Source organism: Perognathus longimembris, chromosome 2 (genome assembly GCF_023159225.1).
Source record: "Perognathus longimembris pacificus isolate PPM17 chromosome 2, ASM2315922v1, whole genome shotgun sequence".
In the NCBI taxonomy this organism is placed as follows: Eukaryota; Metazoa; Chordata; class Mammalia; order Rodentia; family Heteromyidae; genus Perognathus; species Perognathus longimembris.
Window position 1 is genome coordinate 141,360,033 of NC_063162.1, and position 72,089 is coordinate 141,432,121.

The following is a 72,089-nucleotide window of genomic DNA, read 5'->3' on the forward strand; positions in this document are numbered from 1 at the left end:
GACTTAATGAAGGTACAAATCAATGGAAATCAGCTTATACTCAAGGTTATAAAGACAGTGTTTTAATATAATAATTACCTCTTGCTTGTGCTTTTCACTTGATACAATTGTGGTAAAAATTGTTCTCAAAAGAAAAGCTGATCCCAGACATGAAAACTGGCTGCTAAGAGTCACATGGCCAGAGAGAAGTATGGGGGAGGGGGCAGATAGCTTTGGGTTTACAAGGACAGCAACTTGTTGTTGGGGGGGGGGAGAGAAAGAACACACATAGCAGTATACCTCAAATACAGCAAGACAGATGGAGTATAGCAAGACAGAAGGATGGCCACTCTTTGGGCCATAGAGAAGAAAATTGTATAATGGTGAGAACAAGTGACTTCATCCAACCTGGTATGTACTTGGTTTATCTCAATTTAATATCGGTGATGTCTGGACACATTCTTGCACTGATGGTGCCAGGGTCTGATCATGAAGCTCCACATACCACTCTAAAACATTTTGTTTATTTATACCTTGCTGCATATGAAACAGGCCAGAATAAGCCAGACACAGTCAGCCGTTAGTCCTCATAAGGCAATGGGTATGTCAAGCAGGAACCCTACAGTCTCTTGTAGAAACTTCCATGGGCCTTAGTAAAGCAAATTTTACACTCGCATGGAAGTTTATAGAGTCAGGAAAGCAAGATGTATTGTATTCGTTAACTGCTTTGATGAATGGCAACTCCTCTGTACTACTACTTAAAGATAATAAAAAATATATAATTTTTTTTTTTACCCTGTGTCTCTCGAATTTGGTATTCCCTTTGAATTTCCTACTTCCAATACCAGTAAACACGGTTTCCAAAAGAGTCAGGAAAAACTAAGGATTCTCAAGTTCCAGGTATTAATAACATTATTAATAACAGCATTGTGAAGATGCATTAACTAAGGCCATATACTCCTATGTAGAGACAAATTGGTGACAAGAACAAAGTTTAGTTCTGTATCTCTAGGGGAGCTATTTTCTTTATAGCAAAAGTACAGTATGAGTTGTAAAGAAAATCTTGAGTTTTATGAAGGCCTGGAAGGATTCTAGAATGGAATTCGTAGACCAGTAGACAGGCTAAAGTGGGGCTAGATCTGGTTAGGGAGCAAAGCCAGGCAGCTGAATATTGCATGGTAGAAGTTAAAGCAGACAAAGAGGCAATACCTCAGGTACTTTGATGTGTAAACTAATGGTCTTGAACTCTGAACCCCCCTATCAGGGAACAGGTGTTTGGGATCTGCTTCAAGACAGTTTCCCTCTGGTGGTTTGCAAGTGTTTCCATTTGTTTGAGTTACATTGGAAGCAGACAGTTGCCTTTATGTCCAGAACAGCTGTTTTTATTTTCATTAGAAAGGGAGCACTTGCTGGGCACCAGTAGCTTACACCTGTAATCCTAGCTACTCAGGAGGTTGAGATCTGAGGACTGCAGTTTGAAACCAGCCTAGGAAGGAAAGGCTTTGAGACTTTTATCTCCAATTAATGAATAAAAACAACAAAAAAGCCAGAAGTGGAGCTGTGGTTCAAGTGGTAGAGGGCTAGCCTTGAGCAAAAATGCTTAGGGACAGCACCCATGCCCTGAGTTCAGGCCCCAGGACCTGAAAGGGATGCACTACCCCTTTAGGCTTGGTGCAAGACTTCACATACATGCCCCTTACCCTGGGACTAGGAAAGATTCATCTAGATTATGACTTAGAACAGGACACTTGCTTTCCATCACACACACACACACACACGCGCGCGCGCGCACACTGTATTTAACCCAAAGTCAATGATATTTACACTAAAAGTGCACGCACAGCCAGATGTCAGTGGCTGCCTCCCATAATCCTTAATTCTCAGGAAACTGAGATCTGCTGATCTTTTTTGGAGCCAGCTCAGGCAGATCAATCCAAGAGATTTATCTTATCCCCAAATGACCAGTAAAAAGCCAGAAGTAGAGGCAAGGCTCAAGTGGTAGAGTGCCAGCCTTGAGTACTTTTCCATGTCATAAGAGCTAAAAGCTTCAGAGTTCAAGGATTCAGTTCCAAGTATGGGCACACACACACACACACACACAACAACAACAACAACAACAACAAAATGCATGCACAAGTGTTGTTCCTTTTGTCACCATCTTACCACTGCTTCTGCTCTACTTCTGGCTTTAGTAATGTTTACTGTAAGTGTGTACTTATACATGATCATTCTATTTGAGGCTAAACACAAAATGTATTTTCAAGTTCAACTGGTATAGGAAGGTTGCAGGTTTTCCATCACTGATTTACCCACATAATATAAAATGGCTCTGTCTAATACATCAACATATATGCAGTAATATGTCGTTCCAGTGCCATGTTCTCTCCTAATCTGAACTGAGTGGTTTCTTACCATGGTTATGTGATCAGTGGTAGAGTGAGTGGCGCTCCTGACTCTGATATACCTCATATTAAATAAGTGCTTCCTCATATTGACAATAGCAAAACAAAAAGGAAGACCAATGTCTCATTCCCTTAATTTCCCATAGTCAGGGATGAAAGGAAACTACAAGTTGCACTAAATGATGTAGGTGATTAAGAATCATTTGGTGATTGAAATGCATGATAATTCAATCATATATCAGACACGGAACATTCTAAATCACCTAGTCATGAAGAAATAATTTAATACCTATGTGTATGTGTGTGTGTTTGTCTGTCTGTCTAGCGGTGAGTACTGAGCTTTGCCTGAGTTCTGTGTATGTGTAGAAGTGAAGAACTAAAGTAATACTGACCTTAAGTAAAAACACAGTTTTCTTTATTTGGTTCTCTGAACTTCCAAATTCCTTGTACAGTCACTTTCCAGTACCTTATGATCAGAAACAAAAGCACTTTTATAACTTTCAACATTTTATATAGGTTCAAACAGTGGCGAGAACAATTTCTTCCACATTACCCTTTATTTCTCAGTTTGCTTTCTTTGAAAGTGAAAAAGCTCTACTTCAAGATGCATGGCTAGAGCTACAGACTTTGCGTTACTGTTCTCTTACAATCCACTCTATTTCAAACTGATCAGGGTCACACAGGCCTTTAAGTTTCAAGATCAAACCATTTTTATCTAACCACTAATCGTGAATAGTTTCTTATAAGCACAGAGGTTTAAACCAGGAGTTCATTGTGCTCTATTGCATTCTGAATACTAATATACTTGAGCTTTTCTTGTTGTCTGTAAGCCCAATGACAGACATTTGACTGGAATAGGAAGAGGGAGCTTTCAATGTGTTTTCCTTTCTGACTTACCCCTCAGAAATGATCACAGCTTTCAACAGCGACATCAATTTATCATCCTCAGTGAACAGAGCATACAAGCTGAGGACAGTTTAGGATAACTTTCACAGTTTAGGAGAACCCCAACTCCTGTTATTCTTTTTTCTCTATTGTTACACGTGCAAGTAACAAAAAAGAATAGATTTCAGAATATAGGGACTCCAACAGACTATCTTTTTCCTAATTATTCTGTAAAATATCCATTTTCTCAGATCTATTTTATATGTGGATGCACTATATTATAATAATGTGCCTCTAGGCCACCTTTTCTATTTAATAAGCTGAAAATAAGAGACGAGGCCAGGGCTGTGATTATATTGGATTCCAGCATCCAGCAGGGATCGGAGCAGTTGAACTTGACATTTGTGTCATTGTCAAAATCAAACTGCTTGCCATGTCAATTGGTTTTTAAACACAACATCTGGCTCAGCATAATTAGGTTTTCAAGTAAGATGATGAGAAAACGAGCCCTGTGAACTTATCTAAATGGAGAAATGTAAAGAATTTTCTTTGGATTGACATAAATATATGCAATAGGCTTGACAAAATAGGCAATCAGGTCTTGGGAGATTTTCATGCTTTGGATATCAGATATGAGCATTTATATCTCACTCAGGAAGGGGAGATTGAGCTCAACTTTTGCCTCATTACATGGCACACACTGACTTTTCTTGATAAAGTTAATAGGAGAGGGTCTCCTGTGGTTGTTTCTAATTGAGAGTTTGTTCTGGAAATAAAGAGGAATCAAGCCTTAGGGGCTTACCAGTACCCATGTACCCACATTGTCACCAACAGATCTACAGAATGTCACTGGATCACTGGACTTTACATGAGAGAATGGCAGGTATTTCTAAAATCGAGAACAGACCCGCTAGGTGGGATGGAATCAGGCCACCTGCTACTCACCTCTTCCAATTCCTCTTTGTAGGGCTCTGAACTATGTAATCTATTCTAGAAAAGCCCATTGCCTTGAAGATTTGTTGTTTGTTTTTTTTTTCCTGCAGTGTAGTTATGTTACTGAGTCTTTAACTAATGGCATCAGAAACTTTTAGAAGCATGTTGGTATAGCAGTTTAATGTTTAAATAATTCCAATTCTTAAAGTCAGAATAACTAGACTTTAGGAAACTTTGCCTAACTCTTTTTCCAACTTTGTTCAGAAGTCATCTTCCAATTTGGGTTCTTCTCATTGAACTTGTCCCCAGGAGGGAGAAACATAGAAGGAAACTGCTGCAGATACACTCTTTCAAGACAATGCAAATCCCATGATGCTTTTCCTTCTTAATAGTAGTTTGGTTTGGTTTTAGAAGGAATTGCTGTTTTATCTCCTTTTATTGTCTTACACAGGTGTGGAACTATTTAGCTTGCAATTCCATTCAGAGCTTTACTGGTTTTAATGGCAATAATATGGACTTAAGTTAAACAGATTTGAGCTCGACTTCTTGTGGTAGTGTTGTGGTTTTCAGGTTATGTGGATTTGGGAGGGAAAGTTAAGTTTTAGTGATTCTTACTTTGGAAGTTAGGGTAATATTATTTACTCTAGGAAATTAGTGTTATTGTGAAAAGCAAATGAGGAAAAATGAACACAAAAAGATTTGGGGGTGTTGTCATTTTATAAAACTGTTAATTTATTTTCTTTGCCCAAAGTGAGATTGTGAGATTGAAATATCAAGTAAATAATTATAGATGTTTCATCATTTAGCTCTAAGAAAAATAATTATAACAAGAATAGCAGTAGAGAAAGTGAAGAGAAAGAGCTTTGTGAAAATTAAATGAATTAAGAAAGGTCACCTCACAGGTTGAGTGGGAGGAATAAAACATTTTAGTGTATTTTAAATAGACAATTAATGAAGATCCACAGGAAGGAAGTATGTTTACACTGGAAATTAAATACTGTGAAATTGAAGGGGGTATATGTAGACATACAGATTACATAATGATATCCAGTGAATATTAGGCATGTGTTAGTACTGGCATCAGAATATGTTACTAGTTGCGATTAATTCTGTACTTGATTCTTACCTTATTTTTCCTTCTCCCCTTTCCCCTGTCCTGGGGTTTTAACTCAGGGGCTCTTTTGCTTAGTTATGACTCTCAGCTTGCGCTCTACTCGGAGATTTGCCTTTAGACCTGGCTTTTTGTTGGTTCTTTAAGAGATGGAGTCTACAGGAATCTTTGGTCCAGGATAACCTCTAACTGTGATCCTATGGGTCTCAGCCCCATGAGTACCTATGATTACAGATGTGAGCTACTGGTACCTAGCTAGTTCTTGTGATACATTTACTAATGTCACCAAAGGTGACAGTGAAACTGACAAATCAATGGTGGGACGCAGGTGTTTTACATGATTGATTTTTGCTTTGCAGTGGTCTTCTGGTTGCGTGACTTTGGGAAAGTTCCATTCTAGCTTTCAAAAGCTTTTAAAATCATGACTTTTTTTTCTTCGTTATTTTTTTTGGCACTATGGGGGCTTGAGCTAAGACAGGTGTCCTATGAATTGAGCCATGCTCCCAGCCCTTTTGGGCTTCAGTTACTCTTTGAGGGAGATCTGTGTGGGTTTTTTTTTTGGCCTGGGTTGGCCTTGAACCACAATTCTCCTGCCTGCAGCTCCCAGGCACTGGCATCACAAGCATACAACACTGTCTATTGTCTCTACCTTCAGTTCTTCAACAACAAATAGGAATTAAAACTAGCCCACAACATATGAACTTATTATGGGGCTTCAGCTCCTAATCCAGATGCTCAAAAGGAGGCCTAGAAAAAAGTCAGTTAACAATACGGTTATTACTGTTGAAATCTTGAATCTTAATCTTTGCAACCTGCAAAGTTTCTAGAAGAGAAAAATAGGATGATCTTCATCAATAATACATAAATATTTATTGAACATTTTATTGAGCTCCAAAGCAACAAATAGCATTTTTAATTAACCCATTTCAAAATCTTTGAGTATTATGTATTACTCTTTTAATATTACATGTAAGGAAACTGAATTCAATTGATTGTAAACCATCACCAAGTGATAAAAATCTGTTTGGCTTTGAAATAATCGTTTCCCATTAAGTAATGTTGAGTTGAGTGTCAGCTAAAAAAATCGGGACCAAACAATGATGAAATCAAAGCTCATGGTCTCCTGACATTTGAAGGACTGTCAAGTTCAACAGGGCATTGACCTTGCCTGGCTAATAATACAGTCCTATGTAGTTTCCAGAACAAGGCTCCAGTTTATCCCTTATCTGCTCAGTCCTGAGTTTGCTGCATTAGCCTCTTATCTGAACTCCACACCTCTTAAGCTTTTCTTAGTACAACCCACCCTGCCTTCTCCTATGAGATTAGTCTTCTGGAACTATTGGTGTCTAGCATACATTTCCTCAGTGCTGGTTTACTGAAACTCTTTCATAACCTGGTGGCCACCATTATCTAGAGTCATTACTTTCAGGATCAAAGGCGTCTTGGCCACTATTTGCACCAGTCCACCATTATCAAATGACATAAAGCTCTGAAAGATCATGTGATTCACCATGAATGTATAGCAGGGATTAATAGCTTAGATCCCTTTCTCACTATTGCAAGCCAGACATTCAAGTTAGCAATAATGCCTAGAATAGAGGAAAATGAGTTGTCCTGGGCATTAGGGTCATCTATGTACTTTTGCAACCCAGAGAGAGAGAGACAGAGAGAGGGGGGAAGAGAGAGAGAGAGAGAGGGGAGAGAGAGAGAGAGAGAGAGAGAGAGAGAGAGAGAGAGAGAGAGAGAGAGAGAGAGAGATTTTCTCTTCACAACCCGTAACTAGTATCTTCTCTAAATCTGCCTTGCTTTGTTGGAACATATATGTGAGGACAGTCAAGTCAGTCATTTCTGGGAGTATCTGTATCACTAAACTTGTTTTGCATTTTGTTTTCTTGTTTTTGTTTGCTCTGAGAATATGCTTAATGTCCGATGTGTTCATGTCATGGGCCAGAGGGATGAGTACAGATTCTGCTGCCAACAGTCCAATTTTAACTTTGTTTGCTCTGTCCAAGTTCCATTATGTGACCTGAGCCCTAGTTTTCTAGTCCTAAATATGGGCATCTGTGTCTTATTTTCAGTGGCATGTGATTTTTGGAGGAAATAACTGAAAAAACCTGCTTAGCCATTAGAGCTGAAACTCAAGAGAAGGTAGGCTATTGTTAGTAGTATTCTTACTTATGAACATCCAGTGCAAGTCTTGCAAATCTTCGCATATCAATATGGTAGCAGAAAAGCATTAAACATACACATACACACACACACACACACACACACACACACACACACACACACACACACACACACACCACAGAGTTAAGGGTCAGATGTGATGGCACAATCCTAACTACTCAAGAAGCTGAGAAGCTACTGAGAGTTAGAACCAACCTGGAAGAGAGGTAGCAAGACCCTATCTCAAAAAAACCATAGTATACTTCTTATCTCACTTACAACAGGAAGTGCTAATAGGAAGATCACAGTCCAGAATACCAGGGCAAAAAAAAACCTCACAAATCTATCTCAAAAATAACCAAAGCAAAAAAGGTGAAGGCATGGCTCAAGCAGTAGAGCACTTCTCTAGTGAGCTCTAAACTAGTACCTCACAAGCAAATAAACAGATCCCACAATATTTAAGGTCTATATCTGGCTCTCATTGTTAACCTTGGAACCCTCTGTCATCTCCCTGGAGGTCTCCAACCTCTTCAGCTGCTGGCTTTCCACAAGGTCTGTCTGAGCTAACCATAGCACACCTTTTCCCCACTTGGACTTCATGGACTGGAGAAAGCAAAACATTGGGTCCTACCAGCTCACAGAGACACTTTCCTTTGGGAAATTCTCCTGACCACTCATTCTCTGGACCCATTACTAAAACCCCCAAACAAACAGGCTACCCCTGGGGGACTCCATTTTTAGCATACCTATTCTAAAAGATGAAACACATTTCTGTCAGGAGGCCCAAAGTGCTGCTCTCTCCTCCTCTCAGAACTTGCATCCTTGCTCTGTGATGTCTGGCATTTTTAGTTCTCTTGTTCCTTTGCCCTTTCATTTAATACATCACTCCTTGACAGCCACTCACCTTCACTGTAGGGGAAGAATAACCCTAGAGCAGGCCAGTTTTCTCTCTAGCCTCCATGGTGCTGAGGAATACAGTGAAATAATTTCCTCTCTGCCCCCATCCCCAAACCTCTTTATTCTCTTTGATTTTGGCTCGGTGACAGGTATGCACCAAGGTGACTACAGACAGTGCATGAGGGCACAAGAGAATTCTTTTTTTTAATTAGTTTATTTTTTTCTCCTTCCTCTCCTGTGCCCCCCCCACTACTTCCAAAATATAACTTTTGCCCTTCCTATGGTTTTCTAACCTCTAGCTGTCAGAGTGCTCACCTGGCCTAGATATTGTGGCTGTGTCCACGGAGAGAACTTGAAGTCACCAAGTCCAGGAGCACAAGTTGATCACACAGGAGCTCATCTAATAGGCAGCTGTGTCCACTTTCTTGAGATAGTTCCACGGTGGGGAAGGACTCAGCTTCACAGGGCAGGCCCAGCTCATCGGCACACCTACCATACCATCAGTCCCCTCCTCGCTTTTCCTGCCATCTCTCTTGGTGGCATCTCTGGAGCTGTGCTAAATATATCTATCATCTCTTGGACATGCCCTCTCTCTTTTCAAGGGCTTTAAAAAAATCAGATATGTTTAATCCCGGTACTGTATGGTGTTTCCTGCTTTGTTTCTTTAATTTCTGGTAGAAACTAAGCTTCCAACTATTGTTTGTTTGTTTCTCCAGAATTGAAATGAAAGAGAACACAAATTTCTGTCATTAAAATAGCATTTTTTTTGTTCCTGTTAACTAACACAACGTAAGGCCTTTTGTGTTATAAGACAACTTCTTCAATTATGTTAACTCATGTACCTATGCTGATAACCAATAAGGATTTTAAGGTAAGGTGTTCATGTTTACGTTGAAATAGCATCAGATAGATGATAGGATAGGAAGTCAGTAGAAGAATGGGGCAGAGATTGAGATGGTCCCAAGGCTCACCCATGTAGAAGAGAGTGTATTTTAAAGTAAACATGTGCAGATGTGCGAAAGGGAAATCTGGTCACATTCTCAGATGCCAATGAAAGACTGAACTGAGATCATTTCGCAGCCTGTAGCAGGTGTAAGGACTTTCAGACATGATGATGTAACCCTTGCCAGCCACAGTGGCAGCAATAGGACCAATAGAAACCCCTGAGTTGGTTTTCGACCTAGAAAGTGTGCTTGGTCTGTGAGGAAAGGAGGAAGCTGAGGCCCCAGCATTTGTATTCATCAGGCCACTATGCAGCGTCGCAGTGAGAGCCACCTCTAGCTGCCAGGTTCCAGGTACAGATAACCACAGAGGCAGACTCTCTCTGAGGAAGATGTCTAGGGGGCCTTTAGCATGTGAGCTGAAGCAGCAGATAGATAAAACTGGGTAAAACAGCTGTCAACCACAGAGAAGGAAGTGGTAGTGGTAAAAAGCCAAACTTGACCATTAGATATTTTTAGTCACATATAGAACATGAAAAGTCTTCCTGAAGACTGAGCCCCTTAATTTTAAAGAATATATTTCCATATTTTTGCTAAGATTAATTTAATACATGATTCCCACTAATCATTTGTGCGTCACCAAGCTTATGTCTGCAAAGAGCACGAAGTGTTTCCTATGGCTTCTCACACTAGATAAGTTAGATACTATTATGAATTTGTTAAGGTAGAGAAAGGACTGACAAGAAAGTTGAAATAAGGATTCAAGATTATACTAGCCAGGCATGATGAGTTTAGCCTAGAATCTTAGCTACTTGAAAGGTGGAGATCAGGGCATCGTACTCTGAGGCCAACCCAAGGAAAAATAATTTTGAGAGTTCTATCTTACCAAATGTCTGGGTACGGTAGAACCTGCCTGTTATCCCAGTTATGGGGGAAGCTTCATGGCCAAGCACAGTAGCAAGCTACTGTGCCTCCAGGCTCATCCACACGAGGAAGCACAAGTAGGAGGATCACAGTCTAGCTTGGCTCTTCCATGAAGTGAACCCTTTGATAATAAACAATGCAGAAAGGGTTGAAGGCAGAATACCTGCCAAGATCACATGTGGATACTCTTCAGACTCACCCAAATAGACTCCAATCATCAGCTGGAGAACTTTGATTTCACACAGATTGTATTGCATGGAATGAAAAATGGCAGTATGGTAAAACGGAAAGAGAACCAGCCTAAGGACTTGGAAGCAGATGTTCTCATTCCAGTTTTCCTCCCAGCTAGACTCACAACCCACAAATCATCGCACTCTTCTTACACTCATTTGTGGTGGCTGCCAGTTGGGAAAAACAACTTATTTCAAGTTACATAATAGAGTGGGTCAAACTGTTCTGATGACTAGAGGTAATGTGTATGTATGACATATTCACAACATAGAAGCAGAAGAAGGAGAGGTTAATATCTGAAGCACTATCAACATACATAATGGTATGTATATATGCCAACAATACATTTAATATCATATGTATCAAGAATATTTAATCACTTACATATTGATTTGACAAACCTTTATTGAGAGAGGAACTGACCAGAATACTCAAAGATGCATGGACATAACACAGCTCTTCCCTCAAAGCACTGACAAATGTAAACATTTTTTTTTATCATTCATTGCTAAATTTCAGAACCTAATTACTTTTTAGCATATGCTTGTCTGTGTATGAATGCATTGTACCGTTTGTTGTTTTAGGTTTCTTGGGACTGCAGACATAGTAGAGGAAACTGACATTTTTGGTTTGCGTTTTGATTTGTTTTTCACCCACTCCTAACAGAGTCTATATAACAGAGTATATACACTTTTGTTTTAAAGTACTAGGGATTGAACTAAGGGCCTTGACTAGTCAAGTGCTCTACTGTACTGAGCCACAGTTCCAGCACTTCAGTTGTTTTAGGAAATAGGGTTTTCATAACTTTGTCTCTCTGGCTTTGAATCTCTTTGTCATTCCACTTTGGCCACCTGAGTAGCTGGAATTACAGATGTGTGCCACCATGCCCAGCTAGTAATATAGCACATACTTAGCACCCATGTTTCTGTGCTGTGTCATTTAAACTTACTACAAGTGGAATTGTGGTGTTTGTTTATAAATAACTCATTCTGCAATGGTTTACCACTTTTGAAACATGCCCATAATGATTTATATCTAATAAGAGACATATATATATTTTTTTTTCTGGAAGGAGAATTGTTTCCACAAAGGAAGAAGCCACTTTCTGACCCCTTAGTATACCTCCAGTTCACCGTCCAGGTTTCAGTTGCATAACCAGAGAAGAAATGGCAGCCAGAAGAGTTGCAGCTACTTTTACTGGTGCAGTGAATACCCAAGAGAGCAAAAGATTTAATACTAGAATCATTTAGTTGACACTTCTGCCTAAATAAAATCTTCCATTTTATGTTAACCAAATAGTTTTCCTTCTCTTCCCTCGTAACAACATCAAGCAAGCCATCATTGTTTTAGCAGACTGAGGAAGGGTTCAGCCAGTCTTCTGACGAAAGCCAGCAAGGCAGGAGGTTTTCTCTCTCTCTCTCTCTCTCTCTCTCTCTCTCTCTCTCTCTCTCTCTCTCTCTCTCGTCTGATGTGGTGGTAAATGAAGGCAGAGAAACAGACCTTGAATATAGAAAAAAAAGAGAAATGTGTAGAAAAGAGGTCCTGTGTGCTTCTTTTCCTTATATTCTCTCATTTCCTTCAGCTCTAGAGGTGGAGAGTTCATTAGAAGCATAGAAATAGTGCGACAAATGGTCAGAAGGTAGAACTGAGGCAATCAATAAAATTGAGGATATGGAGGCTTTTCCTATTATGATAACAAAGGTTAATGTAGGTCCACAGTAAAGTGATTATTGCAGATTATTTTTTTATCTAAGTAATAACATAGTCATCACCACAGGGAATTTCTTGTAGCTCTTTCATCATCCTTGGTTTGGCCATCTGCCCAGAAGAGCTCCTGGATTATAGACCTGTTAACCTGAGAGCCATTCCTCCTGCCTGGGATTTCCACTAAGAAGCTTTGCATCTTCGAAGAAAATGATTGCCCTAGCAATATTATCATTATTTATCATTTACAGGTCAGAAAAACAGACATTCAGGACCTGGGAAAGGCTGTAGCATGGGATGGGGTGGAGGGAGTTACGTGCGAATAAGAATCACTAGCTTACACAGAGTCAGCAGCAAAGACTGGGTTCATCTGGCTAACAATTGACAAGTGGCAAGGAAGGATGATTGTGGTTTTCTGTCTGGATTGTGCTAATCCCTAATACTGTAGGAGACAAGGGACACTTGTAAGAATTGGGGGAATTTGAGAAAATTAGTGAGACTCTAAAATGGCTGTTAAGATTGTATTGGAGGGAGAGATGACTAAGGTTGCCATCTTAACTTCATTCTAGCTCAGTCCTTGTAGCTATATGGCTCTGTGAGTCATAGGCTGTGTTATGCAGCTCTGGACCAGTGACATACCACCGCAAGTGCACTCACAGAAAAAAATAACTGCCTATGGAGTCTTGTCTAAATAGAAATTGAGATAAGAAAACAAGGAAAAGAGGAAAATTACTAAGCTGAGAAAATGTAAATGGCCTACTAAGGTTTCCTGTTGTTGTTGTTGTTGTTATTTTTATCCAGTTTAACAGTCAGGATATCAGAAGAAAAGTGGAGAGTTGGAATATGAAGTCGGAGTCAGAGGGCAAGATTAGGACTTCAATTTACAAATAGGTAAGATTGGCAGCAGTAGCATGGATCTCTGGGAGCAAGTGTAAGTATGGGTAGAGGGGAGTTAACAGGTCAAGGAAATGTAAGTTTGGGATATTCAAGGTGCCAATGGTGTGGGCATTTGAATTCACTGAGTAATTCATTGTATCAAAAATACAGAGGAGCCTCACAAGAGCCAAAATATTCTGGAAAGACAATTGGGTTGAACATAGATGTGGAGAAGTGGCAGAGGAGGGAGGGAGGATTTAAAGGTCACATTCACATTTTCTACTGGGTAGGAGGATATGGCTTGAACAATAAAAAGGAAGTGGGCCATAACCCAACTAGAGCAGCTGCAGGGAGAGAGAATGGGAGCAAGAGCATCTTGCTCTGGCTAACGAGCAGAGGCCCACAGAGCATCCCCAGTGGTTGCAGGGCAGGGAGGCATGGCTGCTGTGGACCGCCACCACCACGCAGCCAAAAGCAGAGAGCAAAGCTGCAACCCGTGGCAATGGTTCCAGGTTCAGGAAGGGGCTGCCGGTGGACTCACCCACGAGACAGTGTGTTTGTGGCCCCTCTACTTTCAGTCATGCAGAGAGACATGGGGCTGAGTCTCTGGAAAGGGCAGAGGCTCATTGCAAAGAGAACTGTTAGAGGTAACAAATACGACAAGAAATGTACTTAGCAATGAAATTAAATTAAACTAAAAGAGAGGCCAGTTAGAGAAGGAAAGGAAGTCAAAAGGGAGAGCTAATCACAGAGCAGATATATCCTTGCCTTTAATCATCAGAACAACTCCAGAATGGGAACGTCATGATCCTCATATTTTTTTAGGAGGACGCAAGTGAAATCATTCTTCCATGGTTGTCCCTGTCGCACAGTAAGCGAAGGGCACATTTGTCTTAACGTTCTTTCTTCTCGCCTGAAATGAAAAGAATTGTGTCTGCCTTTGCATACACACTTGGTGGACTAATTGATGACTCTATTAATTTCTAACTCGAGTGCTTTATCTTAAAAAAAAAACAACCTGAAACAAAACATCATCACCCTTGCCTAATATGATTTGACTCTTTTAAATGATAAAATGGGATATTCTAAAAACAATCTGAAGCAAATATACAAAACTGTATATGCAGATAACAATGTTTTCATTCATGAGTACTCATTTGTAAACACTTAAGTCCTTGTAAATAGAGGTAAATACGCATACTCACTTGTTCACCAAATACAAATGAATATTTCTACTTAAGAGATAGTCACCTCTACAAGACAAAACCAAGGGAAATTTTATCTGACAATTTCTATGGGAAAAAAGGATGATGAACATTCATGTTGTTTTACTACTTGGTGTTATAAGATTCCTTTGACCGTGCCTAACCAGTGGGATTATGTGTACTGGTGGTCTTTACTTGGATGTTTCTGATTGATAATCTAATTATTAATGAGGCTGAGCTTCTCTTTATTAGTTTACTTCTCATAAACGTTTCTACTCCTATGAAATTTTAGTCCCTGACTTTTTATATCTTTGTGTATTTTTCTATTGGGACAGATTACCCTTTTCTCTTTAGGACACAACAGCAGAAATGAAGCCAAATGCATCAGGCATATCAATTACAAGGGAACCCCATCCATTTATTTATATGAGACATGACATTTGTTGCAAAATACCCAGTAGCTGCTGGAGAACGTGATCTGAGGAAGGGTGGGGTGAATGTTAGATTTGATTTGAAACTATGCACGAGACACAGGGTAAGCTTGCAAGAAATGGCACTTGGAGCCCAAACAAATAAAATGTAACTTGCTAGAGAGGCTGTCTGGCTGTCTGGCTTGAGAAGTTTTATTACTGCAGCTTGCTTGCCTTTGTTTCACAATATTTATAACACTTGGCAGTTTGTTGTTCTCTCGCCTCTGATTGTATATGAAAATGGAGGTAGCTGGGCCCTGAGCCTATGAGAAAGCTGGGAGAGATGATTTGCTGTCATTTCCTAATGATGTCTGAAAATAATCATTTGGGATCCCAGATGGAAGAATACTTCTCCAAGCATGATATTTCTGGGGTTTCCTTCATTCTTTCACTCCTTCCTACCCTACTTTCTCATCATTGTAAGCACTGGGTGAGTTTCCTAGAACAGTAGACCCAGATACCAAGATGGTGTCCTATAATCTACACACATTCCCTATCTTTCTTTCAAGCCTCAGGCTTCTGGGATTCTCTACCATGTCTTTTCTTCTTTCTTTCTCCACTCTTTCCTTCTTTACTGTCCCAACGATTGAGGAGAAAGTAGGGTTCCCTCTTTTGGATGCCAGCCTCATGGAGTCCCCTATCAGTGGCGTGGTCTGAGGAGCCAGATCCCTAAACACTGAGCTCAGGGTGGAGAGCTGCCTGCCGTTCACAGGCTCTGTGAGGACGTGCGTGCATGGTGAGGAGGTTGGGGCTGGGGGACCTTTAGTCTGGATGGAGAAGAAGCAGTCAGCAAAGTTTGTGGGGACTTGGGAAGAGAAAAAGGTGGATAAACGTCCATGGGAAATTCTAAGTCATGCAGTGTTTGGAAAAGGACAGGTAGCTGTTTGCTCCAATACAATGATATAGAATATAATATTTGTAACAATACCACTATACAGTATAAAACAGTCTGCTAACAGCATTAGTCTTAATTTCTCGCCCACTTTTTTCATGTTTTTCCTTAACCTCTTTCTACTGTCATTTGCATATTTATCATGTTGACTTCTAAAATCTAATTGAGCGACTATTGAACATATTATAATCCAGGCCTAACCTTTTATAAAAGACAGATTGAGGACCCAGGGCATCATTCAGCATGCTTTCATTTCACACACACACACACACACACACACACACACACACACACACACACACACACACACACCAAGGGGGCTTGAACTCAGGGCCTGGCTACTGCCCCTGAGCTTTTGCCTCAAAGCTAGCACTACTACTTTGAGCTATACCTTCATTTCTGGCTTTTTGGTACTTAATTGGAGATTAGAGTCTCAGATACTTTCCTGCCTGGGCTGGCTTCAAGCCATGATCCTCAGATCTCAGCCTCCTGAGTAGCTAGGGTTACAAGCATGAGTCAACAGTACCTGGACAAACCTTTCATTCTTAAAAGCTGGAATCTCTAGTCTTCCCAAGTTCTAAATTGTTACTCTCCACTCAATAGGATCACTTTAACAATTTTTGACATCTGCCAAGAAGCATCTTTGCTTATATCTGTTTGACTTCAGTAGAAACCATGTATGGTTTGGCTGTTGAGAGAGTTTAAGTACCCACATTCTCCTAAGTGAGTAGTCTGTGTCAGCCCCACTTCCTATACGGACCTTGCAGCGTCGCAGTAAGACAATGTGTTCTCCTCTGCGGCAGCCCACCAAGATCCAAAAGGGCAGAGATGGCTTCTCCAACACATTTGTTTCCTTCTAACTGTCCAAGATTGCAAATGCCTTGGTCATAGGAGTAGTTTGTTTTGTCTATCTACAGGAACCCATATTCAGTAAGATTTCACATCACTGTGCTACATTGCTGAGTGCCTGTCATTGGGCATTCTCCTGTCAGGCAGGTGACAAATGCATACAGATTGGCATAATGAGTCATGTCTTTTTAGGAAGACTAAGGAAACCAAGAGAAAGTAAGAACTTATCAGAGACCCTGTGTTTGTAGGCTGGTAGTTGCTCCGCTACTTTCTTCTACATTACCGATGTTGGCTGACAGAGGAGGTTGGACCTGCAAATGCATTCTGATAGTTTCCTATTCAATGTCCCTTCTATGCTCCTTACTTTGAGATGGGTGTTTTGCCAAGAGTTGGACTAGTCAACTTGAGTACATGAATAAGAGTAATAAAATGACGTTTTTTCTTAAACACAGAGCCTCAGAGCTTTGCAGCTAACATAAATCAGAGTTCTTTCCTTGAGTATAAGTTCACATCAAAGGCATTTGACCCAATGCTGGACAATTGTGTCCCTTTTCATTGTATGTGTGTGCACATACATACGCACGTGTGTGTTGTGTGTGTGTATGTTCCCCTAAAATGTCACAATGTCTTTATTAGAAAGTTGATGATTTATTGTCTGAGCAAACAAAGCAGACATATGTTTAGTTTTGTGTAATGACTGACTTTCAGCATTGTCTTGCATCTCACTTCTGGAGTCAAAATAATGTAAATCCTTCCCCAATTCTTTCCATTTCTTTCTTCGTATGACCTTTCTTCCCATACGGTTCCTTTCTCCTGTAGTATGTTATCATCAAAACTTAGCCATTCAACTTATTTTTTTTTTTAGTTTTGCATGTTTTTCTCTTCATACTCAATGGATTTCCTATGGGAGTTAGCTCTATGTTCATTTTGTGCCTATGAACAGAGATTTCACAGAAATACAGGATACAAGGAAAGCATCGAAGACTTGGGTATACTAGACATTTCATGTTCAACCTCTTTCAACCTCTTTACTTTTTGTCCAAAAAGGAGACAGATCTAAACCACATTCATGGGCCCTGCCATTGTTTAGCTGCCAGGGGTCTTGTGTAGAAGACATGACAGTTAGATGAGCAAATGGTTACCTCTCTCCTCCTTCTGAAAAGAAACTACGGGTTTCTAGATCTCTCCACTGACCCCTGTGGAGTCACAGGAGTGTGCTACGAGTTCCAGAATTCCTTCCCTTTCCTTTCCTGCCCAGTCCTAAGAGTAATAATTACCGCTACGAGGCTGGACATCACTCTACCTATGATCACACACACCTTCCTTTTAGCTTCCTTTGGGGATTATCAGCTGTGCTGCAGGGACTTGGATTGTGGAATTTAAAAAAAGGCAAATGTCTACAACGCAGCCTGGTACATGCCTTCTGGTACATTCCACTGGGTATTCTCAGCCATGTCATTCCCTCTCTTTGGGAATCATTTCTGCATTTAACAATACACAATGGGGGCAGGGGGCTGGGAATATGACCTAGTGGCAAGAGTGCTTGCCTCGTATACATGGAGCCCTGGGTTCGATTCTCCAACACCACATATATAGAAAACGGCCAGAAGTGGCGCTGTGGCTCAAGTGGAGAGTGCTAGCCTTGAGCAAAAAGAAGCCAGAGACAATGCTCAGGCCCTGAGTCCAAGGCCCTGGACTGGCAAAAAAAAAAAAAAAAAGATAATACACAATGGGACCACCACATGGCTCATAGGTACCACAACTACCACACCAGTGTGAGTCCCTGAGTTCAAACCCCCGAATATATAATAGTTGAATGATAGCCATGGAGGTACAAAGAGAAGTCATTCTGTAGTGAGTAAAACTGTGAGTACAATACTTCTTAAAGTTCTGGTGCAGAACAAAAAGTTGTGGCAGGTTTGAATGTGTGTAAAAAGTTTTATAAATTCTCTACCATGTACTGTGTATTTATTGTATAGAAGAAAAGGCTTTTGCTAGACTCCCTTTCTGCTCTTCCCATTTCTCTTTGGCTGCTTCAATTGTTTTCCTCTCCTTTCCGGCACATTAACTTAAATGGAGCAGGTCCTGATCTCTGTGATAATTTTCATTTAGTTGGATGTTAATTATTTTCCTAGGTAGAGAAACCCCAGGATAAACCATTTTTTCACAGTTTCCCATCTAACTCTGCTGGTTTCCATTCCCATTAAGCCATAAAAGACTATTATTAAATGTTCATATTTCCCTTTACATTGGACAACTCCTTTGGAGAAAAGAACCTTCACTTTTCCTCTTAATTTCTCATGATTGAATTTTGAAATGTGTCTTGCCTGCTTCCTGTGTGAGCCAAGATATTTCATACTTCAGCCAGACCTGTGCATTAGTTAATTCAATGTTTATAAATTATGTGACTTATATAACAACAACGTGGGTGAAAAATGGTACCTTATGTAACTATTCCAGTGAAGTGCCAACTTGATATTTGTTTACTTGATGTTTGTTTAGCTCACTTTGAGTGTTCATGTCTTCAGTTTTCTACCTCCTACATAGCACTTAGTTATTTCTCTGATGGCAAAGAATCAATTCCAGTAGCAAATTAAAATGTGATGTGTGCTACTATAGGTCTTGCTGGCATATCATTCATCAAATCCCAGCCATGAATCGGATAACTGTGCATCTAGGGCATAATAGGACAAAGTTCTCAGCCCATTTCGTGCAGCTATCTATAATATAAAGCCAGTGAATGGGAACCTTGTGCTCAATGGTTCTTGGGGCTGGGAAGTTTGGGATCAGGTGCTGGTGTTTGGATGGGGGTAGTCTTGTTGCATTGTGGCATGGCGGTGATAGAAGGGCAAGCGGGACAGCCATTTCTGTTAGATCCTTATATAATGGTGTATCCATTGATGGAAGTTCAGCCCTCAAGACTTAATTACCTCTAAAAGACCTCAGCTCCCAGCACAATCCTTTTGGTGATCAGATGTCAGCCTAGGAATACTAGAAGGGACTGAACATTTAAACCACAGGATGGTAAATGGGTGTTCTGTTCTTTTCCTCTGTGTTTTCTTAAAGAGGAGCATTTTTATCCTCCTAGAGATCATGCTTTTTCCTTCTAGTTGGTCTTAGAGCATATGGCCATTGATCCAAGCAGTTATATTTGCACAATTATGGGTTTAATACCCACAAATACTGAAGTGTGAGCATTTTCCTATACCCTTTCATATTACCTTGCTAAAAATGCTATCATACAACTAACTTAGCACCAACTAATGGAGATCACTACTTTTTTGGAATCTAAATTTGAGCCTGGATCCCTGAACCTATATTATGTCGATAAAGTGTTATAAGTAACAATATAAACATTAACTACACCTGTTACTGCACACATAGTGTTAAGTCTGTGTTTTCTTTTGTATATATTATTTTATTTCACCTGAAGGAATATGGGAGATGCAGCAACCGATTATTTCTAAAGCACAGCCTCTTGGCCTTATTCTATCCCTGGTGTTGGAATCCATGCCAAAGGAAATGTGTTCCACTTCAGCCCAGCCGGATTCACCTTGGGATGGAGGGAGAGATGGGGTCATTGTCACTACTATTGTAACATAGAGAGTAATATTAAAAATAATCTTGAATAAGATGGGGAAGGGACGATGTCTTGAAAGATTGGAGTTTATTTCAGGATTCTGGAGTAGACTATGATATGGCCTTTACAGGAGGCAGAAAAGGAAAGAACTGTTAGTCAGTAGCCTCATTGTTTTGTTCCTTTCTTGGGGTTTCTTTTTTTTTTTTTTTTTGGACTTGAAATTCATATACTATTTCTTTTCTCTTTGAGCTGTTTTCTAAATGATCCTGAAGATAAATGTACTGTTTAGGAGAAATGCCAACTCTTAGTCATCTAGAAAATTAAAAAGATTCACTCTGACCTAAGATTAATAGTATAGATAGTAACAGGAAGTACAGATTGGAAATAGATCTGCTTTCGGGATCCTCCATGAACAGAACACCAATACATAAAATAGATGTCCGTGGGCTCAACACTCCCAAAGGGAGACAAGAAGCCTCTCCCACGTTAGCCACGTCTCCACTCCCTCGCCATTCAGAGGGCTTGAAAATTACTGGTGTGCTTCTGTTTCTGTTGTAGCTCCAACACACTAATATCACCTTTTGTTAGTAAAGAAATGGGGAAGCTGACAGAGGAGGCTCCACTTAGAGCCCTCTGCCTGTAGCTGTGGAGTTAGTTGCCAAGTATGTGTGCGTGTGTGCGCGTGTGTGTCTTTTTTTTTTACTTTAAACTAAAGTAATAGATCAAACAATATATCAATCTTTTTGCTTATGATTATGGTGCATATTTTATGAGAGGATGTATATAAGAGCTAGGATGAGGGTCTCTCTCTCTCTCTCCCCCTCTCTCTCTTTCTCTCTTTCTTTCTTTCTTTCTCTCTCTCTCTACTGACTCACAATGAACACTGGGCAGTCCCTCCCAGGAGGATACAGGAAAGGGGAGGTGAGGTCAGCCCTGAAACCTGATATTCAAGGAATATGGGTAGACCTTCCAACTCCTCAGAAAATCCTAATGGACGAAGTAGGTGCCTTAACTTGATTTTCAACTGAGACCAACCTGACAACCTGATTGAGGCGACAGAGTCGGATTCCCCCAAACCCCACCTAAATCTGCTTTGGGTAGGCAGCAAAGTAAGTCAGGAACTCAGGCAAGGCAGGAAGCCGGCTCTGTGAGTAGCTGCTTTTGTGTCTTGCTCTGGATGACTTTTGGTGACATCCCACTCTGATATGAATACAGAAGCTAGCACAGTGCTTTGAGTTTTGCTTATTTTAAAGTTTTTCTTTCTAAAATAGCTCCAGCAACTGAGGGTCTGACAGTTTCATTATTGCCAAATTGTTCACTGGGTTCAGCTTTTCAAGTTGTTGACTTACTGATTTAATGCTCTTGCAAATGAACTGGAAATATTAAACAAGCTGATAAACACATACGCCAGAGAAAGGAAATGAGCGTATTTGCTTGCTGTGAAATGACATTTTAATGCTATGAAAATATTAGATTATTCTTTTATGACAATTGTTTAGGGACACCTGAGAAATCAGTTCGTATCTTTTGACAAATGGAGAATGACCAGAGGCAGACTTACGTGTATGACAAACCACAAGACAAATGTAAGAGTTGTGTGTTTCTATATTGTATTCAAGCATCTAAGATCTGTTTAACTGTTGGTCAGTTTAAAAGCTTTGTTTTATTTTGTTTTGTCTTAGGGAGCATTCTAGGTCTGATAAAACAATTATCTAACGTTAAAACATTATCATCTCCATTTGTTTCTTGAATAAAATTATCATTCTATCTGGTATAAGATTTAATTAAAACTAGATCTCTGAAGTAGTTAAACATTTTGACAACTTGGGAAATTAGAAAAAGAATCCATCTACTAAAAAAATACAATTGAAATTTGACACCTTATCAGCTAAACCTATTTTAAAACTTAAATGTTAGCATTGGTTACCCAATTTGGATAAATCACAATCACTCTGTAGGGCTGTTGAATGTGCTAGAATTCATTTCATTTAGGAACACATTTTGAAGCTGCTGATGCTGGTGTCATTTAATTGTTTTTAAATGTTTCTAAGGAGAATTTAATAAATTGTTTATCCATGGCACCATGACTGAACTGATGATGAGTGGGTTGGAAGGAATGAGAACAAGGGGTGGAATAAGTAAAAGGAGGAAGTCTGAGCAGGCAAGAGAGAGGATGCAGGAAGGAAGGAGAGATGCTATCAGACTGGAGGACTCCATCCATGTCCGCTACAGGAAGGCAGAGCGTTTGGGCTACAGCACTCACAGTTCTGTTAATGGGGATCCTTTGTTGATTCCTACATGCTCATTGCAAGAAGAGGAAGCCAGGTCATCTTTTGGGGATAAGGGTGGATAAGCAAGTGCTGGAACTTGAGGAGATTCGGTATACAGGGAACATGCCTTTAATGGTGGTAGGAAGTAAGTACGCTCCATCTTCAACACAATAGACTTCCTTTCAAGACAGTAGTAACATTGTTATTCCAGAGTTTTATGAATTTGGCTGTGTGCTTTTCAGCACAGTTTTTCTGAGGCCTACTAGTTGATACAATTGATACATGTATTAAAAGTAAATAAAGCGATCAGCTTTCTAGTTTATGATTTTTCTCTTGGAAACAACTGGCCTTCTAGGTATTATAAAACTGTACAGATATTGATGAACCTGCTGAGGTACCTATGATGGGTAAAATGCCATTGGAATTATATGTGGTTTAAATACGACAGATAGATAAAAATAAAGGGGAAAGTTTGTGAAGAATTAGCTTAAGCTATATGTAAATATAAATTTATGCAGAAAACATTGCAGTGATCCTTTATAATTACAAATAGAGAGCGCTTGGGGTAATTTATACAAATATTTAGTCAATAGTGTCCTGGGCATGCTCGAACTCAGGACCACCAGGGCTACACACTTGCTAGGTAGATGTCACGTCTGTACCTTCTCACCCCACCTCTCCCTGTGGTTATTTTTATTTTTTGTTGGCCATGGGGCCTGAATTCAGGGTCTGGGCACTGTCCTTCAGGATTATTTTTTCCTTAGTACTAGCACTCTACCCCTTTGAGCCTCAGCGCCACTTCTGTTTTTCTGGTGGTTAATTGGTGATAGGAGTCTCATGGGGACTTTTCAGCCTTTGGCTGGCTTCACATGGTGGTCCTTAGATCTCAGCCTGCTAAGTAGCTCGGTTACAGGCATGAGCTACCAGTGCCTGGCTCTGTGGTTATTTTGGTGATGGTGTTCCAAGCTATATTTCTAATTTTTTCCCTGTGTTCAACTACATGGGTGCTCTTCTTCAAGGAACTTGCATTTACACGTTCGACCTAACATTTCTACACTCAAGACTACCTTACAAACAACCACTCTTCCATTTATTCACATTCTTTCATCTTTAACCTATGGGATTTCTATTCTCTTTGTAAGCTGTTCCTATTCCTTATTTTACTTAGCTTTGCAATGAATGTAGTGGGTGGGGGGATATATTAATTCCTCCTCAATTACATCCTTCACACTTTTTAGAATGCAAAGACTGTGTCTGAACTTCCTTGCACTGAGCATGTAGGTCTCTCAAAATAATTGTTGGTTTCATTCATCTTCAGACCTTCATTCACTTAACAGCATTTAATGAGCACCTATTTTGTACTAGCAAGCGACATATAACTCTCCACTACTTAATTTGGATCTTAAAACCTTTACTCCCTCCAAATAATACTTTAGAGGGAAAAGCTTACCTCTTCCTTTGTAATTGGCATGGTTAGAATTCACCTTGCTCTGGCTCACCAGACACTCTCAGGAAATGTTGCTTGCAACCAAGCCTAAAAATGGAGACCTTTCCCCACTCCAGCCCCCTTTCAGGTTTCATTGAAAAACAGGGAGTAACAGGAAATATCATGTCCCTTTAACTTCTCCAATTTTCAAAACATTGAAGGGAAATAGTTGGCACATTTAGACAAAATAAATTAATTACTTCTCTTGTTCATCTTCTTGTCCAACGCCTGGCAATAATAAACACCGAATAATTAGCTTGACTACAGAAGGAAATAAGTCTCAAGCCAATTGTTAAATGTGCCAACATATAAACTGGAAATAGTCAAGCTGGAAACAACCCTCAGATGATCAGAGACCATTTGGACCAAATTGTTAACTTTGCTGGTGATGGAGGATGGAAATCCGCAGTAACGAATCCAGGTGTCCTCCAGTAACTCAGCCTCAAGCGCCCAGTCCGGACTGGAGCTCAGACCAATACCTGCGACACTTGCTAGACCCCATTACCGCAAGGTGTGTAAGAAGAGAGTGTGAGGCCAAGCTGACGTTTAGTGAAAGTACGTTTTCTAAAATTATAACCGCACGAAGAACTATGAAAGAAGATAGACTTGATTCCAGAAAGGAAAAAGAAAAGATGAAAGAGAAGAATGAGGAGGAGGAAAAAGAGGACAAGGAAGAAGATAGGAAGGGGATGTGGGGAGAGAAAGGTGAGGAAGGGAGGTGGAAGGTTTAGGAAAAGAAGAAAGACACATTGTGGTTCCCTTCTTCATGGGTTTGGTAAATAGTTGCATTAGAACTGGAAGACAAATGCATAAGCATCATTGCAAGTGGTAAGATCTTTTTATTTTCATTTTGTCCCTTCCACCACTTGCATCTGTATTTGCTTAGAAGCTCTGAAGGGCTGCAGGAAGCCAGCATTGGTAAAACTCTGAACTCCCTGACTCTGCCTGGAACAAAAAACAAAACAAAAACTATTTGAAAACCGCAGCATTGTTTGCATGATTGTTAAAAGGGCTTACTGGCTGGCTCGTTTTATTACTGACTGATCTGATATTTGGTCATTATGCATACTGAGCATTGGAGGGAGAGCCCAACTACCGTTTAAAGAAGAATGGCAGTATCATCCCCACTTGTCTGGCCTCTCTTTTTTTCTAGTTCAATAAAGATTGTCTTTCAGAATCAGAGAAATCCACTGCAGATAAAAACAGGAGCAAAGAATTTATGTTCTTCAAATGAGGGTGAAACCCTTGTTTGTTTCTTCAATCTGCCTTCTCCCTTCCGTGTTGGGGGAAGTGATTGGCATCTATGTTCATTTCGAGGCTCTCTCCAATCTGTCCTCCTTTTTGGAATCCTTGCCATGTTTTATCCAAACGAGAGGATAGCAGCATCAAATACCTTATATATCTTGTTTCCAGAAACAGTAGCCTGTGGAGCCTCCATGATTTATTCCCTCTCCTTCTGTTAGGGACATAAAGGCCTGATGCTTGCCAAGAACTCTGCTTTTCCAGGCCAGTGATTCCATTCCCTCCAGCATTTTCTCAGATTTGATTTCTTATGGAAGAGAAAAGAACATAGTTGATAGTCCTGTCAAATGAGGGCCCCGCGTTGAATAACTTTGGCAGGACTTTGCACAATGCTTGTGACCAAGATTTGAATATTTGGGGAAGGTGTTAGAGTGGTGGCCATCATGGTTATGATCATGGTGGCGTTGACAAGGGCCATTGGTTTGTTGGTGGTGGTGAGGAGAGTGATGATGGTGGTGATGATGATGATGAGAAAAGATATGACCAGATTTTAAGATTATAAAGTGACAACAAGGAATTTAAACCAGTAGTGCACTATTTGGATAATTCTTAAGAATGGAAAATTAATGAGTTGCCTTTCTTGACAACAAAACAGTTCATATCATCTCTTTTACTTTCTACTGTGCTCTCAAAGTTTTTGTTATGTGTGAGACCTTCTCATAAATACAAGGAATTAAATTAGCTAGTATCATGTGTTCATATCACCTGAATATTTCTCTCAAGCACTCAATACTTATTTTGCCACTCACAAGATTGTCACGGGTTCTGTTGTTGCTGTTTTTCTTGGTTTTTGTTTTGTTTTGTTTTGTTTTCTTATTGATAGTTTAGTTGAGAAGTTACAATATTCATCCATCCTACAAATATTTATTAAATGCCTGTTATGTGCTAGGAGTTGGACTAAGCAGAAGAATTAGAGTGTCTGCCCCACTTTCTAACTGAGAACACAGAATTGCAAAGCTGATCACCCATCAAGAAGTTCATTGCAATGAAAACATACAAGTATACTGAAAATAGATGGGACAAACTCCAGGTTTCACTTGAGTAGTGAAAGAGAAGGCTTTACTTGAGAAATGAGCCTTTGAACCAAGTCTTGGACAATTTAAGCAGAAAGCTTTTCCATATAGAAGAAAGAGGGCACACAGAAGCACACGAACATATGTCTTGTTCCAGTGAGTGAGGCAAATTCCGCATTGCTCTGGAAAGTGATGGAAATAACAGCACAGTGTGGAAGAATGCAGTGCTCACTTCAGACAAGCCTGAAACTAAGGCAGGGGGCATTGCAGGGAAATGCCTGGAGGCCAGTCTACACTCAGATGCTATTCTCTGCTGACTAATTTCAACAACCCAATGACACATTTGAGTGTGAGAAAGATCAATGAGAAACAAGCATAAAAACCATATCAGGGAGCCAGACCGTGGCGGCTCATGCACACAATCCTAGCTACTCAGAAGGCAGGGAGCTGAAGATCCTGGCTCAAAGCAAGCCCAGGCAGACAAATCCATGAGATTCTCATGTGCAATTAACCAGCAAAATGCTGGAACATGTGGCTTAAGTGGTAGAGAGCCACACTTGAGTAAGAAAGCTAGGCAAGAATATGAGACCTGAGTTCAAGTCCCTATGCAAGTATACACATATAAACACACACACACACACACACACACACACACATACACACACACATCTTATTAGGTAGGTAGACTTTGAGAGTAAAAAGTGATTAGAGATGCTAAACTAAATATAGTGATGTAGAAATGTATGTAAAGGGGTGACTAATACATAAAATAGAAAAGGAAATATCTTATGAGGTAAAAAAGTAAAATTGTACGAAGATTGGAGCATGTTCCAGGTTTCTGGAGCTGACAAAAGTAAAACAATGTGTTCTCAGTTGCTAGATTTACGCAATTTCAAAACTAAGTACATTAACGTTCCTAAGAGTGAGCAATAATGGAAGATTAGTTTTTTAAGGATTAAAGTTGAGATATGAGATATATGGTACTTACAGGCATCTGAGAAAAGGTAATTTTCCTTAGCGACTGAAGACTTACTTTCTTGTGTCCCATTTATATTGTAGAGTCACTTTGCCCACAAAGATGGAGGGAATTTCCTTCATCTTGCACTGAAAAAGTCGTGTAAGAGGATGAGACATACGATGCAAGTAAGAGAATAGCCCATCCCCACATACCATTATATTTCTAGTTGTTGAAATCTGAAAATTCTCAACCATAGAGTCCAGCAGAGGACAGTAGAAGAGGAAAGGACACAAAAAAGGGAAGTAATTAGTGATTATTTTCACAAAGATGGGGAATTAAGTCAGAGAGAACAATGTTGCTTTCTGGCTGGAAAAACTAATCTTCAGTAAATGACAATAAAACTCCATAATAAAAATCACCACAGAGAAATTCTCAGATATTAAAATGTCATTTTTGCTGCCATCAGACCAGGTGTTTAATATCACAGGACAGGAATTTGATATTTTATTAAGAGTGCTGTATCATTTTCATTTCCTTGTATCTCTTCCTATCATCATTATTTTTTGCAAGTTGATAGGTGTCTCAAACAAAGCCTACAAGATTATTAGTGACCATAAGAAAAGAACTAACTGACAGAAATGCAGGGAGAAAATAGAGTAGAATAGGGTTATCACCTTCTCCAGCCATGTTATGGTTATATCATGAAAACTCCAGTACTCTCAAGGACCATAGGGTTCTTATTCATGCTTCAAGAACATATTGAGGTTCTTCTATGTAAAATAACATGGAATGCCCATTGCATTCATTGTTTGATTCAGAAGAAAAGGTATGGGGGGCCCACTGGTGACTCATGCCTGTAATCATAGCTACTCAGGAGGCTGAGAGCTAAGGACTGTGGTTGAAAGCCAGTCCAGGCAGGAAACTCTGTGAGACTTTAACTACCAAAAGGCAGAAGTGGAGCTGTGAGTCAAGTGGTAGAGTGCTAGCTTTGAGCAAAAAATGTCAGGACAGTTCCCAGACCCTGAGTTCAAGCCCCAGGACTAGCATCAAGAGAAAAGTCTATGCTTCTAGAGATATGAGTGATCTTTCCAATGATGTTCAAGGTCAAGACCTTGAAAGGAAGGAGATGGCATGAAAGGTAAATTGTGACTAGGTAATCATATGCACATCATGTGCAAGCCTAGGTTAACTAATACTGAGTAGGTTTGGGGAATATTTAAGAATTCTCCAGGCTGAATTTTCAAGTAGACAGCAATAAAGAATATCCTGTAAAGGGTCCTATGGTTGAAGACTTCTGTATTTCTAAGTTCAGATGTGTGAAGATCTTAGAAGATTTTGGAGATAAAATGTGTTGGTATTACTTTTTTATGAGTGGTAATTTATTATGGCTACTAGTGGTGATGAATTTAAGGAACACACCCTATTAGTAGGGGCTTACTGCTAATTGTAATGCTTTGCCATTCATAAAACAGTCATGTGAACCCTAGTAATGCTGTATGATGTAGGGAACCCCAGCATCCTTCGTGTTTCCCAGATTTATAAACTGAGAAGGAAGACAAGTAGGCCTGTCTTACTTTGACTCCAAGGAAGATTGTCTGTTCGGGTCAACTATAAGCTGATGTGAAAAGAGAATGTCATGTTCTCCCCTCTGGAATTGAGTCAACTTGATCCTGAGACAATGCTTGTAATTCTCTTCTTAATTTACTAGTCTATTTGCTCTCTCTCTCTCACACACACACACACACACACACACACACACACACACACCCCTCCACTGTCAAGGATGTTCATTTGTTTCATTCCATTCATAGATGTTTGTTTCTGGAAACAAACATCATCTACTGACTGCATTCACAGTACAGTTGTTTTGCCATGAACATGCGTCAATTCCCATTGCACTGTGTGCTACTAGCACTATTGGTTTTCTGAGAGAGAGAAGGATGCAAGCAGATAACACCATTGTGGGAGAAAGAACGTCTATGTTCCCGAAACAAGAATCTCTCCACGTGACCTTCTCCCAAAGCAGATTAGTAAGAAAATTGTGAATAAATTATCTCAAGCATCCTCCTTACCCACATAACTAGGAGTTTAATATGCTTTATAATCAGCCATGGCTGGCATGATTATATGGGCAATGTGACAGTCATTCTCAATAGGGTAGATGTCTATGGTACAGGCAAATAGAATCTCCTTTGGTTTCCTAAACCTCTCTCATTTATCATGTCTTCATCTTTTGCCACATACTGGTTGCAATGGTAGGCACTATTGTACAATATGAAATAATACATATTCAGTTTCTTTAAGCAAGAAAGGTGTGAAAAAGCCACTGTTACACAGCTAGTACATAGTATAGGGAAAGTAAAGAAGAGGGCACCCATTGCAGTTTTGAGGTATTAGATAGAAGGCTCCCACAGACATGACTTTAAGGAGTGGTCTTGAAAGGTTTCATCCAGCATAGGAGCAAAGCAGGCAAGTGAGTTGGTTGCTAATGATAGACTCTCTATTATTACAGTCCACAAAATTAATTTTGCGGTGAATATACCACAAAATTAAACAGTCCACAAAAATATAAGTATGGCAAACTTCGATTGTTACTGTACTCATAAAGAATCGATTTCTTGTTTCACTTAGTATCGTGTTTCCAAACTAGATACCACGGTGTAATTTTGCTATGAGATGTCAATACATAAACTGTGGGTGAAATGTTCCCTGTTCAAATAGTTTGGAGAATTGCGGAAATAATTGAAGTTTAAATGGTCCCTCCATTGTAGTCTTTTTAATACGTATTTAATACGTGCTAGTATGCACTGTGGCTCATTTGAAGAGGAACTGACCCCAAAGTGATTTGACAGTGAGATGGTTTATTCCAGCCTGTGGAACTCATGTCCCACAGAGCAAATATTGTAAACCCTGGCTTCACATCCCAGCAATGTGATTAAAAACAATTCTGATGCTAAGGTTTCATTGCACAGCATCAAGAATTGCACCTGTGAGCATGTGTATTTCAATTGTATTTTTTAAGTGAATTATTTGAAAGCTACAAAAATAAAGTTTGGAAAGCATCTCTAATGCCTTCAATGCTCAGAGAAATGATGTTGAATAAAACAATGGAGTTTGGGCTGGGAATATGGCCTAATGGCAAGAGTGCTTGCCTCGTATAATGAAGCCTTGGGTTTGATTCCCCAGCACCACATATATAAACAATGGCCAGATGTGGCGCTGTGGCTCAAGTGGTAGAGTGCTAGCCTTGAGCAAAAAGAAGCCAGGGACAGTGCTCAGCCTGGAGTCCAAGGCCCAGGACTAGCAAAAATAAAATAAATAAATAAAAATAAATGGAGTTTGCGCCTGTTGAAGATGGGATTCTGTTCCAGTCTTCCAATGCCTTTTGTAAGGAAGGACTTAGCACCTTAGAATCCATTCCAGCATTGTGTGCAGCTTCCCTGAGAGCTTTGAGAACACTGGACCTGTTGTAACTTGAGCATTTGCTTTAGTTCTCTACGTGGTATTTCACATACATTACCACAATTATACTAAGGCATATACTGATCATTCACATAGAACTCGATTGCTGTGCAGGTCTCTGTGGATGGTGTCAGTACATTGACACTTTGCAAGTTTAATTGGCAATAATAAGCTTTTACATTAAAATAAAAAGTTAATTGGTGATTAAGACAAAAACAAGCTTTTCTGTATTCTAAATAAGTCTTTTCTGTATTCTAAAGCATTAAAAATGGAGACTATGGTGATCTTTAGAAAAAGAACCACCCTTTCTTGTTTCTGGTATAAACTGATTGATTCTCAATAATGACATCCATTCCTGTATCCTAGGAATATATGAAAATACAATCAACTCATTAATGCATGCCTCATATTTAATCAGAGAGGGAAAAGGAAAATACAGTTCTTTGAGAGCAGCCCTGCACTCACTCCCAAGCTAGCTGTTAGCAATAGAACAATGGCTTCTCCACATTTTTCTCAGAGAATTCTACCAAATCTTCATGATCACATTTACTTTTATATGCTTTTGTTTTCTTGAGAGTAATTTCAGTACATTCACCGCAAAATTAATAGAATGGTAGAGAAATTTCCTATAGACCTCTGACACATATGTGAACATAATGGTCCTCACAACCATTCCTTCCCTTTAGCTACATTAAGATTAACAATTGACAAGCCTATTCTGACCTCTCATAATCTTCCTGATGCCAAAGCTTACATTAGGATTCACCCTTGGAACTGTACATTCTGTGAACTTGAATGTACAAACATGCAATGGTACATTTCCATTATTATGGTATCATTGCCTCTTTTCTCATTGCTCTAAAAGTCTTCATTGCTTTTTCTAATTATCCAACACTAACCCTTGTATAAAATTGATCTTTTATTCTTTTGCCCTGATGTGTGTGTGTGTGTGTGTGTGTGTGTGTGTGTGTGTGTTGTCAGTTGTGGGACTTGAACTCAGGGCCTGTCCCTGAATTATTTTGCTCAAGGCTAGCACTCTACCACTTTGAACCACAGCACCACTTCCAGTTCATTGGAGGCAAGAGTCTCACGGGTAAGAGTCTGCTCAGGCTGGTTTTGAACCATGATCTTCAGATATCAGCCTTCTGAGTAGTTAGGATTACAGGTGTGAGCCATGGGTGCCTGGCTGATTTGTGATTTTTTTAGAATGACTTTAGTTGGAATCATTCAGTATGTAGTCATGTTATATTTGTTTCTTTTACTTAGGACTATGCACTTAAGATTCCTGTGTTTGTTTTTGTTTTTGTTTTTGTTTTTTTTTTGGCCAGTCCTGGGCCTTGGACTCAGGGCCTGAGCACTGTCCCTGGCTTCTTCCCGCTCAAGGCTAGCACTCTGCCACTTGAGCCACAGCGCCGCTTCTGGCCGTTTTCTGTATATGTGGTGCTGGGGAATCGAACCTAGGGCCTCGTGTATCCGAGGCAGGCACTCTTGCCACTAGGCTATATCCCCAGCCCACTCTGTGTCTTTTTATGGCTTCGTAGCCATAACATTTCATTATCTTGATGTACCACATTTTTCTTATTTGTTGACCTATTAAAACGCATTTTGGTTGTTCCCAAGTTTTGGCAATTAGGAATAAAAGCACTATAAACATCAATGTCCAATAGTTGTTGTTTTTTTAATGAATGGAGCTTTTTTTTACCCCTTTGGATAAACACCAAGTAATGAGATTTCGAGGTGATATGGTAAGAGTCTATTTATGTTTGCCAGACACATCAAGCTACCTTATAAAGTGGCTGTAACGTGTCTTATTCCCACCAGATCAGCATTCCTGTTACTCAACATCCTTTACAAGTTCTGTATTTTCAATATAGTACCATGAGTACCACTGTTGCATTTATTTACCCTTTGGCCCATCATTTGATCAGTTGTTTTCTTGTTGTCAAGTTTTAGGAGTGTTTCTTTATATTTTGTATAATAGTCCTTACCAGATTATTTTCCAGCCTGTAGATTGTCTTCTCATTGTTTTCCATAGAGTACAAGGTCCTAATTCTAATGAAGTCCATCTTATAAATTATTTCATTTACCAATGGCTTTACGCATTTGGTAAATTAGAACTCAATACTTACTCAAAAGCCATCACCATAAACAAAGTCACCTAGATTATCACCTATGATATTATTTAGAAGTTTTATAGTGTTGCATTTTAAATTCAGGTCTATGACCTGAGGCAATTCTTGTGAAAAGTTCAAAGTTTGTGTCTAAATTCATGGTTTTCCATGCGAGTGTCCTGTTGCATTTCTGTTTGTTGAAGAACATCATTGCTCCATTGTATTGCTTTGTTCCTTTGTCAAGGATTGTCTGGCTGTATTTCTCTAAAAGCCGATTTCTAGGATCTCCAATCTATCCCATTTGTCTTTTTCATTGCCAGTGCCATACTGTCTTATTTGTATACACAGGGAATGTTTACAATAAACTGTTGTGGCTGGTACCCTCCTCTTCCACATCAGAACATCGCCAGGCTTGGGTCTCCGTTCCAAAATACCAATCTGGAGGTGAGAGGAGGAGGTACATCGTTCTGAAAGATATGAACAGATGAACAGTCTTCTGGTTTTATCTTTCTGTGCTGGAACTTCTTTTCCATGTGAACCTGACAGAATTTTATATGTTCTATCTGCTTTCAGTGATTCTGTGTGAAGGAACTTAGCAAACATAGCCTGTCATGGTGGTCAAAGGGCAGCACCTCTCCTCATTTCTTCACTACAGTCAAAGTTCTAATTCCACTACTCACAGGCTTCTTTCAGGCAACAGGCCTTGCCTCCAGCCATGTTTCCTAGACTTATTTTTCAATTTCTTTTCTCAGGTTTACTCACAATGTCAGACTTCTGTGTTTCTGGAGAAGTAAGGCTTTGTTCCAAGTGCACGTATCTCAAGCTTTAGTTCCTAAGTCCTTCTCCAAAGAATTCTAGTATGAGTCTTTTCCTTAAGCAAGTGAATACACTGAATTTTCTTATTTAGGAACCATTTGTAATTATTCTTACTGTTTTCCATATATAATTTGGTCTTTCTTTTTCTATGAGGTTATTGGCAAGATGAATACATGGTCTGGATTCTACCTATCCAAGGATGTGTCTTAAGTGCTTCATATTCAGTGAATTTCTTTTTATTTGTTTTAATACTCAGTGGGTTTTAAAAGAAAAATAATATAATTTGTAGATAATACATGGCTTTATTATGAAGTCACAATAATACTTTGGGAATGTAAGTGTATCGGGTTAAATTGAAATCAGTTGCTGTTATAAATGTTTAAAATGCAATTAATCAGGCCAGGTATGGTATAGCTCATGACTGCAATCCCAATATTTGGGAGACTAAGGTAGGAGGTTTGTGAGTTCCAGACAAGCATGGGCTACATAGTAATATTCTCTCTAAAAAAAGAAAACTAGAACACAGAAAAACCAATTAATGTAGATTTTCATCTTTTATTAACTTAAGCTGTCAAGAGACCAACCACAAGCTAATTAAGTCTTACAGGCTATTCCAAATCATTTTGATTCCATGTGAGGAGAAATATCCATAACTACTATCTGGAGCTAGTATGCATTATGTCTGAATATTCTCAGTTCTTTCCATTGCAAATTTTTCTGTACTTTCCTCATTTCCCCTAGAAGAAATGGTTAAGTATTTTCAAGTTCTATGCTCATGTTGATTTCATAGAACATAACTAATATGAATAATCAAGATTGACTTTCTTCTAACAGAATCACTTTAAGAAATTGGATCATGCATTTGTGAGAGCTAGCAAGGATGGAATCTGTAGGGCAAGCCAGAAGACTAGAAACTCAAGTACAAATTCATGCTGCCTTCTTGAGATAGAAATTCTCTAGGAAACTTTATTGCTTATTCCTATGGAAGAGGCCCTCTGGTATTACCAAAGGAAATACATGTACTTAAATCCAACTGATTGTAGATGATAACTATTTTTATAAATTACCCTCACCATATTTGGCTAAATAGCCCATATTTGGTTAAATAGCTGAATATTCTACCTCAAGCAAGTTGGCTCATCAAATTTACCATCATAACCACATAATCATGATAGATATTGATGGACTTACAGTAAGCTCAGTTCTTATGCAGTATTTATTTATAGACATATGCTATAATTACCTTTATATAAAAAGAGTGAAAGAGACAAAGGGGGTAATGAACAGATGAGAGACAGAGAGAGAGAGAAAGAGAGAAAGAGAGAGAGAGAGAGAGAAGACAAACAGACACACAACAGGTCAGAAAGTTTGCAAAATCAGGGAAACAGCTTTGTAATGACAGCCCTCTGACTAATGAGTGTTAGTTTCTTATCTAGAAATGAGGATTAAAAATAGTACTGCCCTTGACATTGGCTTTTTCTTTTTAGATATTCAAACAAAAGTTATTTCTTCTCAGGGCTACCTCCTTGGGGACTCTAGAGAGAGGCCTGAGGCTTTGCTCACACACACAATTTCCTTGAAGGTGAAATCAGAGCCCCGTGGCTGCCACATTGAGAAGGGCCGGGAATGGCCAGCTGTGGGAATGCAGCCAGCTCTAGCCCAAGGACTTTGACTTCTCACTAAAATAAATCCAAGCTAGAAAAACCATGGGAATGGAGTAGGTAAATAAATTTTCATACCAAATCACCAATAAAGGAACGCTTTTACAAATATCCATTAGCCTCAGCTTCAAAATTCTATCAAATGGGGCTAGGAATATGGTCTAGTGGTAAAGTGCTCTCCTCATATATGTGAAGCCCTGGGTTAGATTCCTCAGCACCACATATATAGAAAAGGCCGGAAGTGGCACTGTGGCTCAAGTGGTAGAGTGCTAGCCTTGAGCGAAAAGAAGCCAGGGACAGTGCTCAGGCCCAGAGTTCAAGCCCCAGGACTGGCAAAAAATAAAACAAAAAAAAAATTCTATCAACTGGGAAACCCAACCTCCAACCAAAGGGGGAAAAATAGAGATTAGGAAAAATATACATCTAAAAACTTTCCATACCTAGTGTTTTCAAGAAGAAAGCACTCACAAATTCAATAGCCATGTAGAAATCATAGCTACCAACTGAAAAGTAACCCCCCTAAAATCAAGTGAATTAAACTCAAAAGTGAAAAATTACAGTAGTCCACGATACTAAAAACAAAAGTTTTGGTGTGGCAATCTCCACTGTTTTGTTAAAAGGTTCCACACTTTCAAGAGATTGCTACGATGCTGTATAATGCAGAAGAAGACTAATGAAGAAAGTTGTCACGCAAACTTTGCTCCTCTCCATTCTCTCCTTGTCTCTAAGCACATGCTCATTTGATCCAACCCCATCCTTGACCTCCATGTTACAAAATGACAGGCTTGGGGAAGCATCGAGGGACATTTAAAGCAAAAATAACAAAGGGTCAGAACACCAACTTCACTGGTGTGACAAAGAGTTGGTCATGTATTTTGCATTCATTCTTACTGATGTTTGGTGGGTATTCCATTCACATGTGTGTGTTTTTAGTTATTTTGGCACCACAACATAACCATCAATATTATTCCCTTGCTCAATGAACCACATTCTATAAGCCACATAAATTCTTTATTTGATGTGGAGGTTTTAATTTGGTTATAAAATACTCACTTTTTAAAGTGCTTTGTGCTGCTTTCTAACAACCACCACCACAACACATCCAGTATTGTTGTCTTTACCCAAGGAATTGTCATAATTACTAGGTTGTTTTCATGATTGCACATGACTAAGGCAAATAAACAATTTAGATATGCACTTTTAACTCAGAAGCATCTTATATGCTGTGATAAAGACTAACTTATGAGTAAAGCTAGGTTTATCATAATCATTGTTTAATATGGATTGAGTTAAGTTTAATAAAGGAAAGTACAGAAGTTTATGTTCTGCATTTATTTTGGAAACCATTCCATTTCAAATAGAATAATGCATTTGGAAACAAGAGAATGGCCACTCAGCTGACACAACAATCCATTTCAGAGGTGAGAAGGCTGCACAGTAAGATAAACTTTCACCACAATTCCTATACAAGTATAATTTTAAATATTATAGCACTTATATACTGAAAGAGGCCAAATTAAAACAATAGTTTTTATATATCACTCTCTCCTATACATATTATATGGACATAGCCAAACATAAAATTACTAATTTTTAAACATATCCTGCAAGCATATATGATACACACACACACACACACACACACACACACACATATATGCAATTAGAAATTCAGGGATAGGGCTGGGGATATAGCCTAGTGGCAAGAGTGCCTGCCTCGGATACACGAGGCTCTAGGTTCGATTCCCCAGCACCACATATACAGAAAACGGCCAGAAGCGGCGCTGTGGCTCAAGTGGCAGAGTGCTAGCCTTGAGCGGGAAGAAGCCAGGGACAGTGCTCAGGCCCTGAGTCCAAGGCCCACGACTGGCCAAAAAAAAAAAAAAAAGAAATTCAGGGATAACAACATCCATTCATTGTGATAACAAAAAATAAACAAAGTCAGCCTTACAATGGTAAAAACATATCACCAAGTGCTGGTGACTCATACCCATAATCGTAGCTACTCAGGAGGTTGAGAGGTGAGGATCGTGGTTTGAAGCCAGCCCAGGCAGGAAAGCCTGTGAGACTCTTATCTCCAATTCACTACCAAAAGAGCCGAAAGTGGAGCAGTGGTTCATAGTGGTAGAGCACTAGCTTTGAGCAAAAAATCTTGGGGAGGGCATCCAGCCCCTGAGTCAAGCCCCAAGCACACACATACACACATACACACACACACACACACACACACACACACACACACAATTTACAACAGGGAAAGAGACTGCTACCACCTATGAATGGAAAACCCAGAAATAATCCAAGTACATAGAAGTATTTAGCAGATGATAGTACCCGTTTTTCAAGTTTGCAGTAAAAATTTTACATTTTCAAAAAGTGTAAATTATCTAATTAAATATTTCTGAGGTAACTTTAAAACATTTTTGGGTAAAAAGCCAGTATTAGATATCTTCATACTTTATCCTAAATATGCCACACATAAATTTCATTTTAGTTTAAAACATTTGAATTTAAGAAAATTGTCATTAAATATTTACTTCTTCAGGATGGAGAAAGTCTTTTTGACACCATAAAGTTAAGTATCAATAGAATACACGCCCCCCCCAAAAAAAGTGTTCTGTAAAATACAAAGGGTAAATTTTTAAATGCCAACACTACTACTTACATCTTTCCCAGTACCATGATTCCACTTTAAAGCCACTCTTCCTTTCTTGGGTTTACTAATCTTGTAGGTATACCTAGTCCTGGGATTTCACTATGGAGAAAGACTATTCTCATGGTTTATCTTACAAGGTTACTGCTGTGTTCACTCTCTAATGATGTCTGTGCTATATGCATGGATCAGTTTGCCGTGGGTAAATAGGACAAATGGTTAAGAACATAAGAACTATGCCTTCACAAGTCACCAGCAGGATAGCCACAGCCTCAGATGGACTCTTTCGTTTATCAGATTCATAAAGTTCTTTGAATCAAGCTTCCTCTTGTTACCAATCACAGGCAAAGGTTATAGCTATCGATTGCTTCATGAATATCTCACTATCATAACAATTACAGCCATGACATAAAGTTATCTCTATTTATCTTAATAAAGTAATCAGAGACCTATAAAATTAAAGCCATATGTGAAATGTTAGCTGACCTTTTGCTTTGTGTGTTAAGAGTGGAAATGATGTATCACAAACAGAAATTTATTAATGAGATTATAATATGGTGACTAAACTGAATATGTACTCATTGAGATGAAGTACTGGAAATGCATTTTTAATGTTATAGAAGAATGGTTATGATTGTCTTTATTTGAAAGTGAATGCCCAAGGCTAAAAAGAGTGGGTGGGCTGAAAGTCCAAATTTTTGCACTGAGACATTTTGCTCTCATTTGAGTGTTTTTAATGTGGAACTAGGCTTTTAAAATTGGAATATATAGAACAATCCTCGATCTTCTAATGTTTTCAAATCTCGAATAACTGATTGCCATGTTGGGAGCCGACTTCTATTAGGCTTTCACCTTTCCAAGGGCTATCAGTCATTTGATGTGCAAATGCACACTTTATACCAGCCTTCATCCTACCTCTTCCAGTTCCCTGCCTGGTCCACGAGTCAGTGCTCTGATACAGCGTGCAGTCTACAGCTGTTACCTATTCTATGTGCCTGCGGGAGAATGAATGGAATGATTACGTGTGTGTGTGTGTGTGTGTGTGTGTGTGTGTGTGTGTGTGTGTGTGTGTAGGAAGGTGAACCATTAGATCTAGCAGTAGTATAAGTCCACAAATATAAAGTTTTTGACAATGGTAAATAAATCCACACAGTTGCCTGACTAACTTGATTCTAATAGCTAGGGGGGAAAAAAGTGATCAAGTGAATAGTCAAGCTAAGTGGATGGTTCTTATGGGTCAGATATGAATAATTTCAAACTTTTTTCTTTTGTTTTGTTCCTTTAATGTTTTAATTTGAAAGTTTGCAGAAAAAAATGCAGCTGAGGTGTGGCGGTTCATACCTATAATCCCAGCTGCACAGTAATGTACCTAGGACGCTTAGGGGTAACGTCAGCTCTGGATAAACAGTGCAGAGCACTATCTGAAAAATATCTAAATCAAAAGGAGCTCAGGATGTAATTTGAATAGGAGAGCTCTTGCCTAGCAAGTAAAGACCCTGAATACCATAGTATTATCAAAACAGGAGAGAGAGAGAGAGAGACAGAGAGAGAGACAGATAGAGTCAGAGACAGAGAGACAGAGACAGAGACAGAGATAAGAGAAAGGGAGGAAGGAAAAGAGTAAAGAAGGAAGGAAAGAAGGAAGTAAAATTTGTAGTTACTTTCAGCTGTCAGTATTCAAAGACACAGGGAAGATTGTAGCAAAGGAAAATTATCTCATACATGAATATCAGATGTTTTTAACTGAAGAAAAAAACACACAGTAAAAAAAAAAATTAGCAGACATACGTGTACATTACTTCAGGCACAAAATTTGCTAATGCAGAACAGAATATACAAGCCATTTTATTCCCGTCTGATCTTGAAGAGTATATTTGGTGTTTTATAATACAAGTTGTTTTAATTAAAAAATACACAACTTTCTTTACCCTTTGTAAATGATTGCATATATTATCGTCACTCTGCACTTCACTTCCACGTCACTCCCTTGTTTCAGAGCTACTTAGGCAGCGATTCACATGGTACAGGAAGAAAGGATGGAAGTCATTGGAACACTATTTCCAGTCTGTTCACTAAATAAGCCCAGGATAAAATCGCTGGTGCAGAGGTGTCAATTAATGGAGGAAGCAGATGGTAGAGACCAGACTGGGTGAGAGAAAAACCTTACTCCAAGGACCAGCCTTCAGTGTGCCATTCGAGGGGACCCGCAAATGAACTTGCCACAAAGTCATTTCCCTCCTCTCACAAGCGACCTCCTTCTCCAGTGCTGAAGCCATGTTTTAATGAGGTGGTAGGCAAACACAGGGCTTGACTGGGAGAATTAGTTCATGCTTGTAGGTTTTCAATTTTGAGAGCAAAATGAAGACACAGATAGCAATTTGAATCTAATTTTCAAGCTTGCATGGATGAAGGGTCACAGAAGGAAGCTGAGATGTATCAGGATATCTGGTTGTGGGAGGAATGCATATCATAACAAAGAAACCCAACTGGCACAAAGCAGCTGCTCCTACAGGAAGGTCATTAACACCAATGGAGGAAGATGAAAGAGACAGAGAGAGACAGAGAGAAAGAGAGAAAGCCAGCTTTTCCCATTGAAGGTACACGGGTACAGTATTTAGGAAAATGCAGATCTCAGGAAGAAACAGGAACACAGTGCTGATCTGTCAACTGGGATTGTGGGTATCCTAAGAGAATTAGCATAAAACTAGAACCCTAAATCAGGCACAGTGGTACATGACCTATAAATTCCAGTTCAGGGCCTGCCTGGGTGACCTAGTAAAACACTGTCTAAAAATATATATATATATATATGTTTATATTGTATATATATTATACATATATAACATACATACAATCCTAAAAGTTTGGGGGTGGGGCAAAACATAATTTTAGAGTCACAGTCCACCCTCCCTGCCACAGAGGACAGAGCTAGGAGAGGGAAGGCCACCTCTCTGGCAGGAGAATGCCAATTATTGTACCATCACAAACCCCTTTCCTCTTTCTCCTAATTTAAGACCCACACCACTGTTTCAAAACAAACAGCTCCATGTAAGAAAGGAAGAGGTGGTGTGGGTGGACAATGTGTCTCCTGTCAATCTACTTCTACTTGAATTCTTAAGGGAGACACCATCTTGTATAACTAAGCATTTTAGTTTTGAGATATGGAGTAGTGCCTCCAAAGCCATAAAAAAAGTCCTCTCTCTCTCTCTCTCTCTACACACACACACACACACACACACACACACACACACACTGGCTCAAAAGGAGAAAACAACAGAACTGGCTACTAGTTAGTTAAAACAAGCAAGTAGGCTGTTTGCACAAAATTAAGGGCAGCAGGGAGATTCCCTCAACTGCTTTTATCAGGCAGCATCACAGCCTAAAATGGTAGGAGATCTTCACTTAGATAATTTGATCATTTGAGACATTCCACACGGTAGGTTTAACTAGGCCATTTCGTTGGCCCATGAACCTCATTCTCCCTCCTTCTTTGTAATTATTTTCTTTTCATCATGTAACCTAACTATAAAAATCCCAGGAGGGCTCCTAATAAAGTTGCTAACTAGTTACCATCTTTGAAATCATGTGCTTCATAGATACTCACAAACCATGCATGCCATATTTTGCTCTGATTAGTCCTATAATCCTCTGTAATTTGCTCCACACACAAGTAAGTAAACTGAACAGAAAATGTAGGCCAACTTCCCAATGCATATGAAAGCAATCGATACATTTCTGGATGATGTTAGTGAATAGAAAACTATTAGCCAATTCATCTAATATAAAAATATAAACTTGTGACAGAGTCGAGTAATAAATGTGGTTAGTGGAATGTGAGAAAATGTGTCTTTATAAAATCTGTGATAGGGCTGGGGATATAGCCTAGTGGAAAGAGTGCCTGCCTCGGATACACGAGGCCCTAGGTTCGATTCCCCAGCACCACATATACAGAAAACGGCCAGAAGCGGCGCTGTGACTCAAGTGGCAGAGTGCTAGCCTTGAGCGGGAAGAAGCCAGGGACAGTGCTTAGGCCCTGAGTCCAAGGCCCAGGACTGGCCAAAAAAAAAAAAAAAAAAAAAAGGAAGGGAAGGGGAGGGAAATGAGGGAGAGAGAGGAAAGGGAGGGGGAGAGCTTAAGTTGTAGAGATGAAGAAATTGGAATTGATAAAAGAAATGCTGATGAATATTAAAGACCCTCAGAGAATACCAGGTATGGGGGCTCAAGACCCCCTTCCCCCCCGCCCCCACTTCACCCAGGGAGATGCCTGATCCCAAATTGTGAAAGACACTCGGCTCTACTCCTCCCACCCGCAGAGGGAGCAAAGCGTGTCTTTATGGACTAAGCTAAGATGAGGAAAGATGCCAAAACCTCCTCCATCCCCCTCAGGAGCTGAGGCAGGTCAGAGATCTCGGGGAGCCAGTCTGGATGTTCTACCAATCTCAAAGAGGTTTAATCAGGAAGTGGTTTATATAACAGTAATGGCGGGCAGGAAGAGGAGGGACTTGGGTTGACTAGCTGGAAGTTAGCGATTGGCTGAGCTGGGCTGTTCCACAAGAGTGGCACCCTGGGACTTCCCCCACGGGCTGAAGTCACACCCCAATAGAACCGCCCCTGGGCCCCGGCGGCGCCATCTTGGAGGTATCCACGTGGATCCTAGATCGAGATGGGAGGCCGGGCTGAGCCAGAATTACTCCTTCCAGACCCGGAAGGCGGCCCCAGGGCGGGAAGAGGGGAGGGTCAGTCTACATATACAGCCAGCGTCCCCACAACCAGGAAATATTTATTTGATGTTTGATCATAGGATATATTTCTGTATTTTGACATTTTTTTTTCTCATCTATAAAAGTAAAATTAGGGCTGGGAGTGTGGCTTAGTGGTAGAATGCTTGCCCCGCATGCATGAAGCCCTGGGTTCAATTCCTCAGTACTATAAACAGAAAAGGCCAGAAGTGGTGCCGTGGCTCAAGTGGTAGAGTGCTAGCCTTGAGCAAATAGAAGCTCGGGGACAGTGTCCAGGCCCTGAGTCCAAGCCCCAGGACAGGCAAAACTAAAAAACAAAAAGTAAAATTGAACTTTTTAAAGAGACAGAGATAAAGTAGAGAAAGGTACTTATAAATGAGAAACAAAAGTATGTCAAGTATGCTCCTCAAGTAAACTGGCATTTGGCCAATTAAAAGTTCTTTGCTTCTTTTGATTACAAGATGTTTTCTTTCAATTAGTACAACTGCTAAATTAGAATGTTTAAAATAGTTGTCTCAAAAGAAGCCAGGGACAGTGCTCAGGCCCGGAGTCCAAGCCCCGGGACTGGCAAAAAAAAAAAAAAAAAAAAAAAAAAAAGACAGAAATAGGCCAAAATCCTTACTCTGATTTTCTTTGAATATTTTCACTTTTTTTCCAGTTAATAGGTCAGAATGACAAGATATGGATAAACATTTTGCTTTTTTAAAAATAAAATCGTTGTCTCTTTGAAAACAGTACCTAGAGTGATCTTGGAAGACACAAATTAATTTTATGCACATTCATAGCCCATGTTCTAAACATTCACAATTTGACATTTAGTGAAAATTTCACTATTTTTATATTTGTTACCAAGGAATTTTGGGGTTTCAGGACTTGTTCTAAATTTGTCATTTTTGTCTTTAATTTTTCAGAAAGATTATCCTCTCTAAAATGCCCTGCTTTCATCATGAGCTACAAATCACTAAATATTATTTTAAGAAACCACAGAAATAATTTTAAAGATAATTATTTATCTATGCCCCTCTGACATTTTAGAAAAGAAATCAGGAAGAAAATTAATTTTTAGGAAAAATATTAATTATGAATTTCTAGATTGGTGTTTCTTCAAATTTTCGATCAACGATAGTACAGAAGAAACATGCGTACTATTGAATGTTAGTGGGGTTTCTCTAAACCTTAAAGTCACTGGGATGAGATAATAAAAATGACAAAGAATTGACTCCTATAAAAAGAAAGTTATTCAAATTAAGTTCTTATATTTTACAAGACAGACTACGTGCTTTGTTCCTATTTCATTTTTTTAAACTTTTTTAGAACTGCCTGTGAAATAACAACAAACTCGATGATAATGATTACTTAGTAAGCACCTGCTGAGAGCCTGACCTATTATCTTCATGTACAAAATCATGCGTGGTTCATTTTGCTTTCCCTGATTGTTAGATGATTTAGATGGGGAAAGGGTTGTGACATATTTAAATTCATATATCCAGAAAGCGACAAGATAGGTTTCATTCCCAGGTTTAACCTGAAGCTTTAGTACACAATCCACTCATCTGTGAATCAATTCAGATGAAACCGAGTTAGATTATTTTTAGAAAGCAAAAGATATACCTTCAGCTGTTATCTATCTTCAACTGAGAGTCATGTTGGGTAGCCTTTCTCTCTGTCTCTGTGTCTGTCTGTCTGTCTGTCTGTCTGTCTCTCTCTCTCTCTCTCTCTCTCTCTCTCTCTCTCTCTCTCTCTTCTCTCTCCTATCCATTTGAGAACTTGAGAGATACCATTCTTTACGTTGAGATGATTGCTTACAGCAATGCAGTGTTTGGACCTACAAGTGTCTGTTGTCACACTGCACTGGTCATTCCTGAGAAATCCTCTATCCTATGACCTTTATTAGAACAGAATATTGTCTGCCTTTTCTTCTTGTGTGTGTTCTCATCCCTTCCTCCTCAACAAATGCCCTTGGCACAAGTGCATGTGTACACGCCTACCCACAGTGGTGAGTGAAGAATCTAGGATAAAGAATCTCTCAGCTTCCTATTTCCTTCCACTGAGATGTCCTAGGGATGAGAGAATTACTCACGCTGTCCTTTTCTAACACTTTCTCTCCAAAGTATGACTATGCATATTCCCATTTCTGCAAAGAGCCCACATGAAAACTGCTTTGCTAATGGTAGCACTATGGTGCTTCAAGAAAAAAAATACACCACCCATCAGATTTCCCCATGAGTCACAATCCATATACCATCTATCTATTGGAACATTTTCTGTTCTTATGCCTGATGTGGGAACAGAAATCATTTAATTTGAACAATTCAAAATGCAACTACTCTTCGGTAGGTGACATATTGGAGACAGGTGTAAATAATTGTCCTAGGGCCATTACCAAGCCCAAATGGTACCAGTCAAGAAAGGAAGTATGCCCTTTGTCATAGCTTTCACATTGTGCTTAGTCAACAGGGACATTGCCTTGGGAAAAGGGAAAGATGAGGACTTGGAAGTAATAGCTCAGTCTGGATGAGGGATCCAAGCTTTCTAAATGTTTGGAGTCCCTTGGGGTGAATAGGAGTTGGTATAATCAAACAATGAAATCGGTTCTGCAGTGATGGGAAGACGAGAGTCGGGATTGGGAAACAAGATGGTTGAGGCAGTATAGATAACATCTTATGTATGTTTGATGATACTGTGATTCTCTAAAGTAATCGGTAAGAAGTGGTTTTACTTTGGGACAGCTGACCCCTTTGATTTTCCACAGAAACCTTTTCATTATCTCTGACCAACTTGCTTGAGCGCTAAAATGAGGGCTTTTCAGATGACAATCTTTGCTCAGTTGATGAAGGTTTTTTAATTTTAAACTGTTCCCTCATCTCGACTGCCTTTCGATCATTTAGTGAAGACCTTAATCTTCTCATGCTCTGCTGTTTTGAGTTCCAGGGAGATAACACTGTGGTCATTTTGCTTACTTCTAGAAATAGGCTGCAATCAGGCTCCGGGAGAGAGAATCATTTTGTGTTTCAATTGGGAACAATAAAAATAGTTGCTGCCCATTACATTCTATAGTTCATTACTACGTTATTTTTATAGCTTCATTGAATCCTGTATGAATCATAAGAATATGAGGCTCATGTCATTTTTGTCATTGAAAAATCAAATTGGACACAAGATTTATGTTTTATGGGGGGTGAATTCATTTGAGGGGAGGGGAGGAGGCAGTTATGCACTTATACTCTAGAAATTATGACCAAAAGAAAGGCTGTGTATATTAAGCTTACATTTTAACTGTATATGTTTTAGAAGATAACAGTGCAATCATACCACTTATTTTTTTTAATTTTCATGCAAGTATGCTTTTTTAAAAGATGAGCAAATGGATAAACTTTTCCTTCCTCTTCATAAGTAAAAACACATTTAAACTAAATATATATATCATATAAATATATATTATATTTACATATGTATGTGTATATATATGTATACACACACATTCCTTTGTACAATTAAGCGTCCTGCCCTTACCTTATCCTTAGTTAACATTACGTGCTATCTGGGTTTATGTTATGCTCAGAAGAAGAGATTTCATTTCAGTGGGTACTTCCAAGCCTGTTCAGAACTTCTGATACCATTGATTCTTATTATCCCTCTTATCCTGATGTACCTTGAGGAAACACTTTCTCTAAAGTGATTTTCCTTCCTTTCTCCCAAGCTGTCCTTGACCTACATCCAAAGCCCTGGTTCCCAGGAGCTCTTTCCCAGCTTCCCATAGACCACACGTGCATCACTGAAAGGCTCTCTAAAAAGAGGCATTGTTTGCAATTGCTTTGCCTCTCCAGAACAACAGCATTCATTCTAGAATTTTCTCTCAGAGTCAAAACAAGCCTCAATTCCGCTGCAAATTGATTCACATTTTTAATTCAAAGCAATGAATTAACTAATTTAGAGTTATTAAACTAGCAGCCTGGCAGCTTCAAGGAGGGAAAAAAAAAACCCACAAAATATTTTTTTAAAGGCCGACTATACACAATTTCCAGCTTCTCAAATGGCAGGAAAGACACAGACATTGATTCAAATACAGCTGCTTAATCATATACAACGTTCAGTATCTCTCCAGGAAATGCTTCCTTTCCATTGAGCTTTTCTCTCCTCATGAGGACATAACAGACTTTAGTGCGTTAGCTTCTGTGTCTGTCAGCTTGCTCAGGAACTCAGTGGCTATTTAGTACTGTATACTAAGTCCCACTCATGGTCCATTTCTGAGTGTTGGCAGATTCCTGGAGGAGAAAAGGATGGATGCCACTATGTTTGCTGAGATGGGCTTTGATTTTAAGAAGTTAAAGTTATTGAGCATCTCCAGGTTACATTCCACTTATACTTGTAGAGATCTCTTTCTCTTTTTTTTTTTATTGCAAGGTGGGGGATGGGGGGTGTAGCGGAGGTATGTTGTGTGAACATATAACTAAAATGTGCATTGGCTGGCATGAGAAAGACAAGATTGTAGTGAAAGCATGGTGACCATACTTTCCCCGGAGGTCATGACATTTTTCTAGGATAAGAAGTGCTTACAATGTGTTTTAAAGAGGGGAAGATAACTTGGCTGCTGTGGAGTGGAAGTTTGTCCTAGGATCTCAAAGGATAATATTATAACTGACAGGCAGCCAAAACAGCAAGCATGTTAATGCTGTACTGAGACCATGCTTAACCTAATGTTTTACACACTGAAAGAAAAAAAATTCATGAATTCTCTTCTGTCTATTCTGATGTGAGTCTCACATTGCTATCTCAGCTCCTTTCACTCTTTCCTACCATTTACTTTCATGGGTTTATCTGTTTGACCAAAAAAAAAAAAAATAGTGCAACTTCTGTGTAGTAATATGCAGCTCGAAAACCAAATGTGTTTCTAATTTTGTTTTCCTTTCAAACACTTTACATAATGCCTATGGAGTAAAACCTACCATTCCACGCAGCAATTTCCTAAATGGGAAAAGCTCACACATTGCTGGCAGAATATTTTTGACACCAGATAATATGCAGACTCAGTGTAGGTAAGTCAATCTTCTATGTTTCTGAACATTCAAGTTTTCAGGCTCAGTGCTCTGAATCTATCACCTATCACTGACTGGAGGGGGTAGGGGGAGCAGAAGGAAATAGCCTATTATACAGAATCTAGAAGAAAAGAAAAACATAAGTACACGAGCAGATGGTAGGAGGAAGGAGAAAAAGGCAAGAAATGAGAAAGATTTCTAAGGAGCTGTCTTTGTTATTTTTCCTCACTGGATTCAAGCTTCATCCTATGTGTTAGTAAAGTGTCACTGGAATATTAAATGGTTTAGTGAAATCATTTTTGATTAAGTTAATTGGATAAATAATGAATAACTTTGAAAGAAACCTTACGGAAAGAATTCCACTGATAGAGTTACATTCTACTGACATCATTTCCAATGATCTACAGGCCTATCCCTAGATATCCCTGCATCATTTATTTTTTAAATTAAACAGAACAGGTTTATTTGAAAGTGAAAGAAAGTAGCTGAAACTGCATCAGGAGAGGGTTCTAAGGAATCCAGTGGAGGCCTCGGGAAGGGTGGTTTCTATAGTGCCAGGCTTCTCTGTATCTCCTTCCTGTGCTTTGCATTGGTTTCTTGAGGACTTGTGCACGTATTGCCCTGGCTCTTCTCATTGGTCGAGCAGGCACCGAGGGCATCATGGGAAGAAACATTTGAACAGGAAGAAACATTTGAGTCGGAGTCTGAGGCACTAAGAGAACAAAAAGCACCACAATAATATGTCACTGACCCCTTACTGTGCAGTTACCCGTTTTTTCTCACCCTCGGGCTCTTTGGGGCCAAGGAGACTGTGTAACCTTCCTGCCCAGCTCCCTTCTACTATTTTCCTAAGGCTCATGTAACAGTTCACAATAAGAGAAGTCTGTTCTGGAGATGGCCAGTCAAAATCCAAAGTGCAGGTAGTGGTGATTACTGCCAGAGCCTAGAGAGAAAAATCTGCACCATGTCTCTTTCCTCTCGTGCCTTGGGGTTGCCCACAATCCCTGAATCTTTTTGGGTTGGAGGTGCATTCATCCAATTTCCTCTGTCTTTACACAGCATCTTCTTCATGTATCTCTTCTTACCAGCAACCCATCATTGGATGTAGAGTGCACTCCAAATCCAGAATGAGATTAATTCCACCTGCAAAGATGTCCTCTACCCCAGCATCCTTCATCTGGGCCTATCCTGGGAGGTTGAACAGTCTCTTCTGATGCACCATTCCTCCAGTGCCCAGCCAGCTCTGAGTCTGTAAGGATGTTGTTGCCTGACGTCATAGACCTTAGACCTTAGACCAAAGGCCTAGCTCCAGATGACTGCTGGCTCCGGGGCCATAAGCAATGAAATGGCACCAGCAGTCATTACTGTGAGAAATTGCCATCCCAAATGGCCAGTTTCAGAGGTTCCAATTTATGGTTAGCCAGCAACTTATTTGGCCGCTAGGGGGGTGGGATAGAATGTCGTGGTAGAAGGGTGAGCAAAGTCACTCACCTTAGGGTGGCCAAAAGGGATGGAAGTGGGGATTTGAAGGCACATGTTCTCTCTTTCTCTTTCTCTCTCTTTTTTCCTTTCTCTTTCTCATATACACACATTTAACTTCTATGCAATATTACAGTGTAATGTATTAAGGAGACAAATAACAATATATTAACTAAGCCTATGTCAGTGAATAGAATGATTGTTTTTAGTATATTGTAGGTATAACATTACTGAATGAGTGCCCTTGAGCAACCTCTTCACACATTTTTATAGCTACATTTCAAGACAGATAACTCAATGTAAGCATCCTCAACAAAAGTGCTTCTAAGCAACATGTAAATGTTTATAGAAAAAAATTATTAAACATGTTATAAACATGAATAAATTGTCCTCCACAAACATTACTCCAATAGTCCTAGCAAATAATACTTACCTTATGAGAAGCTGGGCACTGGTGGTTCACACGTGTAATTCTAGTTACTCAGGAGGCTGAGATCTGAGCATACTTGGAAGCTAGCTTGCATTAGAATGTCTATGAAGCTCTTGTTTTTAATTGACAAGCAAAAATCCAGAAGAAGACAGGTGGTTTAAATGGTAGAACATCAGCTTTGAGTGGAAAAAGCCAACCAAGAACAGAACATGAGGATTTGAGTTGAAACCCACTACTGGCACACGAACAAATCAAAACAAAATAAAACAACAAAACCATCATGGATAGAAAATTATTCATTTGTTTGGATTTCTATATTTAAATTGAGGTTGAATATATTTAATTATATTTAAAATTCATTAGGATTTAATTTTTCTTTGATATCTCTAGAACACCAGTGTTTTAGATTGGTAGGTTTTTTTTTCCTTTTTTCCAAATAACTTTATATTAGGAAAATGGGTAACTTTAATAACATGATTTTTTTCTATGCAAAACTAAAAATTATGTAGTGTTCAGAATTTGAGCACTCAGAATTTGTAGCTTCAGAATTTGAGGTCTTACTAAAGTCCAGCAAGGATTTTAAATTAATGGGGTTAAAACAGGAAGAAATAGAAAAACAAGAAACATTGCCTGCTCCCTTTGCAGGAAATGGGAATTAAATACTCCCAGGCCTCTATTATTAAGGCATTATAATTGAGGATAATTTGCTTTCTGAAGTAGACGAAGTCATTTGTTTGAATGTTACTTTTGCCAGCAAGAAACTTACCAAAGTATTATTTCCCATGGATTTAAAGAGCAAATTGCCCAACCTGTATCTCATAGCATTACTTTCCAAGTAGCTATATCAGAATTAATAGAGCTTTCTGAATTTTGAAGTGACAAGAAGCGATGTGTATGGTAATTCTTATTTTCTGACAAGGAATTTACAGCAATTTTGTCAGGAGGTGAAACTTGTGCTAGCCTTTCCTTCAGCTGCCCTTTCTTCAGAAACATGGTGGCTCTGTCAAGAACCTTTAATATTCTATTCTGTGTCCCCACCATACTTACTCCCTTTAGGAAGATCACTCTGTTGTCATCAGCCTTTGATGAGATCATTTGAAATATGACAATGATGGATTTACTTAAGGCCAGTAAGATTAGTCATCAGAATGTATTTTTGGGTTTTATAATTGTTGCTTTATTAGCCTGTCTGCCACTGGAATTTATGCCTCTCATAGGCAGAAACTTTTGTACTGACCTCAATCTTAGACTGTATCGTATCACAATGTCTAATTGGGATAAGTTGCTCAATAGGATAGGAAGATGACACAAAAGCATGCATTGTTGAATGGGTTAATTGCTATTAATGAACAGGTATGTGAACTTATATTTCTGTTACCTCTTCACTTAAAAAAAAAGATTGGTGGAAAGACTAGATTTAAGAGTAATGTGAAAAAAGAAACGTATGGACAATTAGCACAGTAATGGCAATATAAATTAATACCCAATGATTCTCTTGCAAGATACAGAATATTGGAAATTCCTTGGCTATATTAGGTGGAAATAATGAGAAGTACAAAGCAGAGGTCAGAGAAAATAATTTTATTTGGGTAAGTGCATTGGCTAATAAAATATTTTATATTCTTTTTATTATCACCCTCATTAATGCTATTATGAGAAAGGCTTATAACTACCAAAAAGAAAAATATCATTGACTATAAAAGTTACATACTCAGTTTTATGCTCTCTTCCATAATTTTTTCTTCTCATTGGTTTATTAAATTTTATGTCTACCCTACAAACCTCTGGAGACTTTGGAAAGTTTTGCAAGAAATTTTACTTTGCTCACTGGTGACACAGACAGACAGACGGAAAGTTATTCATATAGATATTTGGAGTCACTCACAATAATATTAAGGCTTCAAATGCTTGCCAGCTTGCAAAGATCTTTGCAATCCTCCATTTGAAGTTGTTTCATTTTCGTTAGGTAGGCATAGTACATATACAGGAGAAGAACTATTTGGGGGAGCAAATCACCATTCAAAAAGAAGAAATCTGAGGCTATATATATAAAGGCGATGCTTCTATCATATTCATTGACTTCTTTTCCTATTTCCCTGCAGGTTTCAATGTTCATTTGGCCACTTGGTTGAACACAAAATGAATAACTCAACAAACTCCTCTAACAATGGCTTGGCTATTACCAGTCCTTATAAGACATTCGAAGTGGTGTTCATTGTCCTGGTGGCTGGATCCCTCAGCTTGGTGACCATCATCGGGAACATCTTGGTCATGGTTTCCATCAAAGTCAACCGCCACCTCCAGACCGTCAACAACTACTTCTTGTTCAGCCTGGCCTGTGCTGACCTCATCATAGGGGTCTTCTCCATGAACCTGTACACCCTCTACACTGTGATTGGCTACTGGCCTCTGGGACCGGTGGTGTGTGACCTGTGGCTGGCCTTGGACTACGTGGTCAGCAACGCCTCGGTGATGAACCTGCTCATCATCAGCTTTGACAGGTACTTTTGTGTCACCAAACCCCTGACCTACCCGGTGAAGCGCACCACAAAGATGGCAGGCATGATGATCGCGGCGGCCTGGGTCCTCTCGTTCATCCTCTGGGCCCCGGCCATCCTCTTCTGGCAGTTCATCGTAGGGGTGAGAACTGTGGAAGACGGAGAGTGCTACATCCAGTTCTTCTCCAATGCCGCCGTCACCTTTGGCACGGCCATCGCGGCCTTCTACCTCCCGGTGATCATCATGACTGTGCTCTACTGGCATATATCCCGAGCCAGCAAGAGCAGGATCAAGAAGGAAAAGAAGGAGCCCGCGGCCAACCAAGACCCGGTTTCCCCCAGCCTCGTGCAAGGGAGGATAGTGAAGCCCAGCAACAACAACATGGCCAGCGGCGATGGGGGCCTGGAGCACAACAAAATCCAGAACGGCAAGTCTCCCCGGGATGCCGGGGCGGACAACTGCGTCCCCGGCGAGGAGAAGGAGAGCTCCAACGACTCCACCTCCGTCAGCGCCGTGGCCTCCAACCTGAGAGAGGACGAAGTCACCCAGGACGAAAACACAGTCTCCACCTCCCTGGGCCATTCCAAGGATGAGAACTCGAAGCAGACGTGCATCAAGATCGTCACCAAGACCCACAAAGGGGACGCGTGTGCCCCGACCAATGCCACGGTGGAACTCGTGGGGTCCTCGGGTCCCAATGGAGACGAGAAACAGAACATGGTGGCTCGGAAGATCGTGAAGATGACCAAACAGCCAGCCAAAAAGAAGCCTCCTCCTTCCCGAGAGAAGAAAGTGACCAGGACCATCCTGGCCATCCTCTTGGCGTTCATCATCACCTGGGCCCCGTACAACGTCATGGTGCTCATCAACACCTTCTGCGCGCCCTGCATTCCCAACACAGTGTGGACAATTGGCTACTGGCTCTGTTACATCAACAGCACCATCAACCCCGCCTGCTACGCGCTGTGCAACGCCACCTTCAAGAAGACCTTTAAGCACCTTCTCATGTGTCACTACAAGAACATAGGCGCTACCAGGTAAAGCATCTTGAACGAGAATGGAAAGGGAGAAGAATTACACAGATCCGAGAGCGCCTCGTTTTGTTGGTTGTTTGTTGTTGTTTTTTTTTAAAGTCCTGCCATTGCACATTCTGGTGTTAGGATGGAGGCATTCAGCCATGAGGATGGGATGGTGCCCGGGCTCCAATTTGAAGAGAACTTGCACACCTTACAAACCCTGTGAGTTTGGAAGCAATGAGACAACAACGAGACAGACATGTCCGAATGGTGGAGCATGAAGGAACACCCTGTACTGTCTTGCACTCCAACAAAGAAGGGCTTCTGAATCTAGAATCTTACTGATTTTTGCACAAGATTAACAACCTCGTTCCTTTTTCCTTTTTCTTTTTTACTGTGCTCACGTGCCCATGTGAGGGTGAAATGCCACGGGAACATGCTAATAATGAAACTTTAACATAAAGAAAAACATACTTACCATGAAGTTTAGAAAAAACTCAAAAAGGAGGCAGAAATGGTCTCCAGAATGTTAAACATATTCTACTCTATTCATTTGGGGGATTTCAGTACAACCAAATGCATTTTGTGTTCCCCTTCCTCCTCCTCCTCCTCCCTCCTCCTCCTCCCTCCTCCTCCCTCCTCCTCCTCCTCCTCCTCCTCCTCCTCCTCCTCCTCCCTCCTCCTCCTCCTCCTCCTCCTCCTCCTCCTCCTCCTCCTCCTCCTCCTCCTCCTCCTCCCCCCCCTCCTTCTCCTCTCCAACTTTTCCTTTAGTCAATACAAAAACCTAGCAAAGGAGCAGACAAAATCCCCAACTAAGTTATGTCACTATTGCTGGTTTCCCCCCTAGTTCTGGCATTGGCTTTCTACTTCCTTGTTCTGTTTTGTGCACAAGTTCCCTGCCAGGTTTTCACTAAATCCAGCTGGAGACAGACATGGAAATGGACACTTCATTGCTACCAACTGTGTCCGTGGCATTCATTAGGGTATCAAGATCCTGTAAGGACTTAATTCACTTGTGATCCTTTTGGGGTATGTTTATACACAGCTGGTTTTCTTCTAAACTAGCCTTTTATTCTAACAGAATTCTACTAGGTAACTATTCTAAGAGTCTACCTAACTTGGTTGAGAAACCAAAGTCATTCTCAAGCTAAGGTTTTATCAACAGACTAGTTGCAGTAAGGTTATGGATGAAGTTGGGAATGAAGAACATACAGAAACTGAAGGATTTTTCTCTTTGAACCTTCCTGATCCATGTACAAGATGTTAAGTTGGACGGGAACTCCGGACTTTGTCAGCAGGAAAAAGACGGCTTTATTCATTTAGTAAGATTCAGGTATTGGGCCAGTCCCAAGAGAATCAAATCTACTCAATGCCTGCTGGCAGATGATATGGAAATTACACTCCTGTGAGGTTGTCTATAACTATCCTGCCATATACTGGAGTGGCCATTGAAAATCATCTACTGAAACTATGAATTCCACATTTCTCACAGTAACAATTATTTCTAATATTATTCAACTTTTAAATCCTCTGATCACTAGAAATGTAGTCATTTTTCTGACAGAAATATAGTGGATAGCCAAACAGAAGCTAAAGAAGTTCACCAAATCTGACAGGAAACAGGAAGTGGCCATTTTCACATAATTTCTTCTTTCAACTAATTCAAACATTAAAAAATCCAGCTTAGAAATAATTATCTAAATGGTCACATTATATCTAATTTTATAATATGTGAGGGACATCCATTTGATTCAAATAAACATAGGGTTGTATTAATTAGTATTTAAGTACTTGTTTTTACCTCATTCTTTTTTCTTCCATTATTTGGTATTACCTTCCTATCAGCTTATCTAAAGAAGATCCCACTGATAGAAATTAAACTTACAAATGTCCTTTGAATGTCATATTCTGCTCTTTAGATATATGGGCTTTCTGATAGCTTGCCCAGTGATATTGGTGTCAGTGACTTGATGAATTTGTCCATATCAGAAGCCTCCAACTTTAATTACAGTTATTTTCTATGACAAAATAACAAAACAAATTTGGGGAATTTTGATTTTTTTTGTTTGTTCTTTAATAAGCACAAAGGAGCTGACAATGTAATTGCAAAGTCCAATTGTCAACAACATATGTACTTAATATATGCTTCATGACCTCTTTTTCTATAAATTCCATTGTTTTCACAAAAAAAGTGTATGTATAAATTATAACATCAATTCATATAGATTTTTTCTATAATTCCTACATTATAAACTACATTTTAAATCCACATTTAATTTTATATTGTTTTTTTTTTCAAATTAATCATGGAGCCAATAGCTTTATAGTTTCTTACAAAGAAAATAAGCCATTGGCCAGCTGCTTCAATTTTTCATGTAGCTTCATTAGTGTGATGTGGCCCTTGGCCTTGGTTGGGAGGAGTCCATTGAGGATTCAGGGTCTTTTTATATTTGCTATAATACCAACCCACCATGAATCAAATTGCCACTTTCTCTCCATTGTCATTGTATCTTTTCCTTTCTTCCTTCTGCTTCTTGTATTTTCCACACACAGCCACCACAACTTGAATGAGAAGCTGCCACACTCAAGAGAAGAATGAGAGACTGACATTCCACCAACACCTTCCCACCCAGAATTAGAAAAATGGAAGAAATGCTGTAGTTGACTGGAGAAATGTGGAGAATCTATACTCAAAGATTGATGTTGATTATTGCTGGGTTTGCATTCCTGTGGCTCTCAGCTGGAGAGAATTTTCCTCCAAAGGAACTCTAGTCATGTATGAAGCCATTTTGATTGTTATGACTGGAAAGAAGACATTTGCATCTAGTGGGTAGTGGGGATTGTGAACGCAACTGCAGAGGCTGAAGTGCACAGAACTGCTTCCCTATTTTTGCCAAACAACAACAAAATCTTGCTAACAAGTAATGTCAATAATACCAAGGCTGAGAAACTCTTATTTATATTGGGCAATGTGTACCATTTGCCTTTTGAAGTGGGAAATAATCACTCATCATTTTTACAATATCAGTGGAGATTGCACAACTGCTAGGGAAAAAAACAACAGCCGTAATAGTCACCAATCATGTACCAGAAACAATCATGTACCATTGATGCTGATGAATCTGAAATTCACCTGTTAGGTCCACAAGACACAGCAGATATTAAAAATCACCAGATCGTTCCCATAGCCCACTGATACAGGTATCTTAGTGAAGAGATGGTAATATATACCCATCCAAATGGTTGCAGTTGGTATGACCAGTTTCTGTCCAGAAAACAGAAAATGCTATTTTTTCCTTTCTAAAATAATGAAGAGCTTTTTAAGAAATAATATGATCCATCTCCTTTGCTTTGATTAAGCATGCCAATATCTACCAAGTCTTTATTTTTTCCCTCCACATAGCAATAATGTAAATTTCCCAGACTGGTCTTATTAAACAGCGGATTAAGAATATGAAAACAGCCATTCATTACTTGGAAAAGAGAAAAAAGTGAAATGATAACCTTTTTACTTGTTCATCATTCAGTTAATGCCACAAACAAGTATTAGGAAGGGTTACCAATGCAAAAAGCCTCAAAGGACACATTGTCTGATTTGAAAGGCGGAAGTTACAGGTCCCACTTCCTCCTGCTCTTTGTTCAATCCTGAAGACATGACATTGGGCAATAGGAGAAGTTGAAATGGTGGCAAATACAGTGTTACATTGCACATGCCAGGAAACCTGCTTTTATTTTTTACTTTTAGCTCATTGATAGCTGTCTCCCCTCTTCAATTTGATAATATTCCTTTCAACAACCATAGCACTAGTGTTGCAAATAGACTAGGAAAGCACCCACGCTGGATGAACTTGTGCAAAGTGTATCTCCAGCATGTATATACAGTACCATGCCTCTTCAATATGCTTCTCTCAAAAGGGTGCACGCTGTAGCATGAACTGTGTGCATATTTAATGTATCTCTCGGGAAAATGCTGTATGCTTCGTACATATATATATACATATATATTCTATAAATAAAATAATAAAATGTACAATAGAAATACATATTTCTGTATGCAAATAAATATATTATACACAAAAATCTCATCATGTGATGTGGTATCTGTTGCTTGGGAGTCATGAGAAAAGATTTTACGTGCCCCATTTTCAAAAAGAGTAAGATTTGCATTTACAGGAAGAGATTTCAGACTAGCCCAAATCCCATCCATATTAATATTAAACTGCTTTATAATCTTGGAGACCTGGCACCCATTTTGTATATCTCTTGGAGGAGCCAATTATTGTATCTTGTTGGTATCCTCCCCTCGTGATGATCACGATTTCTTCTCCTGTGATGAGACTCTGCCAGCTGGTGCGACTCCCGCAGCTGTGTTGATCTCCTGTCTCCCTGTCTGATGAGGCTACCACCATCCTGTTCTCACACGGTCTGACTCGCTTCCAAATTAACTGATTTTAGTGAAGTAAAAAATAATCATACTGGGAGTAAAAGATGACCTTCAGAGGTTTGGGTTTATTTATTTTGCTCTGCCAAATAAGATAAAATGTTATAAGGCACTATAGTTCCATTTGAATCCAATAGAGTGTTCCATACATCAAATGCCAGAACTTGGCAGTGAAGTACAGAAATCACAATGTCCTGAACGAGGCTACGAACTGCAGCGCTTGCTTCTGAATGTGTCGCATGCTATGACTCCACACCAATCCTCTTCCTCCCTCTATTGATGGGGCCACTATCCACATTCCACCTCCCCCCTCCACCCCCCCCCCCGCCACACATTTTCTTTCGCCCTTAGAAAGCATTTGTTCTTCTAAATTGATGCAAGGTAGGTGACTATCGGAGATACTTGAATTTTAATAGAAAGCACATCAGCATTGAACATTTGAAACAAGGTTCCAGACTATTTTCTACCCTGTGGTTCACATTTCTCCCATGTCTAGAGCATGGGAGGGAGGGAGTCCAGGACCACGAAGGTTTGTAGAGCTGTCATTGAAGGGTTACATGTGGAGGAAATGCTGTCTTGATTTCTGTGCTTTGCCCAGTGAACTGACTTCAGCACAGGGCTCTAATACCCCTTTTCTCTTTCCAAACAAGGGAAAGAAAGCCAAACCCCATACAAACTAACATGAAATGTTCTCCGTGATTTACAGGGTAACTACATTCTTGCCAATTAGACTGTGCCAGTTTCGATCCTAAGGAAAGGTTCACGGGCAAAGTCACACATTCAAATTTAGGGTAAAACTAGCACACTTGGGGTCATAAAGACTGAGATCCAGGCTGACTGTTATGGCTCACACTTGCAATTCGAGCCACTCGGGAGGCTAAGACCTGGAGGAGGCAACCTCAAAACCAACCTGGGGAAAAAAAAAATACCTGACAGAATCCATTTCCAAAATAGGGTAGAAATACGCATGTTCCTTTGTGTGAGGCCACTCTTGGGGTACTTGCTGCGATTTGGCTTTCTAGTTATTTGCACTTGAGAAAGTCATTTGCTAATTATTTGTTTCCTTTTCTGTGTTTATTTTGGTAGTACGGGGATTTGAACTCAGAGTTAAGCAAGTTCTATATGAGCCAAGCCTCCCAATACTTTGCTTTAGTTAGTTTTCAAATAGGGTCTAGCTCTTTTTTGTCTAGGGCTGGCATGAAACACTGATTCTTTGCCTTCTATCTAGCTAGAACCACAGTTAGTTACTGCAGCGCCTGGCCTATCTGTTGAGATGAGGTCTAATTAACATTTTGCTTAGGTTGACTATAATCGTTCTGCTCTTTGACTCCTGAGCAACTAGAATTAAATACAGTCATAGGTCACCACACCTGGCCATAATTTTAATATGCAAACATTTACAAAATATTGCCATAGTTACCCACTGTGTGTTGGTATTCTGCATCCACACAATCAATCATCTGAAGACTTTTGTAAAAAAAAAATTGAAAAGGTATTTTTAAATGAGTAAGAAAATAGAACAATAAAACCTGATGAGATTATGTTAAGGAGTGGGAAAACAGAGGCAAATCACAGAAGGAGAGAGGCTGATGGGGTACATTGTATGCATGCATAAAAATGTCCCAATGTTCCCCCCCACACACAACTAATGTATGCTAATAAAAAAACTAAGGATTCAAAAAATTATATCTGTAGAGGTCATAGATTTTTCTTCTTGTTATTTTCCTTCTAAGTAATACATTGTAATTATCTACATATTATTTATGTTGCAATGGGTATTCTAAATAATCTATATAATTTATTCATAAGGATGTGCATAGATTATATGAAAACACTAAGCCATCTTACATAAGAAGCTTAAGTATCAGCAAATTTAAGTACCCAAAGGGAATCCTAGGGCCAGAGTCCCGCAGAGAGTTTGGCTATAAAATGTATGTGTTCCTACAAGCAATAATTTGAGGATTAGAAGTTACCACCTAGAGACTGGAAAGTTCCTAGCAGACAGCCTGATGAAGTGGAGCATCCAACCTAGGCTGTGACATTACACACTTATTACAGGAGGAGACTGTAAAACAGACAAGCTTCCAGAGCTTTCCAGACGGCCCCTGACTGAGCCCCCAGAGCCTTACAAACCCAGGAGACAAATGAGGCTTCTAAACACTTACAACCATGTTATCAGAACAAATAATTTACACACCAGCATGAAATTATCCTTTCCTTTGAAATATGACCGGAATCATAAACTTTATGATATGTCTGCTTGAATAATCATGTAAATCACATTAATATGGCTATCAATACTTTACACTGATGGAGCACATTTTATGTACTGGGTATCTCTTAAAGCTGGCTAATCATAGAGTTGTTGGCTCCATGAAAGTAAAGCATTGCCTTAGTTGGTAGGTGAGAAGTCCAGGACTGAAATCTAAAGCAGTTGTTTACAAACAGAAAGCATACTTGGAGCTACTTGAGCTAGTATGCTGGGACACAGCCTCGAGGATACACATACACACACACACACACACACACACACTCCAACATATTTACACTACTATAAACATTTATACTCCTCTATAAACTGCTCAACAGTGCCATTGTTAGAAAGTTTAAAGCATTTAAGGTTGAAGAAGTTTTGTTTCCCAGCCCTTCAAGCTTTTCTAAGTTTCTTAACAGTTATTGATCTTTTTGTAATTTCTATCAGGATGGTAAGATACTCATGGTAACCATTACATGGGATCTTGCTTAGTAACCTCACACAAGACAATGGAAACCATTGTTAGGGGAACACAATAATTCAGTATAAAGTGATTGTCAGTGTATTTCGTAAACTTTGGCTATTTGACCTCAGTTAATCCTTACCCTGGTCCTCTGAAGTAAGTTCCATGTTTTTCATTTTATAGATGAAAAATGTGTGCCTTAAGTTACATGACTTGGCCTATGCCACTTTGATCTTCTACACATGAGGAAGTGGATTCCTCTTTCATATTTGAAAGAGTATACTTAGTTTTTAAAAACCAGAGGATCAAAGTTTAAGAGTTCATATGTGCTTATGGTACAAGATTTTGAATTCTCTAAACCTATTAAATTTGAATTTGTAATGCAAATCATTCAGGTGCTATTCTCAGATAATAAAGGGTGTCTGTATATTGTCACAAAGTAAGTAAATGCTACTTGGGGTTATGTCAGTATAGGATGCTTGAAGCCATATCTCCCCAGAGGCTGATTCAAGCCAATGATGGATCCATTGATTTTATTTTTCTATATACCTCAATGTAGTCCATTCCCACAATGAACTGCTATACCTGCTTCCCAGAATCACTGCAGAATCATAAAGATCTGTTATACATTTTGTTAAACCTGAATCTAGCTGGGAGAAAATAAGTTCCTTCCCTCTATTTTGTGTCTGTAGTGGGTAGAGAGGAAGAGGCAACAAAGTTCATCTTTACAAATATTCTAGGACCAAGTTCAATGCATCTACCTGAGGTTTTAAAATCAAACCATTGAATATAAAACCTGAAATTTCCTATATAAAAATATTAGTTTTCAATTTTCCTTCTTCACTCGCATGAGTTGTAATCATATTTCTTACAAGAACTGCCTCAAGGTTCAGAAACACATTTTTTAATCTAAAGTAAAATTAGATCTTCAAGGAACATATCTGATTGAAGGGGTGCATTAGTACTGTTGATGGAGCAGTGTAGACATTGGCAGGACAGGCACTGGAAGGAGCGGCAGTGGGAAATCTGTTCAGGTGAAAGAGAACATTGAACCAGAGTCCTGACCTCTGACCTCTGGATAAGAGGCAGCAGCAAACATGCTGTGTGTCCTGAGTTTACTTTACGATTTTCTCCAACCCGCTTCTGGATTCCAGGAAGCCCATCTGTGTGTAGTACGTTACCATGATCCTTTGCCCTCTCTTTCTAAGTAGAGTCACCCAGGGGACTGGCATCCGGGAAGAGAGGAGGAGAATAACGGTAGATTGTACTGATTGCCATCTCTTTGGGGTCCACCACAGTTCATCTGTGTTTCTCTGCAAGAAGCATTTGTGCAAGCATCCGTTACTTGGCAAGTATTTGTTTTGTAAAAATGAGAAGCCTGAATCTGTGGTGAGGTGTTTGAGATCCAAGATAGCAGAAGAGAAAGACAAATAAACCTCTCAGTCACACAGACTTTGGATCTGAGAGCAGGTGACCAGATGTCTGCAAGGTGCTCTGCAGAAGGCCTAAGGGCAGGGCTGTGTTGATGATACTCCACCTAGCTCCCCCTGTAGATGGTCTATGACCAGACATGAGATTTCAAGGTTCTTCCTCATAGCCATAAATAGAAAGGGGGCATGGTAGACCCAGAGAGACCAGTAAAAACAAAAGATTTATTTCACTAATCAAACTTTTGGATTGGAGCTGCTAATCACTGACAATATCTGTTTGTCTGTTGTTTGTTTTCATGCTTTGGTTTTCTTTGTTGCGTCAGGAATTTGCTACATCATCTAGGCTGGCCTCAAATTCATAATCCCCCTGCCTCTGTGTGCCCCAGGACAGAGATTATAGATATCCACCACCATGCCCAGACTAGACTTTCTTACTTTTCATAGACACATCTGAAACTCAGTCACTACTCACGATAGCTAAAGCTTTCTCTGGCTTTTATGAGAAGTTCACTTTATAAAAGAAGTGAAATATTTGCTTAATTTTGTTTATTGTATATAAACAATCTTTAGAGAAAGACACACAAAAAAGGAACTTTGTTAAACAAAACGGTGGTTATTTATAGGACTATTCTGAAATATATATTCATCAATATAACCTGAAATGACATAAAATAATCATATCTTCCCAAAGTGGAAGATAAAGAATGAACTCACTGTACCTAAATCATCAATAACACAAAAATTAAGATAAAAGGAAAAGTGAAATGTCACTCAAGCAATCCTAAAATATTTACCATTGATCTACATGACAGATTTCCAGCCCTTTGGCAATGTTGAACAAAACAAATGAATACTTTCTAATGGAATCTCTGTGACATTTAGAGTTTGAGCATCTGAAAGCACTGTGTTATCAAGGCAACAGTACTATGCCACTTCCCACATGGGAAAGAGGCATGCTTATTCTCCAGAGCTAAGCCACGAACCATAATCTTAACATTCTGGAATCTTCGGGAATATTTTCCTGAGTTTGGAGAAGTATCTTACGTTGTTTAGATGCCAAATTCGTTCTATGAGAAACATACAAGTGTCCTGATACTCTTGAATTGTCTTTACCTCTTGCATCTCCTATTTCTGACCTCCCGGTCAGAGGCTTCCAAAATGGTGAATCTGCTGGATATCTGAAGGTCATGCCTGCAATCCTAACTGCTGAGATCTTGAAGAGAGAAATTTGAGGCCTGACAGGGCATAAAAGTCTTCAGAAGTACATCTACAAAATAACTAGCAAAATGCTGGTGTGGAGGTGTACCTCAAGTGATAGGTTGCCAGCTGGGCAAGCATGAAGCCCTGAGTTCAAACCCCAGAACCAATGAAAACAAAACACGGAATCTGCCACTTGAACCATTCTCTCAGGTCTCCCCGTCTCCACTCCCATGAGCATATTTCTTAATTATTTTTCAGATGGAGCCTTAGGTTTGGGCCCAGGATAATCTCAGACTATGTTCTACCATTTTCAGTGCTGTCACAGAGTTTAACTTTTACCATTCATGTCAGAATCCTCTTCACCACTTTAGGAATAAAGAACATAGAATGGAAGCCAGGCACCAGTGTTACTTAGGGAGCTGAGAACTGGAGGATTGAAGTTGTAAGGCCAGCTTAGACAGAAAAATCCACAACATTCCATCTTCAAAATCACCAGCAAAAAGCTAAGCTGGAGTCATGGCTCAAGTGGTAGAGTATCCCTGAACAAGCATTAATATCGTAGGAAACAAAGGAATACAGGATGCAATTTCATTCAAAATAATAAACTCATTTTCTCCAATAGCTTAGAAGCATGATGTGCTTGAAAGAGAATTATGCAATTCGGTGAGCTTTTCTGTTGTGTTTGTATTTAATAATAAAGAAAAATTTCAACCGCCTTATTGGTTCCTCAAAGGTACTAGGTTTCAAATGAAGGAACTTAACTTCCAACAGAAGAGTGGCAAGTACTGATGACTGATTCCTCCCTCAGAATTTTATATATGTGCAGATAGTCTAATAAATATCTAGTTTCCTCTGTAGGTTATACTCTAAAGATAGAAAGTTGGGGCCTATGTCTGTACCATCATTAAAACAAAAACTTTTTTTCCATTAGATTTCAGCCGATGATGCTTTTCATTCACCCCAACTCCCATAGTAACAACCCATTTCTCTACTCTTCTTTTGTCCTTGACATTCAGGGACACCAGAAAGTTCGCTGACAATGGCAGAAACCCAAGTGTGTGAATTCATTCTGACATTAGCACTCTTCCTTCATTTTCAATTAGTATTCATAGTAGCTAATGTGCTATGAAAGTCACTTACCAATAACAATGCAATCTATGAATACTAATTGGGAGAGAAGCCAGCCTTAGAGAAAAATTGCTATTCTGATTGGATAAGGCTAAATAAAAGGGCCTTGGGCAAAATCGGTATCAGATGCTCATTTTCATGCCTCATCTCCATCTTGCTTTGATTCACCCCTCCCTTTTTCTTTACATTCAAGTCCATTCCATTTATAAGACAATTCTGTTTCTGATCAATATTCCTGCTGCTCCCCAAATCTATCTGGCAATAGCAACATGTGAAAGTTAGTCTATTAGTAGAACAATCATGGTTGGCTCCCCTCCCCATAAAATTATCAAGTAGATCTTCCAGAGATGTAAGGTCTTATTAGTATCTCTCCTTCCTTTATATTAATCCCTTTTAAATCCTAATTCTGACAGAGCTGGACAGATTAGACACCAAAGGCTTGAGCATAGAATTTAGCTACAGCTCAGAAACACTTCGGAAGATCAGGACATGGTGGTTTTGGTTTCATCTCACAGCAATGCAACCTCAATCTGTTAAAAATCCTGTGGGTTTTCCTAGCAACTCAGGTCTTTAGTACACATTGAGTATTTGCAATGATTGACTATGGCCCCTAGACTAGGCCTTGTAGACTTACTGTACTTATAATCTTTTCTAAAACCCTAAGTACCCATCTTCAGCCAGGTATCTGTGCTCACCTGACCTCTGTAACCCTAGCTACTCAGGAGACTCAGATCTGAGAAGCACTGTGCAAAACCAGCCCTGGCAAGAATGTTCATAAAATTCTTATCTGCAATCCAATTAAAGTGCCAAAAACGAAATGGAGGTAGGGTTCAAGGGATAGAGGACTAGCTTTGAGCAAAAATTTCAAGGGACAGTACCCAGGTCCTGTACTGGAACACACGTGCACACACACACACACACACACACACACACACACACACGTGAGTGCTTGCCCTGGAAAAGTCCATGAGCATCCACTTCCTTATTGGAATGTATTTCTTCCAGCACTTAATGAGAATAGGAATAAAAGTTCCCAGACAAAGCAAAGATTACTCACTTTATAGGAAATACCTCTCTAATATTAAGAACCAATTAAATACTCAGAGACTTTTACAGAAAGTTGTTAAAGTTTTCACATAATCTTCACACAGGTTTCTCAGCGATTAAATGCTCAACTAGATGATTTGAATTGCTTCATGCCTTTAATTAGTGTGTATTCTCTGTCCCAGAATAAAATTCAGAATATAACTATACATGTTTGCATCACGTCTTTTTTAGTGTCCCATAATCTGTTGATAGGGTTTTTTGTTGTTGTTGTTGTTTTTTCTTGTTTGTTATGGGTCTTGAACTCAGGTCTTGGTCACTGACTCTGAGTTTTGCTCAAGGCTAGTTAGTGCTCTACCACTTTGAGCCACAGTGCTACTTGTGGCTTTTTAGTAGTTTATTGGGGATAAGATTCTCAGGGAGACTTTTCTGCCTGGGCTGGTTTTGAATTACTGTCCTCAGATCTCAGCCTCCTGAGTAACTAGTTTTATAGGAGTGAGCCACCAGTGCCCATCTAGCTAGGAATTTTAAGGAAGACCATCTCAAAAGTAAGGACTCCTCTCAGTGAATGAAATTAGAAGGCAGATGATATGAACATTCTCACTACTGACATTGACCTTGATCATTTAATTAAGCTGTGACTGTCAGGTTTTCCCACAATAAAGTTATTGTGTCCCTCTCTTCCTATTTTCTATTCTTTGGAATGAATCACTAAAGTTAGACTATACTCAAAGACAGGGTAATCAACTACTATTTAGAACTTTTCTTCTCCACTATTTTCATATTTATCTTTTATTACTATTGGTAAATATTAATTAATAATTATTTTGTTCATTGCAATATCATCCAACACTAGAATTATTGCTTTTGTTCCTTAAATGATTTCAGATCTGACCATTGGAAGCTCTTTGAAGTTGGTCCATGTGTCAATTTAACATGTTCCTGTTTGGTGGGTTGTTGTTTTTTTTTGTCTTTTGTTTTTGTTTTGTTTTGTTTGATTTGTTTTGTCTGAGCATGGTCCTTTTCATTATTTTTTAGTTGTATATGAAACTCCAGACTCACCTCATATTTCCAATATCACAGCTGCCCTCCCAAGTTTACTTTCATTGGAAAATGGTGTGTAGAATCAAGATGTAAACAGGGTGTGTTCATCACCACTGAGTTAGCCCTATGCTTGTCACCTGCACCTCTTCCTCTTCCTGAAGGACAGCACCTAGCCTCACCAAGAAATCACCTGCTGGAAACCAGTAATCACCTGCAACTGTCAATCACCTGACGCTCAGTCGCCTGGCTGAGTCGGCCAATGGACCCCGGGCTCCCAGTCCACTGGTCACTTCTGCATCCACTGTGACTACTCCTCCTCCTGGCTTTTCCCTGCAAAATCTTCTCCATCCTTAGTTCCATCTCTGCACACCTACCATCTGGTATGAGCGGGCGTTTGGTTCTCCCAGCAAACTCTCCTGCCTCAGCTGCTTGGTGGACTCCTTTCGGCAACCCTTAGGAGGGTAAGTTGTAACAATTGTTTTCTTTTGTACCCAGCACTCTTCTCTCTATCCCGCTTCCTAAAGAACTGTGATACAATGCAATGCCACTCAGAATTACATGCTAAGGCCAACATGAAGTCCACTCTTAAGTTGGGAGACACACATTTTGTTTCTCGAGCTATTTTAAGTTCTTGGGCAGATTGTAACCTTAGCTTTGAAGATATATTCATTATTGGTTTAATAAAGATATTAATGGCACAGTTTTGAATTGTTACGGGGTTAGAAATGTTACTCAGTTCGAGAAAGGGGATTCCCCGTCCCTCCAAGAGTCCACCACTCAGACAGAGACAGTCTCAAGCAAAAAGACGGATTTATTGGGGAAGCAAAAAGTGAACTGACTGGCCAGGGACGCAGTACGGACTCGGGAGCTGCCACCGTGACCCAGAGAAGTCCTCATATTGGGGTTTATAAAGGTAAAAGCATAGCACAGATGTAGGGGCATGTAGGGGCTGGGGGTAGAGCAAGCAACAGTAACAAGCAAGCGTGGCACAGGTGTAGCAAGTTGACACAGAGCAAATAACAAACGAGTTAAGCCATTTACAGAAGCAGAATTTGGGGGGTCAGGTTAACCTAATAATCAAGATGGAGTCAGCTCTATTCCCCCCAACATTTCCTACCATGTTTCCCTCATCAAGATGGAGTCAGCTCTACAACATGAATCCTAGATCTTTTTCCAGGAACACAGTGGATTTGCTATTTTGCTTGAGCATGATATCCAGTGGGTCTCTGGTCCTCAGCCATGGTGAGCGGCTGAGCCCAGGTCTGTTCACCGTGAAACTCAACTCACCTTTGCCATCCTCTCTGAGAACCTTCACCTGAGGATTATGTTAGGAGGGAACAGGGCTGGTAGAGTGCAAAGCCTGAGGTTCAAAGCCCAGGATGGACAGAAGAGAAAGGAAATGGTGTAAGTTTCAAATTCAATCTTTTGCCGTCTTTTCTCACATGCTTTGACTAAGAGGGCACACATTTTGAATATTTGTTTGGCAGAACTGTGCTGTACTGTGTTATGTTTTATATACCATAATAAATAAAAATACATTTGTAGCTTAGCAAGATAGGCCATATTCTGTTTAACTAACATTAAGGTTTTGAGACACATTCCTGGTTTTTTATGTGAAAAAGATTATTAAAACAAATTATTGGAAAGGAGTTACAGTGTTATACAAGTTTATTCACTAACAGCTTCTGAGAACTGGTTAGTATGCAGCTGGAGTCCCAAGAGGAAAACAAAATAAATTGCTTAGGGAAATATTTATTTCAAGGATTATCTCCTGGGATTATCCTTTAGCAATGTTTCTGGAAAACCACTCACCTAACTATTTCCTTCATTTAAAAAGTGTCACTACATTAAACTCACATGCATCTACTGCAGAATTGATGGAATACCTTCAGAAATTTGTATTGACTTATCTGGTGGAAAAATGCAATTTTATATCAGCGTGGATAAATTCTAAATTGCTTAAATGCGTTGTATCATTTTAGTTTGGTTTCTGGGCCAAACCTACTTGTCCCTATTAACTTGTAAGTTGGGATTCTTTCAAAACTGGACATATTTTTGTGATCTTCAAATTGTGAAATATGGATTTAATGGATGCTGTGGGGTGATTAAAATGATCTGATTAGTCATTTTAAGCTTAGGAGTTCAAGATCTCTCTATTCTCTGAATCTAGAAAAAAAAAATTCTAGCCCTGCCCATCTTATGAGTATTATTTGACTATTACAGTCATGAGCCTAAAGTCCAGCAAGGCTTACTGAATATGTGTCAGTAAATGAAGAGCAGAGGAGCAGAGAGGAAAGAATAGACTCTGAAGGAAGAAGCCACAGTCATGTTTTATTTCTATGTTCTTGAACATGCATCCGCCACCCAGGAATGCCAGGCACTGCAGGAAAGAATCTGAGATAATGCAGGGAACAGACAACTTACAAACACATCTAAATAAGAGAAGATATCACTGCCCTGTGTGTGGAGGAAAACTGCATTTACAAATACTGTGTTTCCTGCCCAACAGAGCTATGAGATGCAGGGCCTGGGGTCTGTCCCAGTCTGTGAGTGGAGAGCCCTGACTTGCTCAGCTCACCTTCCTTTTCCTCCAGGCTGCTGATATCCTGCACCTGTCAGCTCCTCTTCCCCATTCACTGGGAAGTTTCATGCTGATACATCTTAATTCCTGACTGATGGGTAACCCAACAGCTGGTGTTCTTTGTGGAAAACAGACTTGACTATGTCATGATCCAGAACATATCACCATAAATAGCACAGTGACATGCTCTCTCACTTATTTTTAATCTATCATCCATCCATCTATCACCTATCTAATCTATCTACCTATATGTGTATAATTGCTTAAAACCCAGATGGACAACATAGTACTTCAATACTAGCAGACAGTGAATTTTGTTCATATTCACCCACACTAGGACCCCTTCTTCCCTCTTTCCACTTTCATACCCTGCATTATCTCTATTTTATTTCCATAGCCTTCTTATTCTCTAGTTTCTACATATGACAGAAAACATGCTCTTCTTGGCTTATGAATCTTACGTTGCTTAACTTGATCTTCAGTTACATCCAGTTTTATGCAAACAACATAATTGCATTCTTCGTCATGGCCAAATAAAACCCCATGGCGTAGGTATAACACATTTTCTTCATTCATCCATAGATGGGCACCAAGGCTGGTCCACAACCAGGCTGTTGTGAATGATGCAGTACTACACAGAGGTATGCAGGTATTGCACGAGTAAACCAACATTGGTTCTTTATGCCTTCTTGATTATTAAAGTTATTAATCCCTTGTTGCCTGAAAAGCTGGCAAAGATTTTCTCCAATTCTGTAGATTGCTCTTAACTCTCTTGCTTGTTTCTTTTGCTGAGCAAAAGAAGGTTCTTGGTTTCACTGCAATCCTATTTTCCAATTCTTGCTGTTATTTCCTGCTCTGTAGAAGTCTTATTCAGAAAGTCATTGTTTGTCCTTAGATCTTGAAGGTCTTTCCCTTATGTTTCCTTACCAGTAGCAAAGTTTTAGGTGTTACAGGAAGGTCTTTGATCACCTTTAATTTGACTTTTATGTAGTATGATAGTTTCTGGATTCTACTTGTAGATATTCAATTTTCCCAGCACTCCTCTTTTTAAAAAGCTGTCTTTTTTTTCCAATGACTATTGGCACCTTTGTCAAGAATCAGATGGGTATAACTGTGTGAGTTTATTTCTGGATCTTCTGTTCTCTTCCATTGGTCTTCCTGTCTATTTATGCCAGTACCATTTTAAGGATGGTGTTCTCTGTATTTATGAAAGTTACTGTTTTGTAGTTTTCTTTTTTGAGTGTCAGGGTATTTGGAAGTATTCAGCTGTCAAATGTACCCAGATTAATGCACAGATTTAATTCAAGCAAAATGAAAATCCTGATGGTGTGGGGTATTTTTAATTTTAGAATTTGTATAAATTGATTCTACATTTATTCTCTAAAGCTAAATTGCCTAAAAAAGCTGAAGTAAAATAAACCTATAAATCTTTAGATGTTCTTATCTAGAGAATCCAGAAGTTAATACTCATGTATGACTATTTTGTTCACTATATTTATTTTATTTATCTAATTATTTATTTTGGTGGTACTGGGATTTGAACCCAGGGTCTTATGCTTGCTAGGTATGTGTTCTTCCATTTGAGAAATAGCCACAGAAGAAAAGATTAATTTGTGTGTGTGTGTGTGTGTGTGTGTGTGTGTGTGTGTGTGTGTATAGTGATCCTTGAACCCAGGGCCTGGGTACTGTCTCTGAGCTTTTGTGCTCAAGGCTAGCTCTTTATCACTTGTTGTTGGTTAATTGGAGATAAGAGTCTCACAGACCTCCCTGTCTCCCTGGCTTTGAAATGGGATCTTCAAATCTCAGATTCCTGAGTTGCTAGAATGAGAGGTATGATCTCCCAATGCCTACCTAATTTTTTCATTTTTCCAGTCCTGGGGCTTAAACTCTGGGCCTGGGCTCTGTCCCTGAGCTTCTTTTGCGTAAGGCTAGCACTCTACCACTTAAGCCACAGCACCGTTTCCAGCTCCGTGTTTCAGATTCCATATACCTGTGAAATCATGGTGTGCTTATTGCATGCCTGTTACCTCACTAAGTAGATTGATCCCCAGAAATGACACAGTTGCATTCATTTTGTAATGAGAAATATTCCATCAAATGTAGGTACTACATTTATTTTATCTCTTCATCAACTGATGGGCACTTGCATTTTCCATTTCTTTGAAATTATAAAGCAGTGCTGTAAAATATTAATAATAAATTGCCACTTGATCAAGCAATTTCAAAGGGCATTTATACAAAGGATATGAAATTGCTACATCTCTACAGGATGTATAAATAGTGATTTTTATTGCTGAATAGTATTTTATTGTATAGAACACTGCATCTTATCCATTAAGTCATCAAACGCTTAAGAGTTGATCTCAGATTTTAGCTGTTGTAAGTCTTACTGATCAGAATGCATGATAATTGTCATTGTATCCTGTGTGCAAGACTTTGTGTGGACAATGGCATTTAAGGAATAGATTGTTGGGTATCATGACCCTTTCCTATTGGTGGAAGGTGTCAAACTGTTTCATAAATTTCTGTAAGATTTTGCATTTGCATTTTTAATACCCAAGTATTGCCTTTCATGCCGTCCTCATTAGGATTTCTTAGAATTTCTCCAATTTATTATACACATTTGATTTTCTGTGTATTTTGCATGTATTTTCTTTCACTCAGTGGAGTTTCTTTTTATTTTCCTAGTAGCCTTTCTCAAAGTTCAAAAGTATAGAACTGGACAAGAAAGTATTTCATCACTTTTTTTCCTTTTATTAGCCATGCTTTTTGGACCATTTGTAAAAAATGTTTACCAATTCTAAATTTCCTTTTTTAACTTAATTTTATTGTATTTTAAAGGTGATGTACAGAGGGGTTAACGTTACGTAAGTAAGGCAATGAGTACATTTCTTGTCAAACATTGTTAGCTCCTCCCCTTTTTCTTTTGACTATTTGACGATTTTCATTTCTATATTGGTCTATGATCCATTTTGAAATTATTTTTGTGTATGATTTGAGTTCAGGATCCAAACTAATCTTTTATCTTCTGGCCATCTTGTGGTCCCAATATGACCTATTAGTCAACACGTGTCCATTTAATCCCTCTTACATTTGACAAAGGCAATTGGTTACTAATAAAAGGGCATGTTTTTGGAGTCTCCATATTGTTTGTTACCTTTATATGATACTCTCTCTATCAGTACTATTTTGTCTTTATAATTGCTTAAAAATATATCTTGAAATCATAACACCAACATCCTGAATTTTATTTTATTTCTTTTCAAAATTTCTCTGGCTCATTGTTTGGTTTTCCCAAGATTTTTTTTACTTTGTTGCTAAAGTCTGTAAAAAAAAAAAAAAAAAAAAAAAGGCTGCTAAGTTTTGACAGAGATTATATTGGATTCATAAGCTCACATGACAAGATCAGTCCTCTTAAAAATACCTATTCGATTTAATCTATGCATATTGAATGACTCCAATTATGTTGACCTTTGTCATTAATAGATCATATTTCAGGAAGCAGTAAATAAAGCCTCAACATAA

The 72,089-nt window shown here is 39.3% G+C and overlaps 1 protein-coding gene across 1 annotated transcript; it reads left to right on the top strand.

Moving 5' to 3' along the window:
- The first annotated feature begins 13,013 nt into the window (after positions 1-13,013).
- Chrm2 (cholinergic receptor muscarinic 2) lies at positions 13,014-53,409 on the top strand. Its single transcript, XM_048337951.1, has 2 exons — positions 13,014-13,067; positions 51,567-53,409. Exon 2 carries the CDS (start codon positions 51,604-51,606, stop codon positions 53,002-53,004), a length of 1,401 nt encoding a protein of 466 aa, XP_048193908.1. The 5' UTR covers positions 13,014-13,067; positions 51,567-51,603; the 3' UTR covers positions 53,005-53,409.
- The last annotated feature ends 18,680 nt before the right edge of the window (positions 53,410-72,089 follow it).

Coding starts and splice junctions, on each gene's coding strand:
- Chrm2 (XM_048337951.1), top strand. CDS start 51,604: ATGAATAACTCAACAAACTCCTCTAACAATGGCTTGGCTATTACCAGT.